The sequence below is a fragment of the Gymnoscopelus microlampas genome (assembly GCF_963454915.1).
Source record: "Gymnoscopelus microlampas genome assembly, chromosome: 1".
Lineage (NCBI taxonomy): Eukaryota > Metazoa > Chordata > Actinopteri > Myctophiformes > Myctophidae > Gymnoscopelus > Gymnoscopelus microlampas.
In genome coordinates, this window is record NC_139962.1 from 33268252 (window position 1) to 33340340 (window position 72089).

At 40.1% G+C, this 72089-nt stretch overlaps 3 protein-coding genes across 5 annotated transcripts in view; 1 reads left to right on the plus strand and 2 right to left on the minus strand.

Moving 5' to 3' along the window:
* Positions 1 to 2781: 2781 nt before the first annotated feature.
* On the minus strand, positions 2782 to 37072 carry LOC311045588 (CD82 antigen-like). Its single transcript, XM_084057532.1, has 9 exons — positions 36930 to 37072; positions 25159 to 25231; positions 23870 to 23942; positions 15539 to 15663; positions 14167 to 14241; positions 11476 to 11571; positions 8644 to 8820; positions 8149 to 8232; positions 2782 to 5709 (listed from the first exon to the last, which is right to left on the minus strand). The coding sequence occupies exons 2-9, from the start codon at positions 25219 to 25221 to the stop codon at positions 5629 to 5631; spliced, it is 774 nt and encodes a 257-aa protein (XP_083913658.1). The 5' UTR covers positions 25222 to 25231; positions 36930 to 37072; the 3' UTR covers positions 2782 to 5628.
* A 7843-nt stretch (positions 37073 to 44915) lies between these two features.
* Positions 44916 to 59132, minus strand: kmt5b (lysine methyltransferase 5B). Its single transcript, XM_084059774.1, has 11 exons — positions 58689 to 59132; positions 53916 to 54173; positions 53452 to 53599; positions 52650 to 52815; positions 52440 to 52549; positions 51908 to 52074; positions 51130 to 51149; positions 50905 to 51041; positions 49677 to 49876; positions 45856 to 49443; positions 44916 to 45722 (listed from the first exon to the last, which is right to left on the minus strand). Exons 2-10 carry the CDS (start codon positions 54082 to 54084, stop codon positions 47912 to 47914), a joined length of 2649 nt encoding a protein of 882 aa, XP_083915900.1. The 5' UTR covers positions 54085 to 54173; positions 58689 to 59132; the 3' UTR covers positions 44916 to 45722; positions 45856 to 47911.
* A 10448-nt stretch (positions 59133 to 69580) lies between these two features.
* pole3 (polymerase (DNA directed), epsilon 3 (p17 subunit)) overlaps positions 69581 to 72089 on the plus strand; it is a 7057-nt gene continuing 4548 nt past the window's right edge. The window contains exons 1-2 of one of the 3 annotated variants that reach the window (XM_084062116.1): positions 69581 to 69632; positions 71961 to 72053. In XM_084062116.1, the coding sequence (XP_083918242.1) occupies positions 71988 to 72053 (66 nt within the window). In that variant the 5' untranslated portion in view covers positions 69581 to 69632; positions 71961 to 71987. Of the gene's footprint in view, positions 69633 to 71038; positions 71212 to 71933; positions 72054 to 72089 lie in introns of those variants that run through there. The other 2 variants (XM_084062118.1, XM_084062117.1) reach the window with 2 other exon arrangements.

Below are 72089 nucleotides of genomic sequence, written 5' to 3' on the forward strand. Positions count from 1 at the left end.
CTCACTGCTTAAGAATGTTCAGAACAGAGAGTGCTGCACAGCCAGTGAACCTTCAACAGCAAACATACATCTTTAGTGTTGGGAGGAACCTCCAGAGGAATCTGTGGACATTTGCAGCTATGTCAATAAGTCCAGGTGAGCCTCGTAATGCCACATTAGCCGTGCTATTGCCATCATGTGGAAAGCTGAAGCTCAAAGCCCCAAAGGATAGGAAGACTGATCTAACAGAGCAGGTTTAAGGACCATTCTACGGTACAATAACTCTCAGGCCCAACTCAGTTGCATCAATCTTTCAGTCCAGTTTTACACTCTCTGGGTTAAAGGTGCTGTAAGTGATATTTGTTTGGGTTAAAACGAAAACATAGTAATCATTGTTATAGTGTTAGTAACAGCAACTCCATGTCTCTTCAGCTCTTTGGCAAACAAAAGAAAAAAAAAAACTTTTCAGATGCGTTACAAATTTCATCCATCAGGAGAGAGAACCCGTTTATCAGCTTCAATTTTATAGTGTTACAGTAAAAAAAAAGTGCTGCTTTTGCTTAATCGCTTCCACTTGGTTATCCTGTATGAGTTCTCTCTCTTGATTGGATAAAATTGGTATCACAACCAGAAAAAAAACGTTCTATTCAATAAACACCTGGGGAGACGGGAACAGCTGGGGAGACGGGGAGAACCCAAGCCCTGCTACTGAACCAACACTATATACAGTAGCAATGATTACTAAAGGAATATATAGCAGAACTATTTAACCATTTAAACCCCATATACTTCATAAAGCGGGGCCCCGCAGGGGTCTGAACTTAGCCCCCTCCTTTGTTCCCTCTACTCCAAATGTCTTCTCTATTTTCCCCAAATGTTTGCCCCAGAATAGGGACGCTGGGGTGCATGTGGTTAAAGTGACTGAAGGTCCCCTCTCTTTGAGAGAATATTTACAACAAGCATCTAATCATTAACGTGACAGAAGGATGTTTGTAACTGGTTCTCCCCCTCCTCTTAAGGCTTATGGATTCAACCAGGACCCAACACACAGACCCTCATCTATCCCCCTCCTCTTAACCCTTCTGGATGCAACCCCTAACCCACGCAGACACTCATCCATACCCCTCCTCTTCCCCGACCCCACGCAGACACTCATCCATATTAATAATGACTTCCTTTCAGTGCCTTCATTGCCTCTCATTGTGAGGCTAAATTACATTATGCTTAGGATGGCTGATGATGAGCTCATTGCTCTGGATTGTGCCATGAGTATGTATGCAAGACACACACACATACACACACACACACACACACACACACACACACACACACACACACACACACACACACACACACACACACACACACACACGTGGCAACTTAACATGTCTTGTCCGTTTCCTGTCAGCTGTTGTTTCTCACATGTCTGTGGCATAGGGTATGTGGTCATGAATGTCTCATCCTGTATGTGTGAGTATAATTATCTAAAGATAGATACTGTAGTTAGATAGATTTATCTAAAGATAGGCCTTGTAGATAAACAGACGATCGATCAATCGATCGCCTGCATGGCCAGTTATCCTAATGTACAATCTATATAGTTATATAAATACACAGTTGCATGCTGATCCATAACCCAGGTCTAATATTATTATTTATGGTCTCGTTCTCCTTTCTAGGGTCATCTCACATTATGCAATCACAATGCATTCTGATGTACTAGCAGTTCCTAACCTCTTCTGGATCAGGGCCCCCTTGAAAATAGTGTTCGCAGGCCACCCATCTGAGTGACCACTTAACACGGCAGCCCCGCATGCACTTTCAGAGCATGTTTATTTTAATAATCAATCAATCGATTGTGCTCCATCTTGGATTAATGGAACTAAAGCAATAACTAAACCCCACATTATTTAAAAAAAAGAAAAAAATGATATCATGAAAATCATAGTGTTTTACCAATTATTTGGGGGCCCACTTGCAATATCCTCACAGCCCACCGGTACGCTCCAGCTCACAGGTTGGGAATCACTGACCTAACTTGTATCCTAGCATCCCTACTCTGCATCAAGTTTGCACAAAAAAAAGGATCACACACACACACACACACACACACACTCAACTACAAACAACAGTTCCTGTGGGTTATCATCATTACTGAGATCACAATTACAGTATGTGTACAGTTGTAACTGGATACAACATCTGAACCAGCCATAATGGCTACTTTTATTGTGGGGGACAATGAAACACCAAGTGTTGAACAGTTGGAACTAAAGACAAGAGCTCTGGTTCCCTCTAGTGGATTCAGTACAAAATACCCTCTTGAAAGATAATGTTATTATAAACTTACATGTGTGCAACCAGCCATGCACACACCTATTTGAGCTATCAATCATTGAATGTTATTGGAGGAATGGCAAATGTTTAGATTTGTTGAGGATAAAAGATATGAATGTATGTTATGTGAAAAAGAGAGAGTGAGAGAGACAGAGAGCATGAAAGAGAGCTCATTATTAAATACTGCTTTCTCTCAGGTCATCATGTCTAATTACTCCATGGCTGCTTGCCAATGGTTGCTTGCCAATAAAAAGTGAAGATGTTCTTTTTGACAAGTGACACAATCGTTATGTTATGTAAATGAATAAAGAAGTAATGAAAATACATTTACAAAATACTTAGTACCTTGTAGAAGAAAATGGATTTCTAATAAACAATCCTTCCTGATAGCCACATTATGTTCCTTAAAGAGGAGAAACGGTTTGATGATCCCAACGGATTTGAATGAATGCAACAACGCAAACAGTCTGGCTACTGGGTTTATTGGCAAACTGAAACAGAATGAAAATGGTGAGAATACATGAACTACTCCAGTTTAATCACACCTACACCTTTTTAGAAATTATTTCAAGGTTAATGGAACGTGTTTCAAACATACAGTACTGTACACAAAAACAAAAACAGGATATCTTTTGTACATTATAAAAACATAGGAAAGACGTTCGCTGAAAAGACGTTCGCTGAAAAGTTAAAAATGTACATAAATGTATTCAAAAGGATTTACTGTATAAACATACTAATTTAATTTCCAAGATGGATATTCTTTTCCCCCCCAAGCATATCTCTTTCACATCAAGTACATAACTTAAATTGTGTAGCATAAAGTTTCCCTTCACTTAGTCAAAGTTTAAACATCCCTGATTTAAAAAAGAAAAATTCACGTCTCAAGCGCTTTTTGAGGAAAATTGAGTTGAACATAAAATTAAAGATTACAAAACAGGGGAAGAAGAAGTCAAAGGTCTGATGTTTATCGTTGCTGTGGGCCAGAAACCTTGCTTCTCCATTTTCCACATTTATGGGCTTTTTTATTTGTGAAATTATAGCCCTACTACTTCATCATAGAAGAGTGTTACACAAAGGTAGTGAAAATAGCCAATCTACATGCTCAGAGCTTGCAGATAGGCTATTTTCACTATTTTACTTGTTAAATAAAAAAAAAAAAAAGGGACATTTGGTTTCCATCTTACAGCAACGTTATGTAAATTCTTGAAGAACATTTTCCTGTTAAAGGTCATTGTAAACCGAGTTTTAACACTTTTGGGTTGGCATGCATCATAAGTGGTCCTTTTTATGTAATTATTTCTATTACCTGAACAAAATGACTGGTAAACAAAAAATCCTGTCCACACTTAAGAATATGAAAAATAATACAAGAAAATAGCCTACATAAAAAAAGTAATAATAACCATGGAGTGACCAGGTTCTAAGGGCCAATTTATACTTTGTCGTGCGACAGTGTCACTCGCAAAAACCAACAGAAAAACAAGGAGCAATGTGTCTTGTATTGCAGTTGAAAATCAGTTAATTATTGTGAGCAACCTAGTCGTCCGATGATATATAAATTAGGCTCAAGGAAACAGGCAATGTTGTCTTGGGTTCAAAATCCCACGAGCTTGACTAATATTATATACAATAAACTTAAAACTAAGATTCACAAGAAGTCAACCAACACTGAAGTACAGAATCTACAAACAGAAATCTCCACGCGGATGGATTTACCAGGAAGAAATCACATTCTGTCATTCTTTAGAGTAAATTAAAGTTTCCCTTTAGATTTTTCAGGGGAAATAATGGCGCAATTAGCTACTACTTCCAAAGACATCTTTATAGACACCTACAGCACTTAAATAATAATAAACTTTATCTAAGAGCACGGAGGCACTATGAAAGCCACTTATAAGTTGGTTGTGTGCCGGTGTCACATGGAAAATAGCAAATTGTGAACTTGTAGATCTGCTATTTTAGGTAAACAACAAGGCACGCAAACAAATATAAATCAGGCATAAGGTCAGAGGAAGGAGGATCCTTGTCTCTATCAAAACGAATGATGTCTTCCATTAATACCTGCTCAACCTATTCCAGGACATGCCAACCACTTAAACCCTCTGCACTTACACCTAAAACGGACCTGAGTTGGCTCTGTACTTGGTCTGCTCTCGTTTCCTTCTACACCAAATCTCTTCGCCAGAAATAGCCGATCTTCAAGCTCGTGAGCTTGCAGATCGGCTATTTCTGGCGAATGTTCCCCCCCAGAACAGGGGGCGCTAGGGTTCAATTGTTAATACATTTGTCTAAAGACCTGCACCCCATCAACCCAACGTTGGACATTTTCAGCTTTACTCAAAACTATAAGTTTTATAGTACTAAAGCCTCGGTCAGACCAAAGATTCACGACGAGCCGAGTTAAAACCTGCAACCACTTTGCAAACAGAATGCCCAAAACTGTGGTTTGCAACATTATAAAACTGGACAGTCCACATCAAAGCGACTAACAGAGGCCGTTTACCGCTTCCATAGTAGCGGCTCGTCATATTACGTCAACCTACTTCCTTGATGCGCAAACTCCAGCACCTGACAGCACAACAACCTTTCCCTCGGGATCTATTTAGCTATATATTGTGTATATTCCGCTTTATTGATATACTGTGTAGACAACCAATTAGCAATTCCAGCAGAGTCCCTCCAGGCTATAGGTTATAAACAGCGGGCCCGTCCTTCCCGGTTATGGGAACGAAAACAATAAAACACGTGACAGTATTTCCCTATAAGATATCAATGTGTTTTGTTTGGTTGTATTGTTTTCATAAATTGTGATGCCATTTGGGACCTCAGTGCTCTGGTGTTGGAAAAGGACGTGGGAACATTAACAGTTGTGCGAGCGACAGGTAAACAGATAAATCATAATAATGGCCCAACATGTGATCACTCACATGAGACTCAAATCAGCACTCATCAGCAAAGCTGCGACAGGGTAATTCAGACCGCTGCGATTTGTCTCTGCAACGTTCTAAAACTGTTTAGTTTCGTCGCAAATCTTTCATCTGAACTAGGAGGCTTAAGTGCTCCAGGGAAACTGGACTGGAACAAAAGTGCCTCAAAAGGAACATTAAAAAACTGAGAAAAAGAATAAATCCAACAAAACTTAAAGCAAACAAACATTTGTTTTTACATTTGGACAAAATATTTCACCACATAAATGGTGAAAAAACGCATTATTTGCTCTCTCTTTCTACGTGTGTGTGTGTGTGTGTGTGTGTGTGTGTGTGTGTGTGTGTGTGTGTGTGTGTGTGTGTCATCTTCGTCCACTCAGCTTTAGTACTTTGGCACTTTTGTATAGTCTTCTCTTTGTGTCACACTCTTGCACAAGCAGATGGACAGAATCATGCCCAGGAGCTGTGAAACAAAAATGGATAACAGGTCAAACGTTTCATCTTCTAAAACATGGGTATTCAACAGGGGGTCCGCAACCACTAGGGGGTCCTCAGTCAATTAATTTTTGATGGGAAAGGTTTTTTATGTCTGAAAATATGCATGAACATAATTAGCAAAGCAAATTTAGACAACAGAAGTTATACAATATAATATAACAATATAGACACAGTCAAGCAAAAGTGTATATATTTTATATAGAAGTTAAACATATGAATGATCATGATTAATAGATAAGCCCTAACTGCTAGTTGACAGTTTAACCCGGTGTTCTATGTTGTAAACCAGACTTTACACCCACATATGTCTGGGAAATGTGTCCGTTTCCCTCTGCTGCTGTGCGTTATTAAAAGTGTTGACAACTTAATTTGCTATTTTAGTGCCTTTTATACTCTGAAAACGCTTGAGTTGAGCACGGCAGTTTCCTTGTTTCTTGTTAAAACCAGATTTACCACGAGGAGACAACACAACGACCTAGCCTACAGACTTTGTACTGAATGAGAGCAGGGTGGAGAGCAACTGTGGTTCAGTAAGACATATACATCATGTTATTTAAATGAGAGAAATTATGTAGAAAGGGCACTTTCTCCTATGAAGGCAGTGCGCCAGTGCACAAGCACTGGTTGGCTTGGCTCCTATGTCGGCATGCGACTCCTCCACAAGTGATGATGTACTGCATGCTACATGTTGCAGGTTACACTGCATGTTACACGAAAGCTGTCAAGAACACATGACTCTTCACCACTCTGAGGTTTGATGGCTTTCACACGGAACAGTGTTATCATGCATGTTGAGGTAGCTGTCAGGAACACATGACTCTACTTCACCACTCTGAGGTTTGATGGCTTTCACACGGAACAGTGTTATCATGCATGTCTAGTCAGGAGTTTTCTCCAAAACTACACAGGGCTGGCAGTACATTTCACTGATGTCTGGGTTGTGAGCGGAACAGACTTAACAGGTCCATGCAAGGTCATCTTTATGACAGAATGGAAGGCTGTACAAAATAAAATAAGAAGATGGAAGGACCGAGGCTTAGTTTAACATGCGAAATAATTGAATACAATCTAGAATAAATTTAGGGGGTCCCTGTTTCATCTCTCGATCAGCTAAGGCATACATGGGCAACTGGCGACCCGCCCTACTTCACTTAACGTGTATAATATCCACAATAATATATCAGTATCCGAATACTGATATATTATTGATTTCAGTTGTTCAAATTCCAAGCATGCAAGTTTAAATGACCCGTTTTAATTACTACAGTCCATATGTATTTGTATTTAAGTTCATATAAGAATTACTAAATGCATTTGAAATATAATAATAAACTCAGTCCCTGATAATACACTGAATAATAATTGTTAATATCCCTTACTTTGTAAATTGTGACTATTATGGGCTATCTTGGTGATGAGTTTACACTTTACAGCAGGGCTACTCAACTTAAGATGGCTCAGAGGCCACTCAGCAAAATACCAAAAGTCCAAGGAACTAAAAATGCCGGTCCGCAAGCTAAAAATGTCGGTCCTATTTTGGATTTTTCAATTTTGTAACACACTACACATTGTTATTGTTATAAGAAAATGTACGTTTTGACATCATATTCTTTTCACTGTACCTGTTTATTTTGTGTGTATGTCCAGTGGGTCATTACAGCAAAAGCTAAGGTATGGCAAGGTTAGGGTTGGCAACTCCCAGAGATTGAAATAACGGACACCTATCCTGGGCGCGCGGCAAAGCCGTGTGGGCGAATTTTCGCCCGCAATTCTTTTTTTTTGGTTTGACCATGAAGGGCCGCAAAGACGCTGTGTTGGGGCCGCATGCGGCCCGCGTGTTGAGTAGCGCTGCTTTACAGTATACTACTGGTTAGAGTGTAGGTATGCATACGCAATGTGGAGTGAGTGTGGACATTTAGTGACCCTTATCCATCATCAAAGTTGTCCACCTCTGAGCTTAGGGGTCATTGCCCTGAAAAAAGTATATACCGGTTTTGGACATACAAGGTTTACACCCAAAAGCGACGATAATATACCCCCTGAAAGTTACCACTAAATAGTAGGTGAGACAACCAAAGATTATAATGCAGCCCTACAAATTATGCCATTATTTCCAAGCCATCATCATCTACGTGGAAAAGCATTATGCAATCTTAGATGTTTTTACTACAGGCAGGGAGATGTTGCTACTGGAGGGAGGGGGGATCTTCATCAGCTGATGGCTGCTCAGATGGTCATGATGAGCGCTCGGGAAGGAGCTGTTAGGGGTTTAGTATCTTGCTCAGGGACATGTAGACATGTGGGCCGGGAGGAGAACCAGTGAAGTTCTAATCACCAGACGGCCTCCCTACCCACTCAGCTATGGCTGCAGCTACAGTAGGTGTAATTTACCATAATTACATACCTCAATCACAGCCACTGCGAGACAGATGCCCAGGATCACTCCGAGGTTGGTGAGGAGCCAATTCTCCACGCTGGAGGAGCAGCCCTGGAATAAGAGTCGACAATGAAATGACACATAAAGCAGCTCTGATATGACTTGATGACTATATAGTTTGACTTGACCACATGAACCCTAGAATCCCTATTCTGGGCATGTCTTAATAGGCAAACATTCAACAAAAATAGGCAAACATTTGGCAAAAATGGCATATCTACAAGCTCTCAAGGCGTTGCAATGAGACGCCTTGAGAGCTTGTAGATCTGCTATTTGGGCTATTTGACGTACAACAAAGTATAATAGTGTTTACGTGGTTAACATGAACAAATAAAGTCAAAGTTGGAAATCAAGTTGCACATAATGTAAAACATGCTGAGCTGAGCAAAACAAATAGCCGAACAGCAGCAGCACTGTCCAGGTGCAGGCGGACGGACGGGCATGAGGAAAAGGTTTCCGTACCACATCGTAAACAGGCCAGTCATCCGCCGCCTGGGCCTCGCAGAATCCACTGTCGGAGAAGTTGCCCGTGGCGACAGAAACGTTCTGGCAGGAGCAGGGGAACAGCAGCTGGGAGCTGTTGACGATCACTCCGTTGCGATCCCAGTCCATACGACCGGTCCAACCACAGCACTCCATCTGTAGCCAAACGCACGCACACACACACACAGGACACACCGCTGATTAAATAATCTGTGTGGTTTATTCAAACGGAGACGTGTCGGGGAGACGAGAGATCACAGACAGAGAAAATACAATGGCTTGTGTGATGTGAAAATGGGGCCAGGGGGGAGATCGTTTTTCAAAAGGGGGTAATCTTCTGTGTGTCCAGACAGGAATGAAAATTCATTGTCAAATATTATGGATTTGGTTAATGTGGTGACCTTGAATGCCTGGAGGAATGATTATTTGGCTTCTCACTTTAAAAGTAGCCAACTTTGTTTTTCCCCCTCTTATGACAGACAGGACTGGATGGTAAACAACCTTGGTTGGAGGTGTCTGTCATTTTCAGCATAGACATAATATACTGAGGTAGATGCCGCCTTGGCCACTGGATTGTACGTCAACATCACAGACGTATTGGCAGGGGCATCTGGCCACAACCAAATATGCTGTATGTACAGTAAGTACTGGGGACAAGAAAATTATGTTATGCAAGATATATGTTGGTATAAAATCCCACAGTTCTTAATTCAACCAAGTATCCTATATCATAACTACATGTCTAACATTTGTAACAAACAAATTGCTGAGAATTCAAGGAGTTACGATGATTTTCATCGTGGAGAAGCCTTATGTTTCAATACACATACAATATGGCGGCTAGCTGTGTTGACGATCCAATGAACACCAGCGGGCGTGTGCTATATAACCAATTCAATCCGGGAACGCATCTCTGTCATTTTAGATGTCTTTGGCTATTCAAAAATAGCAGATATACAAGCTCATACATAGCTTATATCGTTAAAAATCGCTAAAATCGTGAAAATGTGTGCAAATCTTTGAATATATATTTTTTAAACATTTGTAAAATATTTTTGTTCCAGGGACCTCCGGAAGCAAAGATTTTAGTTAAAAATGTAGTTTAAAAACAATTATGTATTCAAAGATTTACACATGGTGCCGTGCTATGAGCTTGTAGATCTGCTATTTTTGAATAGCCAAAGTATAAAATAATGGTTATAGCTCAAATCTAAAATGACACAGATGCGTTCCCGGAGTGAATGGGATAATCTAAGTGTATAATACTGTATATCTCCATTTTCAGGACAGCAGATCATACCCATCTGGGAAACATATCGAGCTCTACCCCCACATTATGCATTTGATGTCACAAAGCCAATTCATGTGTCGTCACAAAGTGTAAAAAGCGGCATTCTGCATTCGATTCATGCAACAGCGTCTCCATGGCATGGCAACTAAACTGAGTGAACCGGCAGCGCCGACAAAACGATGCAGTCAGAGGAGGATGACTTTGGTTTCGTAGGAGAAGGGGATTTTGACTTTTTAAGACTTTTCAGCCTGTGACCCAAAAGGGACATTTTGACCCAAACAAAAATACTTTATGGATTAACCACTTTTGTTTTTGAAAATGTTTCGTGAAAAAAAGAAAAAAAAAACTGTAGCAAATGTAAAACCAATGGTATATTTTCTCAGGGTGCAGAAAAACGGGTCCGTGACCCAAAATGGTTTGCGAGCCCATGTTTGGGAAACACTGGCTTGGAGCCAGGATGGAAAAGAAAAGAACCAAAAAAACCCAGAGGTGGTTGGTACAACACGTGTAAACAAATCGCAATGGACTGCAACACACTTCACTTTGTCATTCCAACCATTGAATATTACACAACAGTTTATGACTCATGGCTTATCTTGAGGTATGCCATACAGTCTAGGAAGGTTTTGAGCAAGTCACTTTAACCCCTTACTGCTCCCTGGGTGCTGTGTTAATAGCGCCCACTGCTCCTAATAAGTTAGGGTGGACAAATTTCACATTACGTGCAAATATACAGTGACAAATACAGTACACCCCCAATGTTTCTGAGACCGATTTATGCGAGAATCTTAAATAAAGGTTGAATGAATGAATGAAAACATGGAGCCACGCTCCTGTAGGTCAAGTTACCTTGTTCTGCTGAAGGACAGTTTCTAGAACAGAAATCGAGCCTGTGACACTCTAGTGTCTAGTCACAGAACATCATTTATAATCCAGCGATGAACAATGCTTCAGATGTTCAGGTGATTTCCGCTGGCAATTAAATCCCCGACGCACAGCCCTGGATGCGCGTCAAGTTCAAATCATCAGGTTACCGATGCTTATTTTGAGCTCAGTCGCAGTGTTTCAGAACCGTTTCTTGGTTGGTTGGCTGAGCGTGTGTTTTTGCAAGAGACTTTCAATAAGCTGGTCAAAATATGCAACCCATAACATAACATTTCACTTTTGTCCAAAATCTAATTCCATCTAATAGTCATTTGATCTTTAGACCTTTCAGTGGGGGCCCACCAGGGGGAGCCATGGGGCATTTGGAAAGGAGAGGCAATTGGAAATAAATAAATAAAGCAAAGAAAATTATATATATTACATCATATATGTTACAAGCTATAATTCTTTTTTAAATAAAGTATATTGTATATATTATATGCTCACAACACATCACATCGCGTTTTGAGCTTTTCATTTTTATTTATTCATTGTTTTGGTTAATTAATTTTACCCCTTTTTCAACCCAATGTTGAGTCCATAGGATTGTTTTATGGGAGGGTTTAGGAGTTAGAGCATGGAGTCCTGGGTCTCACCTTGCGCTGGATGAAGTCCCAGGCCTGTTCAGTAGTTGTGTTCTTGCCATAGTTGTCCAGGACCTGGCGTACGACCTTGGACATCTCATCATTTATCTGGAACACAGAGGGTGCATGTGATGCAAGTGCACATAAACCAGGGCAAATACGTGAGGCAAGAGTTGCCAATTGTATTCTCTCTATAAAAGTTGCCAATGTGTTCCCTCAATAGAAGAGGGGAAATGGAGATCACTCTGTGCCTTATCAAATTGGAACGACATGTCAACAAAAACGCCTGAGAAACTTTCAGATAATCCTGTTCTTAATCCATATCAAACAAGGAGTTTGCTTCAGCTTCCTGTTTGCAATGCAGCTTAGTGTGTGACAACTGAACATGGGATTTTCCACACCAAAACAGTTATTGTGATATTTACTGACATCAGAGTAAGTTTGGGTTATCGTACGTATTAGGTGGGGCTCCGCTCTTTAGAGGAAAGCTGTCTAGAAGAGGGTCTGCGACTCTGCGTGTCCGTCTTGTCTGTGTGTCCGGAGCCAACAAACCGTCTAGCAAACTGCTTGAACAGATCAGCGCCAAATGCCTTATGCAGACTGCCAGTAGGCCACAGACCACATTTTTCTTTAATATATTAATGTTATTGTTATCAATAAAGTCTTAGTGTTTTGCCAATGATTTGGGGGCACACTTGCAATATCTGCACGTTGGGAATTGCTGCTACATATCTTTTTTTCTTTTTTTTTGCTGCTACATATCATTGCTGTCGGGCAGAATCGTATCTCAAGTTTTTATGTTTTCTTTCCGTAAATGAATATCCTACTTCACCATACAAGAGTGTCACACAAAAGTAGTGAACATGGCAGATGTTGAGCTTGTAGATCAGCTACTTTCACTATTTTAAAGAGTTAAAAAAAACGGATTTGGACTTTCTATCCGACAGCAACGACATCCTCCACAGATGCTTTGTGTCCGTGGGGAGACACGTACCAACTGTAGATCACTCACAACATCTGGGCTCAGCCTCCTGTTTTATCTCAGCCAGGAGTCTGAAAGATTCATCTTGCTCTTTAAGCTTGGGATCCTGACTACTTGAACACATCCCATCAAGTGTGTGTGTGTCCGTCTGTGTCTGTGTGTGTGTGTGTGTGTGTGTGTGTGTGTGTGTGTGTGTGTGTGTGTGTGTGTGTGTGTGTGTGTGTGTGTGTGTGTGTGTGTGTGTCCAAATGTCCCCTAAAGTATAGTAGAATTTGAGAAACAGACATTGTGAGGACAATTTTTCCTGTCCTCACGAGATAAATAGTTGTTTTATGATTTTAAATGATTTGGGGAGTTAGTTACAATTAGAAAAAAAGATTCAGGTTGGGAGTTAGACATTTAGAGGTTTAGTTTAGGGGTTAGGATTGGAGTTATGCCTAATTTATATTTAGTTGCGCAGCGGTGTCACGCACCAAAAAAAAGCAGATCATCCGTTTTCGGTGCATGACACCTTAGGGTCAGGGTTCAAAATTGTAAAAATGCTGTGTGTGTGTGTGTGTACACATGCGTGTCAGCCTGCGAGTTCATCTGTTCTTTTTCTCCAGTTATGAGGTTTTCCCTGATTGCATCCACACCAATTCACAGTCCTGTGCATGTGTACGTACGTACGTATGTGCATACGTACACATGTGAACTGACACGATCACTTTTGACCCGTTGTTATGGGCCTCTAAGGCTGTTAAAATGGATTCAATGTTGTGCTCACCAGGTGGAGCTACAGTACCAAAACCATGGTTTCATTTTCAATTTATTGTTGACAAACAACAGGCATAGTGCCTCCATTGTGGAAAGAACCAAGAAAAACTGGTCTACTCACATTTTCACAGGAAGTTTAAAGTGGCAGAGTCTCACCATTCACACCCACACGACATTCAGAAAGGTGTGCCCCAAGCTCTCTGCCACTTTAAACTTGATTCCTGCGAGTGAGGTAATCTGAAGCAGTTTCAGTAAGGTGTGTTACAATGTTTATCCATATTCTGGGCGGGAACATTAGCCATAAATAGCAGATCTACAAGCTGACAACGCAGCTTGTAGATCGGCTATTCTTGGTGAAAAAAATAAAGCGGTCCTAGTACAGAGCCAACTCAGGTCCGTATTACTAAAGGCTCCTTCCGAAGTCGGAAAAATAATTCCCGTTCCGACAGGTTTTTCGAACTAAAGTTTGGAGAGTAAGGACATCTGGGGGTGCATGAGTTCTGAGAAAAAGTTCTGAGACGACCCATCAGAAGTTCGGAATGACGTCACCTTGTATAATATCACCTCCCCCAAGTTCGGACGTCGGAAGGAGCATGCATTGGTCTCTACTCTTCTGTGCACACATTCTTGATTTATGTCTTCACTAAGGTAACGTCTATGGCCGTGTGTCCACCAAAGCGTTTTATTCCAGCTGAAAACGCAAGGCGCTCTGCTAAAAACGATTCCAATAAAAAACAAAATAGACGTTCAGCACCTTGTCACGCTGCTGGCATTTTCCAAAAACACAGCGCTTCAATTGTAAACAATTAAAAACATACGCTGCGCTCAGGAGAAGAAAAAAAACATCTTGGTGGACACTAAGTGAGAACATACGGAGAATCTCTTTCGGTACCATTATGTCCAAGTGAGAAAACAAAATTAAGAACATAAAAAAATTGTTGGTGTAGCAAAGTTAATCCACTCACCGTGTCTTTCTGGAAGTAGACGAGAGCACCGGCCGTCACCTGACCGATGAGGATGAGCAGGAGACAGGCGAAGTACTGAAGAAGAAGGATAGACAAATAAGATAAGATCAAACTTTTGAGCGGTAGGTTTCCTGGGAATCAGAACGTCCCAGGTTTAATCTTTGACTTCCAACTGGGACCATTTATTTTTTATCTGGATGGGAAAGTGAATGGCCACCACTCACTCCTCCCTAAACAACGTTGAAATGCTCTTGAGCAAGGCACTGAACCCCCAACTGCTCAGTGGCCAACAGTATTAGACTGTGGTTGTGCTGGTCAGCTCACAGGTTTTAGTGTGTGTGTGTGTGTGTGTGTGTGTGTGTGTGTGTGTGTGTGTGTGTGTGTGTGTGTGTGTGTGTGTGTGTGTGTGTGTGTGTGTGTGTGTGTGTGTGTGTGTGTGTGTGTGTGTGTAGGGCGTTGCTGAAAAAGAGCACTCATGCACAGCATACCTACCCTGGGTAAATAAAGGTAAAATAAATAAATAAATGTTGAGGTGTCCTCGATGAGTCACTTTTGACTCACAATAGTGAGACAATAAAGACCTATGAGATATGATGGGATGAAATGATCGAGATGGAATAGTGATGCACTAAGTCACAATACAGTCCCACATGAACTATAATGATTCACTGAGTCACAATACTGTCCCACTTGAACTATAGTGATTCACTGAGTCACGATACTGTCCCACATGAACTAATAATTCACTTTGAACAATTTCATTGGTTGAAATTTTACATGTATCTGCACCGTTCTGTATTTTTATCGTGCCTTTTCCCAAAGCCCTTTATAATGATTTTGCATAATGATTACATTCAGCCATTCACACAAACATGCTCACACATCGGCGGTGGAGGAAGCGACGCAAGGTGTCGAGTAGCTCGTCAGGACTCAGGAGCAGTTAGGGGTTCAATGCCTTGCTCAAGAACACCATGACATGATTCCATGAGTAATTCCTTTGCATAATGTGACTCCTTAGTGTGAAGACTATCATCTAAGAAGTACTGTAAATCATTCAGTACATGGTAAATACTGGGCATAGCAATACAAGAATGAATTAATTAATAAAATATGCTATTTGCCAAAAGGTGGCTGTAGGTTATTAAAATAATTTAAACTATTTCTCACAAAGTCTTACAGCAAAGTATTCCAACTTCCTTCTTGTCATTTTTGCTGGATGCCGATAAACATCATCCTACCATTTACCTATAATCAGCTACATACACATAAACATAAAGACTTAGGGAGTGCACTCGCCTATTAGTTTGTATGGGCCAGTGTGCTCAGTGCTTCATTTCCGAACGCACCCATACTGTACATCAAATAAACTCACCACGCCCAGCAGACAGCGGACCTCATAAATGGCCCCCAGACAGCCCAAGAAGCCCATGAGCATGGAGAACCCTCCCACTCCTATCAGGATGTAGGAGGCCACCTTCAGAGCCATGGAGGAATCCTCTGCAGAAAACACAGGTGATATACAGTTAGGTTCAATACACAGTAAAAGGATTACATTACTCTGATATAGGTTAAATACGCAGTAAATGTGCATCTGGGGTAAAAGTCTTATATTTAGCTCTCTTAGCTGTGCAACAAGTATGTAATATGTATGGCATAATCATAATGTACGGTGAGCAGATAAACCTCTATGGGGTCACGCGCGAACAATGTGAGACACCCATTACCTGGCTACTTATGAATGATGACATGGAACATTTGAAAGATTTTTCTTTTTTGCTTTACATAGCAACATAAATGTAAGAAAAACACAGAATGCCTTGAATGACCAATCAGAATTCAGTCTTTACCAAAGCCACTTGTATACACATTTAGAGAAGTTCATCTCTTTACTGTAGATCTGTTTTGTGCAAGCCACCAACACTCTGTTCCAGTGGTTCTCAAAGTGGGGTCCAGGGACCCTCAAGGGGGGGGTTCCAAATGGGCCTTTACAGGTTTGTAACTCTTGAGTGTACAAATGGAACCAAATAGACCCGTAATTCCATTTGTACTCTCTCAAGAGTTATGGGGGTCTTTGAAATAAAAAAAAAGTTTGAGAACCATTGCTTTGTTCATCTGCAAACAATTGAATGCTTTAAAATCTTCTGGATCCCACTGCCATATCACCTGACATGAGCCTGGAGCCTGGAAAACCTCGACTTTATGTTCACTAGAGCCAAAGCCTGGAGCTGGCTACAGTCACTGATGAGATATCTTACTTATTCAGGACTAAGTTCCAAACTGTGTGCGGAGATAAAGTGGGGAGGGAGAGAAGTATTTGTGTTGGCATGTGAGGAGTGTGTCTCTCTGCCAAACATCCCTGGGCTCTCCAGAAAGAAAGGGGAAAAAATAAAAGCAGAGAGGGATGTAACTTAGTACGCTTCCAGAAGTCTGGAGACGCTATCCAGAACCCACCACACAAAGAAAAGACTATAAATACTAGAACAAGATTTTGGGAGGCATAATCTAAACTCTGCAAAAAAAACAAGCTCTTCTAAATTACAAGTAATTTCAGTAAAATACAGTGGCTTGTGGCTAGCTTTGCAATGGACTAGGAAGTGCAGCATACGAAGAGGCAAAACTATATAAGTTTAGATTAATTGAAAAAAATCTAATGTTAAAGCAGTTCCACACAGATATCATAGCACTACATACGTATATTTATCTTTTATATAAAGTAAAATGTGTGTGTCTGTGGGCCTGTGCTGGGTACTGACGATCAGAAACACGTTATCAGCGATACGGGGGGGTTATTGCGCTGACAACGCGTTGCGTATTCAGGTTTCGGTTGGCTCTCCTTCAGTTCACTCCTCCTCTCATTCTGCTGATTTTGTGTCTCATCAACGTGGATAAAAGCTACTGAAAAGTGTTTCTGTACGCATTTGTAAAAGGAAGCATAGAGCATGGCCTATATCTGTTACCAGAACCTTAATTTAAAAAAAGAAAATGCATTCACAGGCTATGCTTTTCAAAAACAAAAACAGACTAAATGGGAAGATACATTTGTATTTTTTCAGTTGTCAATGTGTGACCCTGACTCAAACGTCAAAACCAAACACCCCACTTGTTTTCTCCCTCCCCAGTTCTTGCTGCCTCCCAGAGTTTGGAAATGGAAAACACTATAAAATGAAAACAAATAAAAGTTTCACAATTTATTTTGCAACAAACCTACGGGGGGGGAAGGGGGCAAAATATGGGAGTTGTGCTTAAACCAGTTGTTCTCAAAGTGGGGTCCAGGGACCCACAGGGGTCCTTGGAGGGGGTTCCAATGGGTCCCCAGCAAAATGAGTTAACATACCATCAAAATCAGTTTAACCACTTTAAACCATATATAAACACATCGGCTTTTTGAAAAAAGCAGATCTACAATCTCACAACGCGTCATATCACGATGCATTGTGATGTCGTAGATCTGCTATTTTCAACAACAACAAAAAACATATGAAATATTTTTGTCCAAATATTTTCAGATGGTGGGGATCCGTGGCCAATAACATATATTACCTTGGGTGTACTTGACATGGAAAAAGTTTGAGAACCACTGGCATAAACACCTGAGGTTGAAGCTGACTGAATCAACCATGTCACCGTGTTGATGCTTGTAAATGTGGCATGATCTGAAAGGCTATAAAGTACAATATATACACCCCCCCCCCCCCCCCCCCCCCCCACACACCCCCCCACCCTCCCATCCCCAGGGCCTCAGGCTCTGCCAGCAGAGCAGCCTTGAGGAAATGTGGACTCCCCTGATCGCTGAACCAGAGGCTGCTGCTAACAGCTCCAACCTAAAACAAAAGGGGAAGTATGGAGTTTATGATGGAAAATGTGGCAAAGCCAGGAAGGGGGGCCAATGAGGGGGTTGGGTGTGTGTGTGTGTGTGTGTGTGTGTGTGTGTGTGTGTGTGTGTGTGTGTGTGTGTGTGTGTGTGTGTGTGTGTGTGTGTGTGTGTGTGTGTGTGTGTGTGTGTGTGTGTGTGTGTGTGTGTGTGTGTGTGTGTACGTATTACTATACTTGATAGGGCCAAAAGTCCCCACAAGTATAGTAGAATTCGAGAAACAGACATTGTGAGGACAGTTTCCTTGGTCCTTACAAGGGAAATGGTTGATTATGGTTTCAAAAACATTTTGGGGTTAGACTTATAATTAAGAAAAGATTCAGTTGGGGTTAGGATTAGACATTTAGAGGTTAGGTTTAGGGGTTAGGGGGTTGGAGTTGATTTATACTTTGGTTGTGTGGCTGTGTTTTGCACTGGAAATAGCTGATAGCTGATCTATTGCGTGGTGAGCTTGTTGATCTGCTATTTTCGGCTTTAGGTTTTGAGATAACAATTACAAGAAATTATAAAAATGGCATTCATAAAATCTGTGTCCTAAAATGCTGATGTCCTCACAACTACAGCAATACAAGCGTGTGTGTGTGTGTGTGTGTGTGTGTGTGTGTGTGTGTGTGTGTGTGTGTGTGTGTGTGTGTGTGCAGGAGGGGTAACCTCCTTTCAACACTTGGCATTGACTCCAATTCCATCACATCGTTGCTGTCGGGTGGAAACCTTGTATGTGTATTCATTTTCGGGAAATGGGAAAAAAGAACCGGTGTTCCAATGGATTCAATGTAGTTATTATTTAGGCACAAGCTACTGTTAATAGGGCATCAACTTATGAAGGAAAAAAAAAACATCAAAAAAGATGAAATATGGAGATACAAGGTTTCTGCCCGTCAGTGGCGATATGACCGTGCCAGAACGTCTGTGGTTGAATTATGACACAAAGGAGACCAGTGAACTTGCAACATTCACCCCAGCACATGCACAGCCCTCCCACACACACGCACACACATGCACACAAATTCTCTACAAACATCACATGACTGTGACTGCAACAGGCCTTGAACAAACAGGGCTGGACACATCACCACCAGTAGCACTGATTTCATCATCACTCACTCACTCACACACACCAGCTCATTGACTCAACCTCAGCACCACTGTGATCATCATCATCATCATCTTCTTATAGGACCTGCCATTCAGCAGGCCCTGGCACAAGTATTACATCATCGCCTGATCGCAATTATTTGTGATAATCGCAATCATTTTTTGCATAATCGTCAAAATTGTTTCCACGTTGAAAGACGACATTTATTTATGATATTGAGTTAACATTTGATATTTGAAAATGTATTTATTTTCTTTGGATAAATTAGTACTTTTTCAGCATCAATTGATGAGTCATATCCATATAACCGTGGCTGATTTATTCATTTTTGGAACACAGTTCTTATATGAAGTGATCCAAGATGATCCTATGGTATTTTCAATAGAAGAAATTACTCCGAGACACAGGGGGATCCATTATTTGTATGACAATTAATCATCAAGTAAAATGTCATGATCGTGACGGCCCTACTCGGCACCAACTGTAATCATCATCTTATGGGACCTGCCATTCAGCACCACCGCTCAATCAATACATCTTATGTCTGGACACAAAGCCAAGCGCTCCACTGTCCCTGTATGACTTAACACCCAACCCAAGAAAATAAATAAATAAAAGAGCTCCCCAGACACAAACTCTATGCTGTCTCTTCTGTCTCCTCCTTTTCTTGGCTGTATCAGTGATGTAGTGCAAGGCAGTCTGTGTGTGTGTGTGTGTGTGTGTGTGTGTGTGTGTGTGTGTGTGTGTGTGTGTGTGTGTGTGTGTGTGTGTGTGTGTGTGTGTGTGTGTGTGTGTGTGTGTGTGTGTGTGTGTGTGTGTGTGTGTGTGTGTGTGTGGGGTGAGTAAGGCACTGGGTGTACTGGGCTGATGTGTGACAGTGTGATGCATGCTGATGCGGGGACAGGGCAGAATGAGCCCAGTGTCTGAGGAGAGGACACCTGCAGATCGGCCACAGACGAGGAGACAATGTCCTCACTAACGCTCCCTGAGAGAGCGCACACACACACACACACACACTCTCTCTCACTCTCTCTCTCTCTCTGGAGAGTCATACTCATTGACACTCTCTCCTCCCACTGACACCCTCTTTCGCTCTCTCTCCATTACACTTGCGCACTGTCTCTATATTTACGTTTCTCTCGCTCTCTCTCAAGCTGACACTGCTCCACCCTCTCCGTTCATCTCTTAATGACTAATTCAACCCTAAATATTTAATTGACCAGGGTCCCCCGTGGTCTATAGTTGGTCCCCTAAATTTTCGCATCACTTGTTCTCTACCCTTGCTTGTATCTTTGTTTCATCTTTACTGCAGTGCTGCTATGACAACTGAATTTCCCTCTGGATCAATAAAAGGTCTATTTTTAACCCATCTTCTCTTTTTTTTGTACTTTTTTTTTTCATGAACCAACCAACACACAAGACAAGAGGCAAACCGTATACCAGTAGTAGACAACAGGTGGCCCGTGGGCAAGAACTGGCCCACCAGAAGTAATATGGCAAATTAATTTGTAAATAATTTGCAATATCTGACTGACAGACTCACATAGGTAGGATATGGACAGCAATTGCTTTGCGTTGTCAAAACCAAGTAGGATGAACGCATAGTTCTCTCTCCATTCTTCTTTGAATGTTGTTTTCACTGTCAACTTTACACATTAGACTTTTGGTTGGAGAACTTAAAAAAACAAACAAAAACTGGGTTTCACATGCCTTAAACAATAATTCATTGTTTCTGTCCGTTCTAAATAGAGACCTTGAACCAAGAAAGAGCTCTTGTTCGAAAAGGAGTATGACTGTCTCAGATAAAATGTTCTTTTTTTTTTTTTACTTTTTGATTAACTAAATATTCTCTAACTAAGTGACACATTCAAGGATGGTGCCTGCACAGACGTATTTCTAGCTGGGTTGTCGGTGGCCTAATGTAACATTTGATTACACAAACATTTCTATCACTAGTTATACCACACACACACACACACACATTTTCAAGCATTATAGTTATTATTATAATAATAATAAAATACTTTTTGTCGCATTTTCCAGTTCCTAAATTAGCCATTGATTTGTGTTCTGGCCCGCCAACTAATGGCGTAGAAAATAATTGGCCGAAGGCCAAACTTACTTGCCGACCCCTGCCGTATAGTGTACAATAAGGAACAAATGGAAATTCTTAGGGAACCAATAGTCGTAGGACTCTCTCGACTAATCAATTAGTGAATCGATACATATGTAAAATTGTACTTGCTGCATGCATACAATCATACAGAGAACAGCCTCAGGTTGATAAGGTCATGAACTAAATATTCTAATGTCGATTTCACAATGGATAATGAAAGTTGTAGACTGGTAGAATTATAGGGTTATTTATCTAGAGATGTACAAGAGATGCGCATGGGGCTCCCCCAAGGCTCTATACCCAATCCCCTCCTTTTCTCCCTCTACACCAAATCGCTTTGGCAACACTCAGTAACCATAGGGATCTGCAAGCAGGCTCCCTCTCTACCGTCCTCTGCGTGTACTCAATTCCCCCTGTGCCTCCACATTAAATCACACGCACACATACTGGTCTGAAATCATCACCCAACTCATGGTTTCTCAACCTCGGGTACGGGCTCCACCAGGAGTCAAATGGACCCCTACAGGTCTGTTCTCTGACAGTTAAATAGACTGAGGATTTTACAGTGTAGATTGGGTTCCCAGAAATAAATACTTTTTTTTTTAAATGCCTGCGGCCTATATACTATAGATATGTCATATCTACTGCCCTCTTTACTGAAGTAAACAGACAAGGGAGACAGGAAGTGTGTAGTATGTAGAGTAGATGATTTCCTCCTTATTTAACACCGTTTACACATCCGTAAGAAACATAACCACAGCCTGCTTTGCTTGCATAATATGCAGAACACCTCTTGCACCTCCTGCCTATGTTGCTGCAATGTTGTGAAAAAAACAGAGGTGGGGCCGTCCCATTGCGATGCGTTGTGAGCTTGTAGATCTGCTATTTTCACTGAAAGTTTGCCTATTTTTTAGGAATGTTCGCCCGTTAAGATGACATGCCCAGAATAGGGATGCTAGGGTTCAAGTGGTTAAAGTTAGACATACTGGAATCTTTCACAGAGGCAGAAGAAGCAATACTGGAATCTTTCATAGAGGCAGAAGCAACAGCCAGACCACAACACCAGCACAGAAAATATGTTGGACAGTTGTGTTTAACAGTTCTCATTGTGAAACGGTGGAAAATACGCCACACAAACACACACACACACTTTTCCATTCAATCAAGACTAAGAAAATCACTGATCAGTAGCATTACATTTAATTAACGTATATTAACTTATACATTTGATGTGGGTTTTATGCTCTTCCCAAAAGTACGTGACTGAAGGCTATTCTTTCTGCAGCCAAATAATCTATTCAACGTCATGTAATGACAGTATAGACCAGTGGTTTTCAAACTGGCAACCGCCAAGGGGAGTCAGTATATTAAGTACACACACCAAGGAGAGGAAAATTAAGGGAAAAAAAAAACATCATAACAAAGTAAATAAAAATGTTTAATTTAAATTCAATTAATAAGATGATTGTACCAGTTTAACCACTTTAAACTTGTCAATCCTATTTTGGGCAATATTGTCAAAATGATTCGAAACCTCCTTAAAAACTATTCTAACAAAAAATGGCAAAAATAGCAGAACTACAAGCCAACGCAATGCATACTGAGCTTGCTGTGGGCCCCCCATTGCGAAAAAGCCATTTCACAATAAGGGGGGTTCATAGTCAGAGGCTATGGCTATTTGGGCTCCTTGGCATGGAAACGTTTGGGAGCCTCTGGTATAGACAGAATGCTGCCATGGGCTTCAACACAGAACAGACTCTCTATCATCAGCGTGTAATTCATTGAAAAACGTTGCATTCATTAAAACCAAACTGGAGAAAGGAACAAAATGCACCAGATGGTAATTAAGACACAGTTACTTGGAACATCTTGGTACACCGTTACCACAGAGTCGCTAAATGTGTTTTTCCGGGTGCATTTTCTTCCATTTAGTCTAACATGCATACAAATACTGTAAGGAAAATTAATACTATTTCTATGACCGTACTTTTTTTTTGCAGTAGCATAAGGAAAACCATGTGTACCAAAATCACATTATGTATTTTGTTTCACACACATGCGGGCAGACACACAAACACACACAGCCTGGAGCGTGTTAATCATGGGTCCATTCGTTGCCCTACATGTGTTGCTACAAGTGGATTAGTGGAAAAATCCCAGTGGCCTTTAAATCCAGCCTCAAAAACATGTTCAATTGGATTCTTGCCACATGGCTTACAAATTAATCAGAAAACAGCACATACTATAAGGACCTAGTGTTAGGGTTAGATTTCAAAATACCAAAATGAAAGCAACAACAAATTAACCACTAGTAGTTCCCTCTACACCAAATGTCTCTGCCGGAAGTAGCGATCTACAAGCTCACAGCGAGCTTGTAGATCAGCTATTTCCACTGAATGTCCACCTCAGGACTGGGACTCTAGGATTCATGTGGTTTTAGATAAAAAATGTAACAATCTACGTAAGAGTCGAGAATGACCAAGTTAAAGCAAAGTCATAAAAAAATAAAGTCCCAATAAATATAACATTTCTATTGAAATCAGTTGTTAGCATCCATCCACGCATCCATCACTTCTAGTGGATTATAATAAATCACATTCAAGATGATGAGGACACTTACGTAGGATAGCGATGAAGCTCTTATTGTCTAGTAGCAGCCACAGTCCAAAGCCCATGATGATGGCTCCAAACAGCTGCAAGAACAATAACACACACACACATGTATGAGTTTCAATATTAATCCTCTGTAAGGGTGTAACGGTTATATATATCGATTTAATTGATATTAAAACAGTCAACTTGAATAGAATAATCAATTTTGTGGGGAAGAATTTATAATTATTTTCTTCCAAACTTTTTTTTTTAAATCACGACTATCTTTGCTATTAATGCACTACAGCACACCGTTGTATGGCAAAGTATAAAATAAGTAATCAGACTAAACGGTTTAGTCAATTATAAAAAAAAGAAAATCAATAAAAAATGATTTTGTGTTGCTAAAAGAAAATCATTAAAAACTCACTTCCAACATAATTGGATTAATCGAAAAAGTAAATCGATAGTCGCTACGAAAAGAATGGATAGTGGCAGCCCTAGTCCTCTGACCATGCAGTTACAAAGCCATGCATGTGCATGCTTTCACCATATGAAAACCCTCACGCACATATGACACCCCCCACCCCCACCCCCACACACACCGTCTGTTCATCATGCTAGAGGTTATCTAAGCCTAACCCTAGCCCCCGTTCACAGAACTCATTTTCTCTGTAGTGAAAGCAGTGGTGTAAAGTAACTAAGTTCATTTACTCAAGTACTGTACTTAAGTACAATTTTGAGGTACTTTTACTTTACTGGAGTATTTCCAATTGTCTATACTTTTACTTCTACTCAAATATTGTACTTTTGCTCCACTACAATTATTTGAAAACTTTAGTTACTTACTAGTTACTTTACAGATATCATGATATTCAGATATATCAGATATGTTGTGAGCTTGTAGATCTGCTATTTTCAAACACTTTAGTACTTTTACTTTTGGTACCTTAAGTACATTTGTATACTATACTTTAGTACTTTTACTCTTTTTAAATTTTGAATTCGGTACTTTTACTTGTAACACAGTACTTCTACATTGCAGTATTGATACTTTTACTTAAGTAAAACATTTGAGTACTTTTTCCACCACTGTAGTGAAAGTGTATGGCTCAAACATTTCATCTACAGTCAGTGCACTGTAATTATCATGGAGAGAGAGAGACATGGACAGACAGACAGTCAGAGGACAGACAGACACAGAGAAAGGGACGAAAGCCTAATGTATGCTCAAATAACTCATTTGGTGCCTAATGAATGAGCAGTGTTAGCTCACACTACCACATTCATGAATATTCATGAATACCCAGTACTCACAAAGAAGATGAGGTTGAAGAGAAACAGGAAGTACTTTGTCACCGTCATGCAGCCTTTCGCCATGATGATAGATCTGCAAACAGAACATTTTATAGGAATCAAAACACTGTATTACAATCATAGATCATAGATCTACAAACATGAAATGAAATTTGAACACAACTGTGTCAGCTACTTGGATGCTGCAGTACTTTTGCAGGGACAAATAGTCTGTGGAAGCGGTGGAAATTTCTGTTAATTCTTTTAATTTAGTAGTAATCGTGACAGCTCTACACTTCTTCTATATGCTCTAAACCCCAAAACTAATGGGTTGAACTTAGTGTTGATTTTGAGAGCAATTTTGATTCAGTTTTAGTCATAGTCTTTTGAATCAAATTCCATTTAGTTTTAGTCGACTAAATATATTATAGTCGACTAAATCTACAGTTGATTTAGTCCACTAAAATGTATTTTGGCGGTGCCTTGATGGCTGATTTTACACTTGGGTGCATGCTGAAAATAGCCGATCTACAAGCTCACGCGCGACGCGTTTGTGAGCGTGTAGATCTGCTATTTTCAGAGTGCAACACCTGAGTGCAACCAAGCATAAAATGACTTGTCTTTTAGTTCTACTGGATCTCTTCTCCACTAGTCACTCACTAACACATTTTAGTCTACGTAGTTTTTATTTGTTGACAAACTTTTCAATATATTTAGTCTTAGTCATCATCATTGCTTAGTTTTTATTTTGTTTTCGTCAGTGAAAACAGGTAGTCGACGAACATTTTTCGTCATAGTTTTAGTCAACGAAATCAAAACTGGTTGAACTGCGCAAGGGAGCTCTGCTCCGTCCAGCAAAGCAGCACAGGCACCACAGATCAATGCAAATTGTGGGCAAAGTTCAAGGTGGCTGAAATCTATCTGACCGCTGCACGCTATGATGATGAGGAATCTAGGAGTCCAGACGGGCACGGAAGGGAAGCTGGAGCACCATCAGGACCATCCATGGATAAACAATGATGGAAAAAAAGTCAGACTTGATCGTTTTATCCTCAACTATTTTAACCATTGTTGTCCATTGTTATCCTTTTAGCATTGTGTGCGTAATTCTACTTGCTCTACTGATTGCAATTTGTTAATAAAGTATGAAATTGTTTATGTAAAATTCATAGGTTATGAATTAAACAAGTTAGCGTTCATATCAAGACCTTGAGAGGAAAGCTTTACGTTTCCACTCAAGCAGGCATGTCAGGTGTGTTTTGTTTTTTTTCCATTTATTTTTTATTGGATTTTTCAGAACATGAAAACAAACATTCACAGAAAAGAAAAGACTAACACATTCACAGCAAACAAACCGAACATACAAAACATACAATTACAAACATATAAGGGGAGGAAACTGTCTCTCTTCTACTTGGTCACTGTCAGGTGTGTTTTAACAGCTTGGTGTAGGTAAAGTAGGAAGGCAATAAGTATAGTGTATGATAAACATTAGCCCTAGATTGGCTGGCATTACATAGACATTTATTGATCCCACGTGGGAAATTCAGTTGTCATGACAGTGCCACAGTTATGAAACACATTGCATAGAATACATGCAATGTATGGAATATTAGCCAACAGCCATTCTAGATAAACAAAGGTTTTTTGTGTTCCCCTTCGATAGCTCAACAGACCTTTTAAAGTTTCTTAACTGAAATAATGAGGTACAGTTATAATTTTCATAATATATTGAATTGAATATCTTCAATTTCCCATAACCCATTAAGACAGGGAACACATCTGTGTCATTTGATCTGATTTCTTTGGCTATTTTTAAATCTTTGTGTAAATCTTTGAATATATATTTTTACTTTTTTGAATAAATATTTTTGTTCCAGGGACCCTTAGAAGCAAAGATTTGAGTTACAAATGTTCGCTTTAAAATGTACATACATATATATATATACATATACATATACATATACACACACACACAAAGATTTGCACACATTTTCACGATCTTTCAAAAAATAGCAGATCTACAAGCTCATAGTGCGGCAGTGGCACTCTGTGCCACGCTATGAGCTTGTACATCTGCTATTTTTGAATAGCCAAAGAAATATAAAAAGATGCGTTCCCGGATTGAATGGGTTAATGATTGTCTACCCCTACGTACGCGGGCACCCCGGGCAGACACACACACACACACACACACACACACACACACACACACACACACACACACACACACACACACACACACACACACACACACACACACACACACACACACACACACACACACACACACACACACACACACACACACACACACACGGTTGAAAACAATGTTTCGCGCCTGCCTTCACCCCTGGCGAAGACAATCAAAATACAGCAACTCATTCTCCAATAAATCTATGGAGATCTGGATGAAATAAAGAGTGGAGGGGCTGGATGCTGAGCCAGATAACGGCAGGCAGCTGACCCATATTCCTACTAGTGCAGTAAATGGGTTACTGTCACAACAGTAGTTTTTTTTTTGGACCAAGAGAAAGATGGTTTGTGTGCGTGTGCGTGTGTGCGCGCGACGCACACGTGTGTGTGTGTTTGTGTGTGTAGGGGGTTTTAGGCAGTGATTCTGGACAGCTGGAAAGTATTATCGAGTATAAACAGAACAGCCAGAATCTCACCATAAGACCAGGTCACCCCACTGCAGCAGTCTTGAGATTGAGCTTGAAATGCATTTAGCAGACATTAACTGTTCCTACAATGTAAAGCTTTATGTTTTAAAGTCTTTAATCAGCTCTCCTAAATTAACCTATAAACATATGGGGCTGTCGGGGTTGTTAAATACACTCATTGCAATACTTGCTCTTGGGGGTTGATCCGTCTTACTTGGGCTATGGCACAATATGTCACATACAGTACTGGAGTCAAGTGGTTCTCAAATGTTTTAATCAGATCCATTATCTGCAGGCATGAATTAATAATGTCCAAGTCATCCGACCTTGACACACAATGTATGAAGGCAACAGTACAACAACCATACCTAAAATCTTATAATGTACAGTATGAATGACTTAACCACCTGGTCCTGAACCCTAAATACACGTCTTTGAGTCCCCCAACGGTCTATACTTTCTTACTTTTTTCCCCTCTACATCAAATCTTTGTCGAAAATAGCTGATCTGCAAGCTTGTCGATTCTGCTATTTTCGCCAAATGTTTGCGTATTTCTGCCAAATGTTAGCCTACGATGCCATGCCCCGCCCCGAAAGAATATGGACGCTAGGGTTCATGTGGCGAGTGCTCAGTAGATTGCAAATCCTAATAATAATAGTGATGTATGGAGTTCAGTTAAGTACCTACAACCATGAAAGAGTAGTGCACTAGCACAGCATGAGATTACCAGTTGTATATCATATGTACTTCCTCTCTCTCTCTCTCCCCCTCTCTCTCACACACACACACACACACACACACACACCCATTATCTACTTCTTTCCATCTTTCTCTCAGGCTGGGACATGTGATGAGTGATGACAATGATTTGTCGTTGTGCACATGTATGAAAAGGCACAGGGCAATGGGGGTAAGGACTATGATAAAGAATGCTGATATAGCCTGGGAGTTTAAATGACAGCAGCCCCAGTCTGTCCAATTTGATATAAAAATAATAAAGTAGTTGGAGCATGCAGCCAAAAAGCATAAACCAGCTGATCAGTCAGTCTATATGAAAGTAATACAAACTAAAGGGACCATCATATGACATGACTAGTCCTCTATGTGTTCTGGACTGGTACACCACATTAGTGTACTAGGCTAATATGAAATAAACGTATATTTCGATGGCACTTGCAGTGCTGCACTCTATGAACGGGGCCACTGGAGTCATATACTTCGGTAGTCTGTACTCTGTAGGTCATCAATTTCCGGCATAACCAACATGAAACTGGGGAAATTACACGCTTAGGTTGCAAATTGTGATATGTAATGTAATATTCCACATGATACACTTGCTTAGCGATAAACTCTCTAAACCCTCTCTCTGACAAATTGTAAAACAGTCGAAAATAGTACAGTGATGTGTTGTTGTATACGGTCTAAGCTACACGTCTAAACATAATGGAATCAGGAATATAGTAAATCAGAATTGAAGAGTGCAAATAAAAGCAGCCTCATATGGAGTGACAACACCATGTGCTGAGTCTGACACTCTATAGAACCGTACAATAAGGCAGTATCACTGCTTAGTGCTTATTGCAATCTTTATAGTCTTTGCCAATAACATCAACACTACTTCACAAAAGCAATGTTGATTGGCTGGAAAATATAATCATTTCATGCATAGATTATCAACTATGATGCCCAGTATTGTTGCACGGCTTCATGATTCCATATGGACGCACAATCTGCGCCCGATTGGCTAGTTCCGGTATGTAGACTCACTGACCTGTATCCCATAGCCTGGAGAGACGAGTACTGCGTGATGATTAATAGACAGAAAATGACATACTTGTCGTTGGCCAAATTAAAACAATTTCAGAAACTGCAGATCCTTGCCCTGCTGGCAGCAAGGACAATAAATATGATTCTGATCGGCCTTGTAACCTGTGAGATTAGCTGCTGACACAAACACACACACACGCAATAAACCCCTACTGTATAACACCATAAAAAGACGACCTAAAAAGCAGGATCAAAGATCCTCACATCATATTTCACTTCTGGTTTCATTATGATTCTTCAACAAACCAAGCCATTCCACTCAACTATTTTCTTTTGCTTAGATTTCTGCTCCCCTCAGCCTATGGCTGTACCAGGCACAACTAACTGACTGTCTATTTGCACCAAGTGACGCAACAGGCCTCAAAGAGAAAAATAAACTTGTTAAGCAATAAGGGCAGGTTTCTATCGCTTGGTCTAAGTGGGTATTTGTGTGGGAATGTGCGAGTGTCTGTGTGTGCGTGTGCGTGTGCGTGTGCGTGTGTGTGTGTGTGTGTGTGTGTGTGTGTGTGTGTGTGTAAAAATGAAAAAAGGGCAGTGTTGGGTCAAGGTTAGAAATGAAGGAAACGTGGGAACTCACAGAAGGTTTTCTTCATTATCATTATGTATACTGTGTGTGCGTGTGTGTGTGTGTGTGCGCGTGTGCCCTTAAGAGACAAGCTGTCCAGACCAAGAGGGGACAGAAGTTGGTCCCACTTCCACTATGTGACACAAAGCACATCAAATATTTATCAGGCTCCAGGGTGGCATCATACAATGTGATACTGTATGTCTGAAACTGCCTGTCACTGCTTGTTCAGCGGGTTGATCTCTTCATCAATACTGTAGTTATTCTAAAAGTTAGACAGCCGTGGGAACTGGGAAGTAGACTTTTTTTTAGGTTGGTGATCAGTTTGCTGGTGCGCTTTTAGTCATTGTTGTTGGGGTATTTGCCAAATACATCTGCATATAGCTATAATTCGTCTGCATTTAACCATCCTAAGTCAATGGTTCTCAAACTTTTTTAATTTCAAAGTCGGACCCCCATAACTCTGAGAGTGTACAAATGGAACCAAATGGACCCGTTTTACGGGTCCATTTGGTTCCATTTGTATACGCTCAAGAGTTACAGACTTATACGGGTCTATTTAGAGAACGCCCTCAAGTAAACCTACAAAAAAACTCAAAGTGTGGAACACTTTGAGAACCAATACCACACTGCCCTAGTGACAGCGCTCCCTGGGGGAGCAGCTGGGGTTCAGTGTCTTGCTTAAAGACACTTTAACGAGAAGCCGGGGATTCGAACCAGGAACCACCCGATTCCCAAGCGGTCACTCTACCTCTCGAACAAAGAAGACAGTGCAAGCACATCCAATCTCTCTGAGCAAGGTGCTGGACAAAATAAAGCAGCAGTGCTGGTCAACGTTTCGGTCCTATGGGATCTTTAAAAAACGTTTAAATTCCTGATGAAGATCCCATAGGATCGAAACGTTGACCAGCACTAAAACTAAGTGGAGCTGCTAACCAGTGAGCAGACTTCATTTCATTTTTACTTTACCTCTTGAGCCACTGGTAGAAAATGAATAGTAAATAGTTATTAACGTAACGGTTCACAAGCAGGTCTGTGGATTATTACAGTGATTATTTTTATAGTGATTATTATTGGATACTTCCAGTGATTATTATAGTAGTAGAGACCGACTGGCTCATGACTTCTGAAAAGAAAATGTAATTGTTTTGGCACTATGAGCAGCACAAACAAACTAAATGCAACTGAACTCCATTTATTGGGGCAAAACTATCCTCCACTCTCCTCCACACAAAGTAGCTCATTGAGCTAGAACTTGAGAATAATGATTTCCTTTTTGAGAAAAATGTGTGGATTTTATGTACAGACCGTATTGGACAATTAATACAAACACACACACAAACAGTATTTTGAACTGCCCCTTTAAAATCTTGTTTTTTTCTCCAAGACTCTGGAGGAGTGCGGGGGAACACAACAACAAGACAACAATAAACTCTTTTGTTTTCATAACTCACACTACACTATGACAACAACCACTTATCCATCAAATGGCTTAAAATTAAAATCTGGCAGTATGGCCTGTGTGTTTTTTTTTATTATTGTTTTGAGAAATATATTTATCTGTTCTATTCATGTCCTCCTCTGAACATCAGCCCGCCTGTGATCTAAATGTTGTTGTGTCCCACATGGGAGGGGAGGGAACTTCATCAGCATTCAGCTGGTCCAGCCCAGAGTCCCAGACATGTAATGACACAGTGTGACACGTCGGTAGTTTGTAGATCTGTTCTCAAGTTGTTAGCTTATCTATCTATATTTTGTGAGAGAAATAAGCAACCAGGTCTAGGAAAACAAGCCCAAAAGAAGCAACTTATAGGCCACATGAGCACTTTGTAAACCGATATGCTATCGTCTATTTGAAAATAGCGGATCTACAAGCTCACAGCGCGAGCTTGTAGATCAGCCATTTTCAAAAACTCTCGCAATAAAATGTGGAATGTTTGGAATATTTTTGAAACATTCAAACACCACAAATGTTCCCAAAACATTTATGAAAATATTTGAGAACCACTGGTTTAAATAATAATTAAACATTTGGAAGCAAGCTTAAATCAGCAAGTACACACTAGAGACAAGCCCAAAAAACCACAACCACCAATTTTCACAAGCAACTTGCAACCCTTGTAGATTGTAGCTCGTAGATCTGTCCTAGTTGGCAAGCGACACCCCCGCGTGTTGGCTTGGAAGTATAAATTAAGCTACCAGACATTTACGTCCACACACACAACTTGACTGACAAGTACTCCCACTTTCCCTACCCGACGACAGACCACTCAACGGACACCCCTCAACTACCCCCCGAACACCAGGGCCCCAAATGGAGTCCTCCACCAAAACAATGGCTGCTTTCAGACACAATTTTCTCAGCAGCAACAAAAGGGGAAACTTGACCCACGAGTAATACACCAGCCTTACAATTCCCTCTAGCTCAACAACAACCGCAACCTTCGTTTTTTGTAATGGTGAGGGACACCTTAAGACACATTTTAACAGATTTTTAGAAGACTTTAAATCTATTCTGCGCATGGAGGGCCATTCTAAGCTCCGCAGTAAGCAGGGGAACATAGGAACATGAGCTAGTAGTTGTGGCTCGGGGAGCGGCGTGAGCAATGTCTTGTCTGTGCTCGTCATGAATTGACACCACGTCACACCATTATTCATTCAACGTCCCCCCGGACAACTAGTTTAAATCCGACACTCGTTGGAGTAAGTAAAAGCTCACAGATTTCTTTGTCCGCCTTCCAGCATAGGGGGAGTAGTGTGACCCACAACAAGACCTTGGTCGGAGTCTTCTGTCGGTCATCTCGAACCCAATGACCCCCCACCACTAAACACTCAACTTGAGCCTTGCAAATAAACAGAAGCGTTATCTAACGCTCAATCCTAGTAAACAAACAGAAGAGTTATCTAACGCACAATCTGAGACCACACGTTGTACTTCTAGTTTGTGGAAAAGGTAAATCATAGAGGTAAACAAAATCATAACAAAACGTCTATTTGCACTAATGGTGGGGTTTTGAGTTTGTGGTTGTAACCCTATTAGCCCTATAATTACCTGCAGGGTAATTCCATTGAACAGGATAAACAGGTTATGTTCTCACGTCTGTTCACTGCCTGCTGTAGGCCAGCCCTACTGCAAGTAATCTAAGCTCTGAGTAATAAATCAAAAATGTATTAACGATTGAATATCATTTTACCTCCTCTAAACCTCTAAAATCAGCTTACTTACATAAAATGTATTCATTCAAATGAATTATCACTTATCCTCTTAACCATTTTAACCCAGTATACTTATTTGAACAGGGTCCTTCATGGCTCTATGTCCGAATGTAATTCCCTACAAGCCATCTACAAGCTCACAAGATGTCGCAACACGACACCGTGTGAGCTTGTAGATCGGCTATTTGCAGTTCACCGAATGTTGGCTCCGAACAAGGACGCTAGCCTAGTAGGGATCAAGTGGTGAGAAACCTCCACCTTTCACATGATTGCATAACAATTGCCAGATTTGCCACATGTTCATACATGTTCTGTATGTGCAGTAACATGTTACTGTGGCTCCACCACATTGTGCAAATAATGTTCAACGTTTACATTACAGAAAAGGTACAGGGCAGACTAAATACAAGTAAGGTAATATAGGGACATGTGTACAAAAAAAAAACCTGTAAAAAAAATAAAATAACAAAAAACAGCATTACGCACATTAGAGGGGAAAAGGAGACCAAGTATACTAGACCCCCAGGGGTCTAGTATACTTGGTCTCCTTTCCCCCCTCTACACCAAATCTGTTGGCTGAAATATCTTATCAACAGGTTGTAGTGCAACCCGTGGTGAGCCTGTAGATTTTTCACCATAGGTTTGCCTGTTTTCGCATTAACGTCCTGCTATTATGACAGACCCAGAATAGGGATGCTATAGGAACATGTGGTTTAACGTCAGATGAGGCAATCTGACTCTGTTAAGATGAATAACTTTTCACAACAAAACGTGTAACATAAATATTCTGTGTGTCTGTCTAGGTCTGAGACCAGACCAGAACACTAACCACCAGCAGCTGTTCATTCAACAGAGGAACACTCTTTTTTTTCTCCTCCCCCCAGTGTGTATGGAAAGGTGATTTAGGTCAGCCAGAGAGCCCTGCAGTTTGGAGGAAAGCCAACCATGCTGAAAAGATTTACAAGAAAAGATCCACCTAAAGCAGACGAGAGAGAGACCCAGCTAGTCCACTCCTGACACAGGATGCGCTCCTCTGGGAGACGCAACTCGTATACAACCAGTGGTGTAAAGTAACTAAGTACATTTACTCAAGTACTCTACTGAAGTACATTTTCCAGGATTTTTTAACTTTACCGGAGTGTTTCCAGTTTTCAATACTTTTACTTCTACTCCACTACATCTCAGAGGCAAATATTGTACTTTTTACTCCACTGCAATTATTTGAAAACTTAAGTTACTAGTTACTTTTTAGATTTGGCTTATTGTTACAAAACATTAACCACTTCAGCCCCATTTAAACCATGTCTATTTGAAAATAGGTAGCCGATCTACAAGCTCATGACGTGCAGATTTGCTATTTTCAAAAAAAATGTAATACATTTGTAACCTGTGAAATTAGACATTCTGCATAATGAGTACTTTTACTTTTGGTACTTTAATTATATTTTGATGCCAATGCTTTTGTACTTTTACTCAAGTAATTTTTTTATTCTGGACTTTACTGTAACTGAGTATTTTTTACATTGTGGTATTGATACTTTTACCAAAGTAAAAAATGTGAATACTTTTTCCATCACTGTAAGTATACGACCAAAGGCTCTGGTAATCAGCCCCAACAGGGCTGATATTATCTGTCCTTACTGGTGACCAACACAACACAGCACTGACCCACATACATATCATTATTTACTACCCGTCACAAACATGAACATGACAGCAGGTCAGGTCATGGAGCTTTTAAAACGCTATCCAGCTCAATCAATACACATATGGAAGAGTAGCCAAATATAAATATGTATCCGAGTAGGTTGTGACATAATACAGTGGTTCTCAACCAGTGGTCCGGGGACCACCAGTGGTCCTTGGGGGGGGTACCAGGGGGTCCCCAGGGAAATTAGTTACAAGCATTTTAACCACTTAGCTTTGTCTATTCAAATATAGCAGATATACAAGCTCATAGCGTGGCACCGAGTGCCACGCTATGAGCTTCTGGGGGTCCCTGGCACTAAACATAGTCAGATGGGGGGTCCACGGCCAAATATATATCAATTTAGGGGTCCTTGGCATAAAACAGGTTTAAAAAAGAAACACTGATATAATAGGTAGGTTGAAGCTGCAGCTCTGTGTGTGTGTGTGTGTGTGTGTGTGTGTGTGTGTGTGTGTGTGTGTGTGTGTGTGTGTGTGTGTGTGTGTGTGTGTGTGTGTGTGTGTGTGTGTGTGTGTGTGTCTTGAGGTTTGTGAGGTTGTAGAGTCCAATCCTACACCACACAACTATTTGTTAGAAGAGTGGTTGTTCTCTAAAGTAGGGTCCGGGGACCCCCAGGAGTCCTTCACAATGGTTCCAGCCAGGGGGTCCCCAGCAAAATGAGGAACAGTTTAACAACTTCTTGAACCCTATTTTATTCTTCACATACAAAAAAGACAAACTGAGCTTGTGGATCTGCTATTTTGAAAAAACAATATCTATAATTTTAAGTAATACACAAATCTTATCTTAAGATCTTAAGAATCTTGTCAGGTGGGGGTCTGTGCCCAAATAGGCCATAACCACTAGCCAACAGTGCGACAGACTACATCAATAGCCTGTATGTTCTAATATAAACTAAGTTCACTATTTCATAAGTATAAGTATGTAAGCACACGTGTGCCAAGTTATGAGCAGCAGTTTAATGTTGATAGTATGATTAAGTATCAGAGGTGTAAAGTAACTAGTACATTTACTCAAATACTGTACCTAAGTACAATGTTGAGGTACTTTTACTTTACTGAGTATTTCCAATTGTCAATACTTTTTACTTCTACTCCACTATATATATTAGAGACAAATATTGTACTTTTACTCTCACTAAAATGATTTGAAAAATGTAGTTACTAGTTACTTTTCAGATATAAATTATTATATTATAAAACATACATTAACCACTTCAGCCCCATTTTATAAAAGGCTATTGAAAATCTGCTATTTTCAAACATTTTAGTACTTTTACTTTTGGTACTTTAAGTACATTTTTATGGCAATATTTCTGTACCTTTACTCAAGTAAAGTTTTAATTCAGGAATTGTACTTGTTTTACTTAATAACACGAGTATTTCTACACCGCAGTATTGATACTTTTTACATAAGTAAAAAAATAAGTGAGCACTTTTTCCACCAATGTGCATTTGTATTTGCCATCATCTCTTAAAGTGTGTTTATCAGCTCCTAATCATTCACACACGCGCCACATCACCACGATCAGCGTCTTAAAACAGCCCAGAAGTGATTCACATTCATAAGGAAAATACAGATACTATCATCGAATAATTAAGTCGATAATCAATCCCAGACTCTGTCACCATGGGTAAGCCATTTAAAAAAAAGTAAGTTGATCGCACATAACACAAGAAGAAAAAAACACTTGTTTCGTTACTAGTTTGAAGAAACAAACCCAGCTTCGTCAGTTTGTTTGCAGAATGGTGCAAGGCGTTATAATCAGCAGAATGAGTTGGTATTTAATGATTATAATCAGCAGGATACTTACGTTTTGATCGTCCAAGTCTACGGAGAAAAGTTGTGTGCAAAGGGGGTTGTGTTCAGTGTCCAATGATCCGGACCGTCTGACCTGCAGAACAACAAAGCTCTAGTAAACTGATCCTCTCTCTGTCTGTGAGTGTGAGATCCCACCATGAGGCACATGCTCATTGGGGAATAAGCGCCACCCTGCGGCAGATATGGGAACTAGCAAGTTCTAGTGTGTCCTCCCTTAACCCCCAAATCCCCGTAACGGTCAAACTAGGACCAGTGGTGTAAAGTAACTAAGTACATTTACTTAAGTACTGTACTTAAGTACAATTTTGTGGTATTTTCTTTTTACTTTACTGGAGTATTTACAATTTTCTGTACTTTTACTAAAATATCTGATCAGATCTGCTATTTTTAAACATTTTAGTACTTTTACTTTTGGTACTTTAAGTACATTTTGATACCAATACTTTTGTACTTTTACTCAAGTAAATTTTGAATTGTAGAACTGTTTGTTGAACTTTTACTTGTAATAGAGTATTTCTACAATGCAGTATTGATAGTTTTACTTAAGTAAGAAATGTGAGTACTTTTTCCATCACTGCAAACAGGACCATGGGCTAGTCTATAGTATAGACAGTGGTTCTCAACCTGTGGGTCGGGACCCGGCCCAAGGGGGGGTACCCACATGATTTTGGGGGGTCCTCAGATGACAGTGAAGTGACAATTTAAGGACTTTTTTAATCCCAAAATTGTGGAGGCGTTGTGAGCTTGCCTTGTAGATCTGCTATTTTCACAATATTTATCTGTGGAACCAAAAATGTAATGCCCCCACTCCTACATTCCAAGTGCTTAAATCATGGTGGGGAGTCCCCAGTTCAAATATGATTCTTTTTGGGGGTCACAGCCCTGAAAGGATTGAGAACCACTGGTCTAACACTGTACAATAAATGCTGAGTGTTCCTTCAACACTGAGAGTGTACTAATGGAATTTGGTTCCATTTGTACAGTCAGAGTTATGAATGGATAAATGAACACTGAGGATTTTACTGTGTGGGTAGATTATAAGAAATATATAGAACACATTGTTGGTGAATTGTGCTGTGTGTGGGTGAGAGAAGATATTGCCAATAAGGCATATTGTTATTGTACATTGTAGATTAGCGTGATTTATTGCATAATGAATATAGGATGAGGATCACAGGAATGCTGAAGAACTATGCCCCCTTGTCTACAGGGTTTGCTGGTAACAACCTATATACTAAACAAAACATACAGTACTGTGGCTGTATTTGGAATGATGGCAAAAGACTGGCACTGAAACCCTGCTTGATTGATCAAAACTATTTTTGCTATTTTAGAATTGGAATCCTGATTTTTTTTATTTGCTATTTTTGAATTGGAATCCTGAAAAGTATTTTTTTATTCAAATGCATTTAGTTACTTGTTAACTTTATGAACTTAAATACAAATACATCGGACATAAAAAAGACACTAGAATTTTAATACTAGAGTCATTAAGCACTATTATATAGACAGGCCGCATTAAGTGAAGGTGGGGGCCGCATGTGGCCCCCGGGCTGCCAGTTGCCCATGTAGTATGCTATATACAGGTACAAAAAAATCGATTTGGTTTTGGCTTCTCGACAAGACAAATTAGAAATAATTTAGCAATAAAGTAACAACATAAACATGTTGCAGTAAACACTGTAAAAGTGGAACAAATAGCCTATATAACACAGCATGTGATTCTTGTTCTACATGCTGTGTCCTACAGTACATGTTAGTGTGTCCTGCATGTCACTATACACGCAGTCCGGTGACATTCAGGTCTTGTGTGTAGTAGCATTCAGTATTGATTGACCTGTGTATGGTGCCGCAGTGAGGTCAGGGTCAGTACCATGCTTGGTCGTAGTACAATGGCCTCTTACAGAACACGGCACATACAGTGTCACAGTCAGTAATGTCACACAGTCTACATGAGCCTTATTCACACCATAAATGTCTTTATTCTTTGGACTTCAATGTGGCCAGGGTTGAGATATGATCACAGACTGTGGCCACGTCTTACAATGGAATGGTGTAATGGTCTCCTATGTAATGGTTTAAGGTTCAGACCCTGAACAATGCAGGCTTCTTTAAAACTTGTTCGTTTGACAGATGATCCCACTTCTTCATTGGAGTTGGAGAGCACCATGGGGCCACCAGAATGACATCATCGACTCACTGGCCCTTTGTGACCTTAACCACTTAAACCCAAGTCTATACTTAGTGAACTAACACTTAGTTGACCATGGTCGGCTCTGTTCTTGGTCCGTGCTTTTTTCCCCTTTACACCATATCTCTTTGCCCAAACACATGTACAAGCTTGTAGATTGGCTTTTTTATAGATCTGCTATTTTTGTAGATCTGCTATTTTTGGCAAATGTTCTCCCCAGGATGTGGTTAAAATTGTCACTGACAATATAAAACATACTTTTATTCCTTCTGTTATTTCCAGATCTGCAATTAGCATTCCTCTAATTTGACTTTTGAAGAATGATGGATGGCCAAAACGTTTTTAAAGAAAAATAGACTAGAGAGACACATTTAGTCCTCTTTTTAATTTGTTTTAATTTTTTTTTTTTTTTTTTACCATAGTTCAGATTCACCACCATAGTCAGAACATGTGTACATTTTATGTTTTGGATCTGATAGCACTGGAATAGTCTAGTTCATGTGGTTTTATCCTGGTTAAATAAAGGGTAAACAGAAATCAAATACAATAAATTAGGGCATATTAAAGCATTCAAAGAAACACAACCCTCACTCATTGTAGACCAGACCAGCTCCAATAAGCCTCATACTGGTGTTATTTATCAGTATATGTGGTAGCCTACTTATATATTTATGTATTTGCTGGCTTCACAAAAGTGTATTCCATTTTCACCACTGACTGCCATGTCTCAGGACATAAAATAGCATGTGAGCTCTTAATCAGAGTGTTTATCAATCTGACAATCGAATCATAACAGTGATCCCATTAACAGAATCTGCTCTGTAATTCCACTAGCATTAGTAACGTCTCATTCCTGGAGAAGAGTTGATATTATAGCCTCTGTCCATAGATTTATTATAATATACTTATCCCTCCTTCCAGCCTGTTCATTGCCAGCAGGGGAATTTGAACAGATTTACAATTTCCCTTGACTGATTGGAAACCCAATGCCTCGCTTAGATGGAGAAATAGTTCTGCTGAGACTTCGGGAAGGAGGAGTTTACCTTTCCTGCACTTGATGGAAAAACAAAGAAACCCACACACGTACGTGTGCGCGCACGTACACACACACACACACACACACACACACACACACACACACACACACACACACACACACACACACACACACACACACACACACACACACACACACACACACACACACACACACACACACACACACACACACACACACACACACACACACACACACACACACACCAGTGGTGGAAAGTAACTAAGTACATGTACTCAATACTGTACTTAAGTACAATGTTGAGGTATATGTACTTTACTCGAGTATTTCCAATTTCCAATACTTTAAAGCTTTAGTCTAAAATGATAAAACTGCCAATGAAGATTTCAGACCCCTCCGTCCCAAATAGGAGCTGACAAGAAATTAATCCCAGGAAATTCAAATTGGTTCTTAAAATGAATAGAATAGAATTTATATGCAATGTCTAAAGGCCCCTGCATGCTACCAAAATGATGAGATTTTAGTAGTATGCGGGGGGGCTTTAGTTGTTCTCAAATGCTGTATTCATGGCTCACTTTGCATATTTTGAGTTAAGAAAAAAAAGAAAAGATAAACAGCACCATCTAGAGGCAGCCCAACGATATTCAGGTTTGATGTGGATGTCTGTTTATGTGAGATAAACAAAGACCTTCATTGATTGCATTATGATGTTGACTAATGCAATTGGAGATATTCTCAGTTGTAGGCTAATGACTCATTAAAATCCAACTGTTAACGTCACAACTTGATTTGACACATAATGCACTAAAATAAAATTTGTGTGAATCAGAATTCGTTTGTAAACAGATGTTCTCATCCAACTGATTATTTATTTTACTTTTTTTAAGAATACAAAAAAATAAAAATAAAAATTTGTTCCAGGGTCCCCAAGAAGCAAAGATTTGAGTTACAAATGTTCGCTTGGTCGCACTATGAGCTTGTATATCTGCTATTTTTTAATAGCCAAAGAAATCAAGAAATGACAGAGTCAGATGCTTTCCCGGTCAAAATGGGCTAACCTCTTGACATCACTTCAAATCTGAATAAAATGAAATCAATAGGATGAGTCAGAGGATGCCTTTTTCTATCTCTGTGTGCTCACCATTCAACAAACCTTTAATCTTCAAGCACCCATGAGTTTATTTGTAGTAGAAAATTGTTTAAAATAAATCAATTGTTTGACCAAATGCAATGGCCTCTTATTTCCTGCAGTTCAATTAATTTACAAATCTCTTCATTTTGTCAAACAGAACACCCTAGAGGAGACCTGTACCTGGACGCACATCTGATCCAGGACCCCAGCAGCCCCTGGTACACCGGGGTGGTCCTGAGGAGCACTCCAACCAAGCATCTTCAGTTCACGTAAGTACATCCTTCCTTACTACAGTATATAATAGAGGCATTAAACAACTCAATACATACATCATAACATTGTTTAGTTTTGTAAGACCAGACAGCCATCTTTGAAGAACTTTAAAGTTACACGTACAAATGTCTACAATTCCTCACATAGGACGCTCACGATGACATGTTTACCTGGATGAGTATCTTCATTGATGATGCGCCGAGAACCCAAGGGTGACACTGAGGAGGGTTCCAGTTGAGGATGGCTCACGTGGAGAGGAACCAAAGCAGAAGGTGAGTTGGTTTCCATGTTTGACGGATGATTCTGACATGGAAACTGACCCCTGTGTTTCTTCTCCCCCCAGGCTGGTCACCAGTGGCGGAAAAAGTACTCAAATGTTTTACTTCAGTAAAAGTATCAATATTGCAATGTAGAAGTACTCTGTTACAAGTAAAAGTCCGTAATTAAAAATGTACTTGAGTAAAAGTACAAAAGTATTGGTAAAGAACATAAATAGTAATAATAATGTTCAACTTTCAAAATGTACTTAGTAATAATGTTCAACTTTCAAAATGTACTTAAAGTACCAAAAGTAAAAGTACTAAAATGTTTGAAAATAGCAGATCTACAAGCAAGTCGCATCGCGACGCGTTGCGAGCTTGTAGATTGGCTATTTTCAAATAGCCTAGGTCTAGGAGGTGTAAAATCTGCAAAGTAACTAGTAACTAAAGTTTTCAAATAATTGTAGTGGAGTAAAAGTACAATATTTGCCTCTGAGATGAAGTGGAGTAGAAGTAAAAGTACTGATAATTGGAAATACTCCCATTAAGTAAAAGTACCTAAAAATTGTAGGGTGTCAAAGTTTGTTCTTTTGCCATATTTTAATTTGTGTACATTCATCTGATTTTAGAATGGGTGCTGAGTGCATCTCATCTATATGGCATGTGTTTTCTTGTTTGCAAACATACATTCATTAATCACTTTCACCCTGGCGTCCCTATTTTGGGCATGTCATTAAAGGCGAACATTTTCAACTTTCTCTCTTTCTCTTTTTAAACAGTGAAAATAGCAGATGTTGTAGCCTGGGGTCATAGGGTGTTTCGGGTCTCGCGACATATACACCCTCGCCTAGGTGACCCAGCCGGGGTTGATCAAGCCCCAACTTACGTCCCAGGTAGCTACCCACGGTCAGTCCTATAGGGAAAGACAGGGCCAATCAGTCCGCTTCTCCGGAACTACTCTGCCGGAATTCGAGGGAGGCTCTGGCACGTGGAGGGCTAGGCTCTGAGAGGTTGTAAATAGATAATATGCTTTCATCTTTTGTAGGCTATTTGTAAATAATAGTTATTTTGTTTACATTGACGTTTGTTATCTTATAAATTAAGTATGTTTTATCTTTTGTTATTTTATACATTAAGTATGCTTTATCTTATACATTAAGTTTGATTTAATCTTTTGTTACTGTACATTATTATTACTATTTATGTTCTACATTGAATATGCTTTTATCTTTTATTTACTTGAGATTTTTCTGAGCGAAAAAGAATCCTGTTAACCGTACTGCCTTCATGCAGGCCTGGGTATGAGAGGGAAATAGACTAGTGGATTAGACTATGAATGTTACCAATGAAATTAACATGTTATACTGTGGCGTTTTGAAATGAGGCTTTGAAGCAGAAATGTGATGGTCAGGATTTATGTCAGTATGAGCTAACTCTACCCCCTTTGACACCCGAAGGACTGAAGAATATTCAATATTGAAGGAAACCAAAGGCAAAACGATTCACTCTTCTGTCATTTTGATGGAAGGAATTCAGTTGAGATGGTTTAGCAAAAGAAGAGATAGAATGTGAAGTTATGTTGACTGTGTTTGTCCACACGATGAGGAAAATCCAGTCCAGCCTTGGGAATCACAGTCATTTTTATTGCCAGAGGGTATGTTGGCACATAAAAAGAATGTCTCTGTGAGTACATAAGACCAAAGATCTTGGAAACTGAAAGCAACTGTGCAGCTGGCCATTTTGAGGAGGAATAGGAAGGAGGAAAATGAGAAAGTTGAAAAATTGTAAGAGGAGGAAGAACGTCAGAAATACAGGAGGGTCCATTAGCAGAAGTGTCCAGACCAAAGTTATCATTAAATCTTGTGTTTCTAACGCATACTTGAATTGCTTCAGGATTATTAGCCCACAATGGCACCTTGTGCAGTTCTTCTAAAGCCTGAGTTACACTTGGTTGCAACACCTGGGTGTCGCACAAATAGCAGATATAAAGGCTTACAACGCGTCTCAGTGTGCACCCGAATGGGGTGCACCGTGACATGTTGTGAGCATGTAGATCTGTTATTTTTTGTGCACAACTCTGGCGCACAACCAAGTATAAGTCAGGCATAACAAGTTTAGGCTATTCAAGGTCATTGGTCTAAATAAATGCCTTTTTATGACTTTGTAATTGTATTCAACTATTGTCTCATACTCCACATGTGAATTCAGGTTTGTGCATGAGTGTATGTATGGGGGTCATCCCTATTTTGAGGGAGGCCTTGAGGGGGTTCCTTATAATGTCACCTGCCAGAAGGTAGTTCAATGATAGAATTTACTGTATAAGAATGACTATTCAGATCATAGGTTTTCTCCCCACATACAGTATTAAACAGTTGTAGAATTCGGTACTCAATGTAATCTAACAGCTAATATCGGTTCCATTTAGTGTAGCAGAGACTTTCCATTTAACCTTATCATCACCTGAATAGAACTAATGTATAGCTATGCTGGTAAAATGAAGAGTCCATAATGTGTCCTCATGGGAGTCCTTGAAATTAAAGTTTGAGAACCACTGCACTAGCTCAAGAGGGAATCACCCTGGGCCGGGGGAATTCTTTTAGGCTTCTGGTCTTCAGGCAGAGGCTCTGAGCCACTCTGCTACAAATGATGTTCAATCTAAAAAAGAAGGCTTTGTGTTTTTTTTTGTTTTTTTTTTACAAGTGCTGCATGGCCTTGCTGGGGAGGTTTTGTGACCTTCCTGCAAAAATAGAGATCTCACAAATGGAAATGATTAAAGCTGGACTTTAATCCTACTTTAATTTATAATTCTAGAGGAATACAGGCCAATGTAATATTGTGTGAAGTGCAATGAAAATGGACAATTCTCCAGAAGTATCTCCATTGCTTCCCCTTCAATCTGTAATTCAATGTATTAACAGAGGTATATTAAAACCAATTTATTTTGTGTCTAAAGACAATATCTTAGATCTTTTGGGTCTATACATGTTACTTTAAGTTATGTAGCCCAAATATAAATACAACTCCTGTCACCCGTGGTTTTAAAAGACTATATTACATTTAATTCAATGTCCAATACACCTCAAAATAGGGCACAGAAAACAAGAGTCACAAAGAAACTTTATATAGTTTTCAAGTATTCAAAACTGTTAAATAAGTACAAGATGTGTTCACATGATTTACATACTGGACAATATAAGCACTGCCCATTTTTAATTCTCTTTACATATTTCCCACTACCCACGCAACACTCTAAAAGGTCCGCAAACTATTCACATTTGTTTTTTAAAGTCATCAATTGGAAATGTGGACAGCGGTCTATCGAACAAAGAGCACACAGACGCAACACCTGGAACAGAATGGAAAGGTTCAGCTGCTGGTGATATGAACAGTACATATGAAGAGAAGAAAGTGGATTTGACATTCATCTGTTGATCCCTTGATCTACGCGGCAGTTCAAGACTTGCACACTACAGAAATAATATAATAAAATAATATACAGAAGGACTGAGGATGGCTGTTGAAAAAAATGTCTAGACAAGAAGGGGACAAAACAAAAATCTAGCTCAGCATTTTCACTCTTCACTTAATTTGATCATATTACAAATTTTGTATAATAAATACGACCATGGCTTTTTAAGGCTGGAGGATAAACAATTTTTCACATAATTTGGCAAGTTAAAAACTGAAATGATATGCCTAATATTGCCTATTAAGAGGTTACAGATAGAAGTGGTTAAAACAATGCCTTTAGCTGTTAAATTCTGCCACCATCTACCAATCTAGTGCAGTGGTTTTCAAACTATCTGTACCAAAGACACAACCGCTTTGAGCTTGTAGGTCAGCCATTTTGCTATTCTTTAAGATTTGTGGAATTATGGAAAAATTGAAATATTTGCCTATTCACCTGTTTCCTAGGCTGTGTGTTTTCCACTTCCTGTCGATTTGATCCAGTGAAATCCAAAGAAACTGGTCAGGTGACCAATGATATCTAATGAAATCGACAGGAAGTGGAAAACACAGCCTAGGAAACAGGTGAACACTGACCAGTTTGAAATATATCTTTAGGGTATACCATTTGCCTCTGTATTGCTAAATTAGAGCTGATAGAGCAAATTAAATATTGGAATAATGTATGGTTGTCAAAAACTCCCAAGGCATACCTGGGCTCGTCTCACGCACATCAGCGTACCTTGGCACACCGTTTGGGAACCACTGATCTAGAGGACTGTTATTTTAAACAATAAGCCTGGTTTTTGAGGGCGACAAAGTGAAGTAGCACCACAGATAAAGTAAGAAGAGAGCACATCCAATTCTAAGCTAGTTGGTACATTTTAATGAATAAATGACCCCGCCCCAATACCTCCACTGTCAATGGAAGCCAACTTGAATGTCCTACAATGTGATCTATATAAATGAATCATTGGAGAGAAAATAATCCACAGATTTGGGGAACAATGGAACAGTCTTTCTGTACATTACTTTTATGAATTCATAACAGATTTAAACAAAACAAAAAATAAGAATAGACAACCTTTACAAATGTAAGCTATTGAGTATTGATTTTGAGCTACCAATCAAAATGATAAGGGTTAAGAGGTTTGAACAATCATTTGTACCAGGTAACCATTATGCAGTGGTTTCAAAACTCCAATAACCCACGAATTGGTCCTTTGTACACCGTCATCTCTTGACTGTATTGTACTGTGTTTTTACATGATGGAATTCAAACAGGATGAATCCGATTTGATTACAGTGAATGAGCAACTGGAGTTTATTCACCTATACACTGTTCTATTACAACTGTCAACATGCATTACTGTTGTAATCCAATGATAAATCTAAACTTACATGGTTTATTTTCAATGCCTTTCTGTTGGTACAGGGGACTCAATTCATAATTAGCACATTTTCTTTCAGATTTGGTGTCATTGTCAAACACATTCAACTTGCACAGAAAGCACTCTGATCACGAGCCACTGGAACTCCAGTGTTTCTTCGCAAGGAAACCACTGGATAATGAGAACATGGCACAGACTTCAGACTAAACTGCCGCATATTTTCAGGATGCTTCTGGACCAACCATTCCATACATTACGTATGGTTTGCCACACAAATTACAAGCAATGAGACAAAAACAAAACAAAAAGCTCAATAAAAATCTGCCTATGAGACAGAGGGGATAGTCACCATACTGTACACTTTCTACAATATCCATGTCCATTATGAATATAACAAGTGCATTCACTTAAAGGAACAGTTAAAGAAAAACAAATTCTCTTACTTTTTACTTGACAGGGTTCTACCAGAGTAATAAGACAAATGATAATATGAAACATACCCAACAACTTCCCCCAGCTTATGTTTAGCTATCAGCACCTAACAAATAGACTGGATGAGCAAAGTCATTGTGCCCATGCAATGTGAAGTCATCTGCATTAGTATGAACTCAAATTATGCTAATAAGCTGATGGTGGATAATACAACTTAAGTGAACAACAGAGATTTGTTTTAGGTTAACAGCTCCTTTAATTTAATAATGTTCATTTTTAGATTTTCAGCCACATTTGTTTTTAAATTACTGTACTTGTTTTACATCAACAACAGTTGATTAGTGAGTCATCGTTATCTATATTTACATTGTACAGTAGGAGTGATAACCTCCAGAGCTTATGCATCGAGCTTGTAACCAAAAACAAAAAAAGTTACAAATACGTGAAACTAGAGGCAGTCAAGATTAAAATAAAAAATGTAAGACTTTTGTCTCATTTCATATTTGTATTGTGGACGTGTTTCAGTACTGTGCCTTCATCAGAGCTACATCAAAACATGTTGGTAGCAGCGTATCTTTTAAATAAGCTAGTACCATCATGTTTTGACGTTGCTCTGATGAAGGCACAATGCAGAAAAAAGTGCTTAGTCTGATTTATTCCACAATACAAAATGTGAAACTGAACTATAAGTTGCATGTTTTACTCTATTCCTGGCGTGCTGCCATTTCCACTAATTCTGTGTTTTTGTTGTTGTTACAAGTTCTTGACTATAGCTGAGCACCCGCAGCCAAGGAGGCAATTAGAGGAAGCAGACCTGTTCTGCATTTAATTTATGCATTGAGCCTCAGTGACTGATCCTCTCTCCTCCTGGAGGAGATATCGATGTCTATGGAGTCTTTGCCCACTATGAGTCGGAGGCGCTTTGCCGGTGGGAGTGGAATGAAATCGTCTTCGAACTCATTGTCAAAGTAGTCGTCTTCGTCGTCATCCTCCTCGTCGTCGTCCTCATCGTCATCCTCATCATCCTCATCGTCGTCCTCATCTTCAGATGTCGACTCTGCCAGGGCACCTTGGGTCCGATGAGCACCATTCCTGGACTCCATACTCTGATGACCCGTGTCTCCGTTGTAGGAGATCTGATCTGACTTTGCCTGGGCTATTCTCCGAGCATCGTCCTCCCTCTTCAGCTGGATCTTCAGCTTGGTGGAGCTATTGTGGCTCACAGGGGAATAGCCATTGTTCAGTTTGGCAACGTATGAGCTGCCCTTATCTTTGTCATGGTCCTTACTGAACTTGATGCTGATCTTGCTGGAGGAGGTGGACGTTGGGTTGGCCGCGGAGGCCGACATGCTGGACGAGCCGATCGTTTCACTGGGGTCATTCTTGCTACTGCTGCTGTCCCTCCGCCGGCGGAGCGTCAGCTTGGGGATACCGGTGCTGTTTTCCAGGATCAGCTGTGCGTCGTAGCGGGTGATTCGACGCTTCTTCTTCGACTTGCTTTGTGACCGGCAGGTACTCTTGCCCTTGTCCCTGCGGAGGGTCTTGCTGCCATTTGCAATCCCATTGTAGTCCCGGTGCCGGTCACTGTAGCCCAGTAGCATATTACTACAGTCAGTGAAGTTGCCAGTGTGAGTAGTCGGTGTTACCGGCACAAATGACTCACCATACGTGTCTTCGCATTTAATTGTCCTCTCAGGCCTGAGCCGTGACACACGTTTGCGCCGGGTGCAGGATCCTCGTCTGCTGTAGCTAGCCTCTAGTCCTGGCTGCTCCAGCCCTAACCCGTGGTGGAGATATTCCTCCATGTCAGCCGGCTCTGTTTTAATGACCACCCCACCAGGGACTGGACTCAAGCCATCCAAAGCACTAGGCTCCAGCTTAACTCCGCCTGCAGATTCTTGGGCTTTTACAAGGGTCCGCGTGGACCTGCGAGTTCTGTAAGTGCAAGACTGGCTCCCCTCACAGCCCGGTGCTCCTGGTAGATTGTTATTCTCCTTGGCCGCGTGACGGGTCAGGCAGCCCCGCTGGCCCAGAGTCTGCTGCATCGTTCCCTGTGGATCTTTTTCTTTCTTGACGACGAGACCTTTACACAGCGTCTGCGTCCCCTTTGTCTCCACGTGACCCAGCCGGCAATTCTCTCCTTTGGCCAATGCCTTGGGCTCTGCCCCTCTCCTGCGACTACGCAACTGGACTTTACTTAGTGAAGGCTTGGATGGGGATTTGAGTCTCTTTGGTACCCTGTTATTGTTTATGTGACCTTGTTTAGAAGGTGAGGTAGAATTAAGAGCTCTTGAAAGAGTCTGTCTGGTTTGAGTCCTGGTTTTGCTGAACTTCATGCCAGGAGAAGTTCTTTTCCTTACAGCTACAAAGAAAAGACATTGTTTATTTTAAGGCACATTTTTCCATTCAGTCAGCCAAACAAGGAAAGATTAGAAACTAAGCAATCTAGAATATGCCTGCACGGAACAAACTAATTGACTACTATATAAAATACTGTATAACTGATTTATATTTCATTGGTGTAGGTTATTGCATATTTCCAAGAATGGTGTGCATCAATATAAAAAGGCTCTGTGTTATAAAGAGAGCTCTTACATGGATGTGTTTTTGGCATTTCCTGAGAGTCTACATCGGTGTGGGAGCCGACAGAGTGACTGTCTGAGCTCCTGCTCCCTTCTCCTAGCTTCTTCAGCCTGTTCAGACGCTTGTCCGTCTCCCGCAACCCGTATTTGCTGTTGATAACTGGCACCTCCACTGGCAACCCCGCTTTAGATTTGAAAGCACCAGTTCCTCGACTGTAAAAAATAAAACAAAATGTTATGTTACACAAAGCTACATTTATCCTCATTAGACAACTATTGGCTGGACTTAGTCTAGTGGTTCTCATACTCGCTTAATTTCAGGGACCCTCATAACTCTGTGAGTGTACAAATGGAACCAAATTGACCCATGGTTCCATAGGGGTACATTTGGAATCGCCCCAAGGATCCCTCCCAAGGAACTTTGAGAACCACTGACTTAATCATTTCCGCAAACATTCCCATTCATTCAGCATTTATTTATGCATTCATATTTCATTTGTGTTTTGGACCAAGCAAGATACTTCTGCATTCATTTGCATTTGAAAACAACAAAAACAAATTATGGGATTGTGCTCACTGCTCATTTAGCCAAGGATATGAGGTCCTTTTAAAGATATGTTATGCTATCCTAAATGCACCTGTGGTTATTCAGTTATTTCTTGCCTAGGTCACAAGTTGAACACTCACATAGTGACCAGCACACACTGTTATTACAGTTTTCACTACATTCTACAACATCTTTATCCTGAAATACATAGAAGTGGTTATGGTATGGATTTTTAGAGGTTCTCCACTGGTTATTCAGCTTAGGTATCTCTAATATAGCACATTTGACAAAGCACATTTAAGACAGGTGATACAATACCACCAGAAGAGGTTCCTCTATGACTAACCACTTTTAGTGCCATTTAGCACCATATACACACACTGTGTGTGTGTGTGTGTGTGTGTGTGTGTGTGTGTGTGTGTGTGTGTGTGTGTGTGTGTGTGTGTGTGTGTGTGTGTGTGTGTGTGTGTGTGTGTGTGTACACATGACACATCCATCCATGCAACTATCCAATACTTATCCAGTACTGTATGTAAACTGAATTCACACTTTTTATCTCCTGAACTAAATCATTATTTTCTCCTGAACTAAATCATTATTATATCTACACAATTCTGCATATACTGTTGATCGGCTCTTCTGTGATTACACATCTGTTTTGTTGTTACAACATAAATAAAAGTTTAGGACCTACCGTTCGCATGTATAGCATTCACAAAATTCATTGCTTTCTCCAAAGAAACCATCTCCATAGTAACAGGAGATTTCCTCTCCTGGTTCAATGTCCCTCAAAACCTTGACACATGCCGTGTCTCGTCCAGTCGATACGAACTGAAAGAAAAAACACTTACATTACCATCAAGCGGTTACTCTGCATGCTACATGTATCACCAAAGGATGATGTTTTTAAAGCTCCTACCTTGCAATTTGGCCGGCAGTCTGAAAATAAAAATGGGAGAGGACAGAACTTGTAAGTAAAACATCATAACCCAGGGCAAACTTCATCATGTGTGGGAATGAGTTAAAATTCTAGTTTAACCACTTGAACCCTAGCGTCCCTATTCTGGCATGTCATAAGAGGCAAACATTTGGCAGAAATACCTGATCTACAAGCTCACAGCGCGTTTCGGCGCATTGTTGAGCTAGCAGATCGGCTATTTTCGGCAAAGAGATTTGGTGTAGAGCAGGGGTGGGCAACTTTGATGATGGAGAGGGCCACTATATTTCCACACTCACTCCAGAGGGCCACATTGCATAATTTTGTTGTTGTCGGGCAGAAAACTTTTTTTCTTCTTTTTAAATGAATGCTGTACTTCACCATTCTATGTCACACAAGCGTTTTGAGCTTGTAGATCTGCTATTTTTTAATTGGAATCCTGATTTTTCTTTTTTTGACATTGTTGAATTAAAAAGTAACAAAAGTAGCATTTAGTTATATTTATGTTAACTTTTAGAACTTAAATACATAGGACATAAAAAGACAATAGAATTTTTGTCATTGAGCTACTAAGCTACTGACTAAAGTAATTAAAGCAGGTCATGTTTGGAATTGTAACAGCTGAAATCAATAACCGGGGACCCCGGTCAATGAAGTATATAGAGTTTAAGTGGTTAAAATCCTTCTTATGACTTAAGACTTCACTCGCGTTATCAGTTATGATCATGTCATGTCAACTATCCACTACAAAAACGGATACCATGATTGATGAAGGCGGCCGGCCCCAACCATAGCTGAGCACAGTTCTTGCGAGTGGAATACATGACACTGAAGTCATTCTCCCCATGGCGAAGCAACATGTTTTCCTCACTCTCTGACAGTTCTGCAATGCATCCCACCAAGTACTCAATCTTATCATTTCTCTTCCTGTAATCCGTTGGGGAAAAAAAATAATTAAAGCCACGTCTTCACTACAGTGCCAGAATTTAAGAATTTAAGTGAATCAAAGTATAACATACAGTAGCACCCTGCATCATAACTTCTTCATATTCACATATTGTATATTTTAGGCAGTTTTTTGCTTGGCTTAGACAGTAATAGTGTAGGGATACAGAAAGGTGGGGTTAGAGAAGGAAAATGACAGCCGGAATGGAACCATGAACGTTAAGGTGGGGTAATAACACCGGGAGGTGTAGTGGGGACATGGAGTAAGACCTTGGGGTGTAGAGAGGACATGAAGGTGGGGTAAGGGCTGTAAGTGAAATAAATTGAGATTTATAAGGATTTCTCACCACTCCTTTGTTGCCACAATTTTAGCTCCATTTTGCTCCGATGAATAGCGATTACAAGGGAGAATTTCAAACCCACTGTCTGTGGCAAACATTCGAAGATAGACGAACACCTGTGCAAATAAATATAAAGATTAGGTTAAAACTTGTATTGATGTACATTCTGGAAACAAAAGAACCATGTCTCATTTTATAGTGATGATGATATCTGACATGTTGTTTGAAGAGCTTCTCCTGGGCTTTCGTCTTGTGGAGAAAATGGTGTCGAGACCAGTCTCCTGAAGTCAACGCTCTGAAGCCCTTCTCCAAGTTGTCATGTTTCTTGAAGCGCTCAATGATTTCCTTCAGTTCCTCATTCCTTCCCTTGATAGGTCGAAATCTGCAGTCAAACGTGAATGACAAAACGTTGAAATTAAACTGACTGCAACCTGTAGTAATTGTTCTGAGATGAATGCAGAAAGAATGCTGCACATTGATAGGAGCTATTCACCCATCATGCCTATAGTGCCGTCAGCAGCAATGGTTCTCAAAACCGTTCTATTAAGCTCAGGTTACACTCCTGCACGGTGGTGCCGCATGCCAAAAATGAATAGATCTTAAAGCCAATGCTAGCTTTAAGACCTGCTCTTTTTATAAAGTCATGGTCATGTGAGTGATAAATGAATTATTATATTGCAATATCGGCAAGTCCATTAACTAGGGGTGTCAGAAAAAATCGATTCGAATCGCGATTCTACTGTTGGACGATTCAGAATCGATTCTCATTTTCAAAAAAAATAAAAAGAGAGAAAAATAAAGCTACATAAATGTACTCTGCTCTCATGCCAGCAGACTGGAGTAGATCGTGGAATCCTATGTTTTGAATGGAGAATCGTTTTGAATCGGGAAGAAAACGTTTTTGAGTCGAAAAAAAACGCTTTTGAATAGCGTTTTTTGAAAACAAAATCGGAATCGTGACCCAAAGAATCGGAATCGAATCGTGAGATAGCATAAGATTCACAGCCCTACCACTAACCTGGTGTTCATCTTGTGAGTCTGAAAGCCCAGATATGGATCCAGGATGAGGCTGGTGGTCAGGTCATCATTCTCACACAGCTCTTTGGCGGTCATACCTGAAGACGGCACATAGCGCCTCTCTGCCTCCAGGCTGGCCGTGGCAAATCCTGTGACAAATAACAATAAAAAACACCTTGTTTTTAATAATATTGTATTGTGACAATGTGAAAAAAATACGTTTTTTTTTTTTTTGGGGACACTTTTTTTTAAAAGTATGAAATAGGGCTTAAGTGATTAAAACCAGGAAAAGACACTTTTGCCAGATCATGATATCCAAAATCCCAGACGATATCCAGTCTTCTATCAAGATATTAATATAATATCGATATATTCCCCAGCCCTGGTGGTGATGAGTATTAGCTTGCGATTGGATTATACATAGGATATACTGTACGTTTAGAACCATTTAAACATCTCACTCACTGCGACTACATCTCCTGTTGCTGGGGTGGCTCTTGCCGGGACGCGGGGACGTCCGCTGTGCGTGCTGAGAGCGGGTCTGGCTCTGGGTCACTGGCTGCTCACTGGAAAACCTGCTTCCATGTCGTCTGCCATTTAATACCATGTTCTTGGATTCGCCCAGCCACTTCATAACCACAAGCCCCCTGGTCCAGTTGCATTTAGTCTCCGAGTTGAAGGGACACGCTTGGGTGGGGAAGACTAGGGTCTAAGATTTGAAACCTGGAGAAGGTAGTAGAAAGAATAGAATCAAGAAGGGTTCCGTTTGTTACTCACTCATACAAGGTACAAGCAGGGAAATGTTGGCATGGCATGTTCTGCAAGACTGTGCCAATAACAATACATTAATACAGGCACATACAATACTGGATTGTAATGAAATAAAACAAAATAAAAATGGAGGTAAGACACACAAAGTACAGATAAGACACAAAGTACAGATAAGACACAAAGTACAGGTAAGACTAAGACACACACACACACACACACACACACACACACACACACACACACACACACACACACACACACACACACACACACACACACACACACACACACACACACACACACACACACACACACACACACACAAAAACACTTAGCAGCAATGGGAAAATGTGCATAATTGGGAGGGGGTATAATGGAATGCATTGTGAGGTAAGGTAAATGCTTATATACATCAAGTATATGTATATCTATGCACACTACTGCAAGTAACTGTGTGTGCAAAACAACATGGTTACAACCTGCATCATTTGATAAATGAATACACAAGTATTCTGTGACTGATTTTACTTTTTATTTGTATGCTATGCTGCCCTCTGGTGGTTATAGCTCTGTGAAGATGGCTCAACACCCATCTGTGAAACTATACTACAGGGTAAACTGAATTAAACATTGCAATAAAGCCACGTTTTATTGCAATGTATCCTGTGTTTGTAAAACAAAAAACAAACATATCCTGTGTTTGTAAAACAAGACAAAAATATCATTACAAATGATGTTGGATTTGTGAATGGGGAAATAAGGCTACAATATCAAAGTATCAATGCATACAGTAGAGGTTTGAGACGAGGGAGACTTCAAAACTCAAGACCTGATGACAAATCTTCTCTTCTGGCGGTCCCTGGCACAAAACATTTTCAGATGGGGGTCTGCGGCCAAATATATAGCTTTAATTTAGCGGTCCTTGGCATGAAAAAGGTTGAAAAGCACTGATCATGGAAATCTACACAGTGATCAACAGTAGAAGACTGTGGTTTTATGGGACAATTGCTAGGTATGAATGTGTGCATAATATAGATATGAAAAATGGTATTGAACACCCAACTAGTGGTTGATTAAATGCACCAGTGACGGACGGTGCAACACCTTGAATTAGTTGGCATCGTTCATTTTATGCCCTGGGTACTTCTGACAAAGAAGCCCTGTGTAGTTCTGACAAAGAAAACCAACAAAAGGCCTGTACTGACCATTACACTGGTCTTGTAGCACCACTTAGTGGCAACGTGCAATTACACTTTGGCTAACTGTCAAGCTTGATCATATCGACGTGTGCCATCATCCATGCCTAATGATCATTGGTTAATTGATTTATGGAGCATACTTCATGCCTACAGTTATAATAGGCACATGGGTCCTCTACAACAGATGCAAGGAAAAGACACCCGACTACAGTACAAGGACACATAATACAGAAAGATGCCAAATAGTATTATTATTCCAATGTTTTCAAAGACACAATGAATACTTTGGGTGACTCAATGTAGGACCAACAAAGCCTTTATAATTAGGCTTACATGCCTTGAATCAATAAGCCCAAATAAATCTGTACATGAAATCCCTCAACACAGCATGAAAGGTTAGTGACATCAACATAAGCATGTTTCTAAAGTAAACGTACAGTGACAAACACCCCCCAAAACCACTAAATGCCAAACAGAAGCCTCTTCATTTGCCTCATTATAATAACTGCAACACAGGTCATGTTTGTACATTTGACGTAACACAAGACGTGTTACATTTACAATGTAATTATACACATTGACATGTGACATTCTGCAGAAGGAAACCTGAAAGAAAGGCCACGCCAAAATGCTGATAAGAGCAGCTGGCTCTCGTGTTGGCCTCAGGGTTTGCCAACAACTGCGCTCTCTCTCTCTCTCCCCCGATCCATCCATCCATTGGAGTTAAACTTCCCCAGATGAGCCAGACTAATGCCGTGTTCAGATTTAGTTTCTCAGGACAGATGTGTTGCTCCCAAAAGTTTTCAAATGCTTCCGCCAACTAACAGTCTAACTCAGAATGTAATGGAAACCAAATTAGTTTAGCAGAAATTGGCAATTCAAAAAATATATTTTGAAAATACATTTTCATAAACACTGTCGTGATTGGTCAAATGCCCTTTCCGTCTGAAGAACTTTTCAGTGGGTGAAATTACAGACTGTGGCATTCCAAAATTGTGGAAGAAGATAGTTTGTGTATGCGTTTATTTGGACGGGACAGCGCATATTAATGAACACCACACATACAATGCCGTGTAAATACACTGGATTTAGCAAGAATGCTAATTTACATCCGTAGTCCCCATACAGAAAACAGCAAAATTACAAAAAAGAGCAGATATAAACATTAATAAAAGGGTACAAACAGAAGAGAAAAGTAAAAGTAAAAAATGCCTAGTTTTGATGTAAAATACAAGTCTAGTGTCTGGTTTGAGGATCTATATTCAGACTAGTAATGCTGTGTTCAGAGTAGGCTAGGATCGATTTGCTTTGCAGTATGTACAGAGCGGATACGGAAACGGTCTGTGTGCGTGCATGTTATGCATGTCTGGACATTGCCAGATGCAGTAGGCGGGCTTCAGACCGGATGTGAGCACCGCACAGTAAACAGAAACGCAAGGTTTTAGTTCAGAGAGTACCGGCGACAGGTCTGAAACAGTGTTGCCACGTCCGCTTATAATAAGCAACTTTGGGCTTGTTTTTGTGTAGTAAGTAGCCTGTAAATATTGGTGGTTGTTTGTTTTTTTTAGCTTGTTTCTAAAGTGTACTTACTTATTTAGGCGTGCTTCCCATTTTTGTAATATTATTATTTAAACCAGTAGCTCTCAAATATTTTCAGGAAAAAGTGTTGTGCCAGCCAGGGAGCATTTGTTAGAATATTAAAAAAGAGATTCCAAATATTCCACATTTATTGAAAGAGTTTTTTTTAAGTAGGAGATCTACAAGTTCACAACGTGTCGCATCGCAACGCGCAGTGAGCTTGTAGAACAGCTATTTTCAAATAGCCAACGCATGATAGGTTTTAAAGTGCTCATGTGGCTTAAGTTGCTTCATTTTGGGCTTGTTTTCCTAGACCTGGTATACTTGATTCTCTCGCACAATCTGGCAACACCGGTCTGAACCCAGCATTATACTTCACCTTAACACGGTGTCGCTTGTCAAAAAGACACACACATCTACAAGCTCACAACGTTGCGCTACGACGGCTTAACGTCACTGAAACACTATCATGTCAACATGCACTTTGAAAGTGAAACAAACAACAACACGCCATTTAAACACCAACTGAACTCACACCAAAAAAATGACGTTATTTCAAAGTGAAAAGGTCTCGGTTACTTTTTTTTCTCTTTTGGAAATACGTCATTTTCTGTCGAAAATACGCCACTTTTCCGAGTTGAAAATTATACCTCTCATTTTGTGAGATAACAACCATAGTGAAATAACTATAACGTATAAAACCGAATAACAGTAAGTTATAATAACAATTATAACTTGGCATGAAAGCTACTAGCTTGGGTCCAAATGCCGTGCCTCAACAACACATTCGGCCGAACAAAAACACAAAAAAATGCACCATTTCTCACCGACAATAAACAATCAAAAGTAACTATTTGAATAAATAACAAACTCAACCGTTACAGATAGTTTATAAAACACACGGTTTTTGGGATTTAAACATTGACATGCTAGCAAGATGCTAACATCCACTGAACCGACGTTATATCAACAGCAGCCGACACGGTTTACAAATAACATATACAAATAAAACTAATAATACCATATTGTGTGTTTTAAATGTGTATAAATGAGCTCTCTCGTTTGCATGCAATAACTAGCCAGTTGGCTAACAGTTAGCTTCGACCATAGCTAACGCTGCGATGGGGAAAGGATGAGAAGCTAACATGCTAACAGGGCTAGCAAGGGCTTTGAAAATAGCCGATCTGCAAGCTCAGCACGCGTCGCCTACGCAACGCGCGGTGAGCTTGTAGATCGGCTATTTTCGGTGGAAGAAAGCTAACAGGCTAACGTGCTAACCCGGGGCTATTCGGCTCCCAAAACTGCCAATCTAACGCTGCGATGGGGAAGGAAGCTAACATGCTAACAGGGCTATTACCTCGAAAATAGCCGATCTACAAGCTCACAACGAGTCACGTCCACGACGCATTGTGAGCTTGTAGATCGGCTATTTTCGGCATGCTAACCAGGCTATTTGACTCACAAAAAAAGCAAATCGAGGTAATTGATCCCTCAACTAATGGCGCTATGATGCATTTTATCAGCCCATGTGTTTATACGTTTTTTCTGTGATAAATGACTCGTTGATCTCATGGTTATTGATCATTGATCATATTTATCAGCAGACTGAGTGGTATTTTGAGGCGTTGTTTAAACTGTTTAGGGCTCGACACACAACACAAACACAACAAATAAACACAATCATACTCACTGCACTTGCACGTCTCCTCTTGACACCACACAGTGGGTCAACGCACGATCGTTCTCAAAAAACACAAAGAGTCCACATTTGCCCACGAAACGATCCCCCTTAAACACGAAAATATCACAGGAAACACATTTTTATCTCAGAAATTAACATTAAAATCCAAGATGGCGGCGATCGCAGAAGAGGCGAGAGAGAGAGAAAGCCGCAGCACCGCCTTTCTCGAGAAATAGATCCCGGATCGGCACGGATCGATTCCTGATCTCGATCTGTCGATCAGATCCGGATCAATACTTTAGGGCATCGGGGGAAAACGACTTTGTTCCCGTATTTTAGGCGAGAACGAGTGGCTTCTTGGGAGAACAGTCGCGCCCCGCTCTCGCAGTGTGTAGAAAACATTCTCGGATGAACACACATAAAGTAGTGCTGCATAAACAAACCTCTTCACGACGCTTCCGAGGCTGAATCCAACGACAAGTCAGTCAGTGGAGAACGGTGGGCAGCGTTGCCAGATTTTGCGAGAGAAATAAGCAACCAGATGTAGGAAAACATTGCCCAAAAGAACTTAGGCCACGCACTAAATTAGACCCTCCAGAAGAACGCGGGCTAAAATCCTTGATTTTGCAAATATATGCGGTGTTTTTATGTGATTTTATGCTGTGAAATTGCGGGATGTTGCGAAAAGTGCAAAATATGTGAAATAAGCAGAAAGTTGTGAAATATGTGAAAAGTCGCGACATATGCGGGAAAATGCGAAATATGCAAAAAGCTGCGAAAATTTGTGAACTATGTGGGAAGGTTCTGCAGAAATATGCGATTATTCGTCCTTTTGGGGGGGGGGGAAATCCTCCCCGCATAATCTGCGCCATTTGGCTGATTATGCACAACGTTATGCGATCGCATAATCAAATTTTTCTGGAGGGTCTAACTTTAAACCTATATGCATCGGCTATTTGAAAATAGCAGATCTACAAGCTCACATGTTGCAACGCGTCGCTACATTGTGAGCCTGTAGATCGTGTGCCTGTAGATTTTCAAAAACTCTTGCAATAAAATGTGGAATATATGGAAAATGTTTTGTCACATTCACAACACAAATGCTCCCCATAGCTGGCACAAAACATTTTCATGAAAATATTTGAGAACCATGCACTGGTTAAAAAAAAAAAAAAAAAAATGGATTGATTGATTGATTGATGTACTTTATTTAGTAAGACATGAGAACAACAGTACGGGGAGTACCTATTTATAGGTTATTAATTTCATCATGTGTCTCGCTAGCCAATCACAGTGCTGAATAGAGTCAGCCAATCACAGTACAGCTAGGGGTGTACTAATGTAGAGGGCGGTGTGCTATTATGAGCCAATCACAGTACAGCGAAGGGTGTACTAATGAGGTGTCCCAAACCCACTTATAGGGGTGGCTACACCGCCCAAAAAATGGGGAGGGGGGTTGGGGGGTAGGTTAAGACTTAGACAGGGGCCATTTTCGAATTGCAGCCTCCTGAAGGTGTATCTTTAGGGCAGTTTTGAAAGTGAGTAGGGTTTTACACTCCTTTACTCCTTTTGGTAGGGCATTCCACATTTTTGTTGAATAGCATGAGAACGAGTTCATTCCCTTTGTTGAGCCAAATCTGGGTTGAACATGATTCGTGGAGATGCCTCTGGTGTTATGATCGTGGACTTCATTAACGTTTGGAAGTATTTTGACAGGGGGATACCAATGTTGTGGGGTATCTTGAAGACCAGGCCCATTGTAAGTTGCTGTACTCTGTCCTCAACCCGCCATCCAATCCTAGCAAAATGAGCAGGGGTTAGATGGGTTTTGTGATTGAGGCCAAGAAGTAGCCTTACTAGTTTGTTTTGGGATGTTTGGAGCCTTGTTTTTAAGGCCTTGGTGGTGTTGTGATACCTTGAGGAGCATGCATAGTCGTAATAACCAAGTATGAGGGCCCCTTCAAGAATATTCAGAGTATTTTTACTGACTAGACGGCCAATACTATACAAAAAGCGTGTTCTTTGACCTTTTTGATCACTCTTTCGGCCATTTTCTCACCGGAGAGGTTTGCCTCCAAGATGGAACCCAGGTAGGTAATTTCCTCCTTGTGATAACATCATCACCCACTTTGATCGTGAAACTCTCGGCCCTGCTAGTCTCGGACAGGGACAGGCTGCAGGTTGAGAAAACTCTCAGCTCTGAACTCAACAAGATCTGCATCTGGCTCTCCGACAACAAGCTCTCATTACACCTGGGCAAAACGGAATGCATCCTCTTTGGGTCCACTCCTAACCTCAGAAAGGCAGAGAGCTTCACGATCAAAGCGGGTGATGATATCATCAAAAGAAAAAACGAAATTACCTACCTGGGCTCTATCTTGGAGGCTGACCTCTCTGGTGACAAAAATGCTGATAAAACGATCAAAACGGTCCACAAAAAAACACGCTATTTGCGGAGTATTGATCGTAAAGTCAGTAAGAAGACTCTGAAGACTCTTGCAGTGGCCCTCATACAAGGTCATTACGATTATGCATGTACTTCGTGGTATCACAACACCTCCAAGGCCTTAAAAACAAGGCTCCAAACATCCCAAAACAAACTTGTAAGGCTACTTCTTGGCCTCAATTACAAAACCCATCTAACCCCTGATCATTTTGATAGGATTGGATGGCTTAGGGTTGCGGACAGAGTACAGCAACTTGCTATGGGCCTGGTCTTCAAGATATATCACAACATTGGGATCCCCCTGTATTTGTGAAAATACTTCCAAAATGTTAATGATGTCCATGATCACAATACCAGAGGCAGCTCCACAAACCTTGTCCAACCCTTTTTTGGCTCAACAAAGGGAAGTAACTCGTTCTCATGCTATTCATCAAAAATGTGGAACGCCCTACCAAAAGGAGTAAAGGAGTGTAAAACCCTACTCTCTTTCAAAACAGCCCTAAAGATACACCTTCAGGAGGCTGCAATTGGAAAATGGCCCCTGTCTAAGTCCTAACCTAACCTACCCCCCTACCCCCCCCCCCCCTCTCTCCTTCTCCTTTTGTACATATTTCTCACTCTTCATACCAGTAACCTGTAAACTGATTGTATGACATTCTATAGTAGTTGTGTATATCTTTCTGTCTCTTATATGTCATCATGATTTGTGTGCATGGGGAACTCATTTGAAACAAGCTCAGTGCTTTTATGAGTCTTCCAGTTTAGTAGACCTTGTATTGTGAATTTGTACTTCCATGTACTGTTGTTCTCATGTCTTACCAAATAAAGTACATCAATCAAGCAATCACTCTCAGCCTTGCTAAGGTTAGTAGAACTGGACCCAAAGAGGATGGATTCAGTTTTACCCAGGTGTAAGCAAGTTTAGTAGACCTTGTATTGTGAATTTGTAGCCTACTTGTTGTTCTCATGTCTTACTAAATAAAGTACACCAATCAAAACCTAAATAAGCAACTACACTTTAGAAACAAGCCCAAAAAACTGCAACCCGCAACTAACCAATATTTACAAGCAACTTTACAGAAAAGGTCGCTTATAATAAGCCGACATGGCAACACTGGTGGAGAGCGGTGGGGTTCGGGTTCTGCCTTGCGCGTGCTGTATGTGCGCGCGCGCTCTAACACACACACACACACACACACACACACACACACACACACACACACACACACACACACACACACTACTAACTGGGTTCTGCTCATAGGGTTCTCCCTCTGAAAATGCTCACTTTGCTAAGGTGGGATGGCTCAGGGTAGAGGACAGAGTAGGCCTACAGCAACTTGCAATGGACCTGGTCTACAAGATACACTACACCACAAAGACACCCATGTAGGCTACCTGTCAAACTACTTCAAAAACGCCAATGACGTCCACAATCACAACACCAGAGTGAGCTAAACAAATCACGTTCAACCGAGATTTGGCTCTAATGAGGGATTAAATTAGTTCGACTGCTATGCCACAAAAATGTGGAATGCCCTACCAACAGTTATAAAACGTATAAAATGTGAGTCCTTACTCTCCTTCAAAACCGCTCTAAAATAGCAGTTTACAGGTGGCTGCAATTCGGAACTGGCCCCTGTAAATGATGTTTATATGATGTTTTTGCATAGTAGTGTCTATTTGTCTGTCATTAAATGTTTCGATTAATTGAGTAGGCCTACAAAGGAGGACCCCAATGGAAACAAGCCATAGTGCTTTCTTGGGTTTCAAATCCTCTTAACATACCTTGTATTGAACTGTACTTGCCTGTGCTTGTCTTTGCAAACTGTTAATAAAGTATTCAATAGATCAATCAAAACACTCAATGGTTCTCAAACATTTTCAGAGAAGATGTCAGGGACCCCCAGAAGAGAAGATTTGTTTTGCTCAATGTTCAAAAATGATAAAAAAATTGTCAAGATCTTTCAAGATTTTTTGAAAATAGATGCCGACACCTTGTGAGCTTACAGATCGGCTATTTTTGAATAGCTGAAGCATAAAATACCATAGGATGATCATGCTATGACAAATTTAGTGGGGGACCCCCTGGAACCCCCTCAAGGGCCCCTGGGGGTCACTGGACCCTTACAGAACCACTGCACTAGAACACATGAACGATGGGTTCTGCACGCACCCTGAACACTTATGGTTCTCACATGAAAGCACACTTTAAAATATGTTACTGAATTTGACAAGAGAGGAAACAAGTGATATATAATGCATAATGTTTAACCACTTAAACCCTATACATACTTCGTTGAGCGAGGTTCCCCAGGGGTCTATTCATGGGCCCTCCTTTTTTCCCTCTAGTCTACACCAAATCTCTTCGCCTTGCTCCCTATTTTCACCAAATGTTTGGCTATTTTCGCTGAATGTTCACCTATTATGACATGCCCAGAATACAGACGCTATGGTTCATGTTGTTAATTAGTTTTGAACAAATGAATATATAAGTTTAGGATTACATCTGCCCTTGACACCACGCCACGCAAGTTCAGAGTCAGCCAGTTCCAGTGATGGAAGAAGTACTCACCTTTTTAAAGTATCAATAAATACCCTATTCTAGAAATACACTGTTAGGCTACGGTCACACCGAAGTTTAATTCTACCTATAAGGGTAGATTCTGCCAATGCTTTTCAATGGGAATGGAGTGCTTTCTTGCCATTCGCGGAAATCTGCAAAAATACGCTCTGTTCCCATTAAAAAGCATTGGGAGAATCCACCCTCATAGGTAGAATTAAACTTTGGTGTGACTGTAGCCTTACAAGTGCAAGTTTGATATTCAAAATGTACTTGAGTAAAAGTACAAAAGTATTGACGTCAAAATATACTTGAAGTACCAAAAGTAGAAGTACTCATTATGCAGAATATCTCGTTTCTCAAGTTATCATATGTCTAAAGTTTATAAAAAATCTTTTGAAAATAGCAGATCTACAAGCTCACAAAGCGACACATTGTGAGCTTGTAGATCGGCTATTTTCAAATGGCTAAAATGTATATAGGGCTGAAGTGGTTACTGGATGTTTTGTGATAATAACCAAATCTACTAATACTTAGTAGATTTAGTAACTAACGGTACTAACTACTAAGTTTTCTTATAATTGTAGTGGAGTAAAAGTACTATATCGTAATGGGACTGTATAGGCTTTTACTTGTAATGGTGTGGCCCTGAGAGTGACCCTTATAGGGCGATCTTTATGCTCAAAGGTTGAAACGTTTTTTTTCTTTAACTTCATTTCTTTACTTATTTAATTGTATAATGTTTTATGGTAGGTTGTAATGTTGTCTTTTTTTCTCACAATTGTTTAATTTAAAAGTACAGTTTTCTCTCTTTCAGTTTCTAGTTTTTTCTGTTAATTTTAGTTAATTTTGTCATATATTCATAATCAGAATCCTTTATTGCCACATCACACGATTACAGTTGTAAAAGATTGGGTACAATGGTTTGTGCAAGCTTTCTACATTGCAGTTACAGGAAGAGTTACAGTTGAAAAAAAGAGGATAGAGAAGAAAGGAACACAGAACACAGAACAAGTCAAATAACCGGAAGGCACAGTCAAATCAAATATACAAAGTCCAGTATACATAAGCTGCATGGCCACAATCAGACATTACAGGATAGATGGCACTACGGAAGGCAGAAATGCTTCTTGTGCAGGTGGATAACCTGCTACATAAGAAAGCAGAAGGTATATATACAATCACAGTTTCATGTGCATGGCTAAAGTGGCATAGTGGGAATATATGTTACTGAAGTATACATATATCAGTGGTGGAAAAAGTACTCACATTTGTAAAAGTATCAATACTATGTAGAAATACTCTGTTACAAGTAAAAGTCTGGTATTCAAAATGTACTCGAGTAAAAGTACGGTATTGGTATCAAAATGTACTTAAAGTACCAAAAGTAGAAAGTACTCATTATGCAGAATGTCCTGTTTCACAAGTTTTCAAATGTATACAATGTATAAAGATCTTTTGAAAATAGCAATCTACAAGCTCACAATGGATCGTGATGAGCTTGTAGATCGTCTATTTTCAAAAGGCTGAAATATATATAGGGCTGAATTGGTTAATGTTTTGTAATAATAATGAAAATCTACAAAGTAACTAGTAACTAAAGTTTTAAAATAATTTTAGTGGAGTAAAGTACAATAGTACAATATTTGCCTCTGAGATGTAGTGGAGTAGAACTAAAAGTATTGAAAATTGGAAATACTCCAGTAAAGTAAAAAATACCTCAAAATTGTACTTGAGTACAGTACTTGAGTACCACTGCTGTATATTGTTGAGCAATACCAGTTAGTGGAAAAGGCTGTTTCCCCAATAATATTGTCCAACTTTGTCTTGCACTGCTATATCCTGCAGCTCTACAAAACTGCTTTTAGCCTGAAAGCTGAACGAAAAGGAGAAAGATGCAGGTGAGAATTTTGCAACGACACAGCCTGGCAGAAAGCTGAGTTTGGTTTTTATACCCTTGGGCACTACACAGACATGCTTTTAGAATTGAATTTGGTGGGTGTTCAGATTGTCTTAGTGTGTACATGTGTGGGCTGTATTCCTGCTGCAGCATTAGTTGGGAAGCTAGCTGCCATGGAAACCACTTAAATGCTGTACCTTTACCCCCTACAAACCATTACCAATTCTGCTGCCATTCTGAAACCTTGGCTGGATGTCTTCTAAAGTAAACTCTGTTGATAGCCAGCATCCAGGCCTGGTGTCCTCAAGCATGACTTTGAAATCCCCAAATCGATGCTGTGCTCAGTTGTGATTGCAAATTGCATCAAACTGAACAATACAGTATATTGATGCTCCCAGGTGGGAATGAGAACTGTATACGTGTGATGCAGGGTGTTACTGTAAAAGTGCCACGTTCAGGAGTGATCAGTTTGTTGTGGGGTGTATCACCAAGGGCCCTGGGAGTGGTGTTCGCTCACCTGCAGCTCAACATCAGCAAGACGAAGGAGACGGGACATTTACACCAACAAACGTGTTCCAAATTTAGCTGTACAGATACTGACAAAAGCTAAAATATGTCACCCCTGTCTTCTTTCTTTTGTCTACCATCAACATACAATTGAAGAGCATGGCCACAATCAGACATTACAGGATAGATGGCAAATACAATGATGTCCTACAAATTCATGTTTGCAAAGAAGATATGCATTTGAGACAAACTATGAACTAAACATGCAACTCTTTATTAACATAGCAGATACCAGGAACACATGACCTCGCCTGAATGCTCACATCCCACGATGCCCTGCATCTGGTTCCTACTGTCATTTGTCAAACACATTATGGATATACATAATAATACCACATCTCCCCTTTCTATAGAACAGTCTCATCAGACTGTAGGTTATTCTGCCTCTCGATGAAAGGTCTGTTCCTATATCTAAATCCTGTAACAAAATCTACGGTATTACTTACCCTATATACTTTGTTGACAGGGTCCCCCACAGGTCTATACTTGGTACCCTCACTAAGCCAAATCTCTTTACCGAAAATAGCCAATGTACAATCTCACAATGTGTTAATGAGATTGTAGATCGGCAATTTTCAGCGAATGTTACTGTACCTACTTCCGCCTAATGTTCGCCTATTATGACATGCCCAGAATAGGGACCTATAAAGAAAAATATCACATGGATGCAATTGGGACGTATCATCAGTGTTGTAGCCTGGGGTCAACGGGTGTTTCGGGTCTCGCAACCCAGGTGACCCAGCCAGGGTTGATCAACTTGGGACTTACGTCCCAGTAGCTACCCATGGTCAGTCCTCTTAGGGAATGACAGGGCCACTCAATCCGCTTCTCCGGGACTACTCTGCCAGGGCTGGGGGAGAGGAGAGGCTATGGCACGTGGAGGGACTAGGCTCTGTGGATGGCCTCCTGGCCGGGCTCCTTCTTCGTCTCACCAGGTCCAGGACCTGAGACTCTCCCCGTTCCAAACATTTCATTTTGGCGTGATGGCAGGCTCCACTTGCGGCTTGCTTGAATGGCCCTCCTTAAAGGCCTCACCGTGGATTTGTTATGGATTTGCTTCTTCCTCACGGAAGACACAGGCTGGGGCGCTAACCCATACTGCTCCCGGACCTATAGTTACGCAATTACTATTATATTATTTCTTAAATTCTCACAGTTTTACTTAAAGAGATCAGAACTCACCCTATGAACTTTAACAACATGAACCCTAGCATCCCTATTCTGGGGCAAACGGTGAAATTAGCAGTACAAACTCACAAAGTTGAGCGTGTAGATCGCTATTTTCGGCAAAGAGATTTGATGAATGGAGGGGGCCAAGACAGACCCCTGGGGGACCCCAGTCAATGAAATATAGAGGGTTTAAGTGCTTAATATACTGTACTGTAGGCTCAGGTGTCTTGTCCTTAAAACTGTGGCCTTTTCTTTCCACCAGTGGTTTTTACCTTTTACTTTTTACTTAAGTTATTTTGACTGTTGAATAAGAACTCATCTACATTTTAAAACACGATGTCATGATGTTCTGCAATGTAGATGAGTTGTACTTCAACAGTTGCATCAGGTGTCATTGGGCAGACAGTGTCCTGATAAAGCAAATGTGTATGCTTACGTATGAGAGTGAATCAGCAGGCCTAGATGGCATGTACCAGTCAAACAGATAAACATCAAGCCTAACAAGTCAAGCCTAAAGATATATCATAAGATGCATTTCATGCAGTTGAGCAACATTTCTTTCACTTGCTGGCTTGAGTCCAGGCTTGAGGCCAGGCCACCACACATCAGACTCATAAACATGTTCTTTGCACTTCACCACACCTTGATGTCCTTTGTCTAGTTTGGCTAATATGTCGTTCTGCTTCACTTAAGGTATTAAATAATAATAATCTAGTCCTCTTTTAGTTGTTGTTGGGGTATTTGTCACTACACGTATTTGCTCATATGTGTAATTTGTACTATCCTAACAATTAGGAGCTCTAAACACTATTAATACATTGCCTGGGGAGCAGTTAACCTCAGGGACACTTCGACATATAGACTGGGCGAACCAGTGACCTTCTGACTCCAGGGTGGGGGTGGCCTCTCTAACTCAGCTACTGCCGCCCACGATTTAAAGTTGACTTTGATATACTTTATAGAAGTGCATTTAGCGTGGTCCAGTCTACTTGTTATAAAAGTATACATGTATCAGCTGCTCAGCAGTGAAACACAGGGTTAAAATGTAAATTATGTGACTTCATATTCAGGTCATTGTCGGGAATAACTACCTCTGTCTCTGATTTCTCAACCCAAAGATTATAATCTCAGTCTCATTTTAATTCAGCTGGAAGACTTTTGTTTTTCTTTCTTACATCCATGAACATGTGTTGGAGATACTGTACACTTTATCAGTTATTCAAGAGGGTATTGTCATCAGTAGAAGAAGATGCTTACAACTGTGTCATCAGCATAGCCGTGGAACTGCATTTCCGCCTAATGACAAAACCTAAGGGCAGCAGCATACTGTATAGATGATAGAGAACTGGACCTAACGGGTAATGATTGCTTGGATGATTGGCGATTGAAGTCCTTCCTGTGAGATCAGATCAAAACCAAGTTTAGGCAGTTCCAATACCAATCTAGTCTTGCAATCTGTTAGGAATGTCACAGGTTCATACCAGCCGCAATCATACTTTATACCTCCTACAGGGTACAATTATTAGATACTATGGTTGTTGTGTCTATATTGTATGGTGTGTCTTCAGCCACAATGTTATTGTTTCCTCTGAGGGATCAATAATCTGTCCGTCTGTCCGTCCTTGCAGTGATATAACTGCATGCGTTCAATGACCCTGAAAACACACTTTCTACCCATCCTTCTCATTTCTCATGCAGAGAATCTCATTAAGTACATACGAGTATCCACCAGGGGGCTCTCTTACCATCGACTTCATGGATTATGTCTATGATTGAAACAGTACATTTCATGGTACACATTTGCAGTGGTGTAAAACTAAGTACATGTACTCAAGTATTTTATACAAAGATTTGTATACAATTTATAAATTTGAAAACACATTCTGCACAATAAAGTACTTTCTACTTTTGGTACTTTTAAGTACATTTTGATACCAATACTTTTGTACTTTTAGTACATTTTGATCAATTTAGATGACCAGACTTTTACTTGTAATAGAGTATTTCTACGTTGCATTATTGATACTTTTACTTAAGAAAACAATTTAATGTAAATGTCCTCCACTGTTTATGTAATTAAAGTATTATATTGATTCTCTTGATCCACTGCACTACTCTACATTGTGGACAATGTACGTATAAGGATATATTGAAATGATCATTTAATGTTCAACTGTTGAGTACCTTTTAAAATAAACAATCATGTGAAAAGTAGGTCATTTAATGACGTCAGAGTTGAGGGGGTCGGAGTTGAAAGTTGACAGGCGGTCACGTGGTTTGCAGTGGAAGCTTCGCGGGATTCTTGAAGTAAATGTTTTATTTTATTTCATTTCTCTTTGTTAAACTTCATACTTCATTTAGACACTTTACTAAACGCTTTTTGAATATGAATGTCACGTTGAACGAGTAGATTACGATACATTGCACTAAGACTTATTTGTGCTGTGCATGCGGACAGCTTTAGATATTCATAATAACCTCGCATCAGCAGACTTAAGCCTGGTGTCCATTCTGAACTGAACCGCGTGTTCCGGTTTAGAGAAAAAGTGTTCCGGTTGGCGTTGCATTGTTTTAGTCTCGCTAGCAGTGGTAGAAAAAGTACTCAAATGTTTTACGTTTATGTTTAAGTAAAAGTATCAATACTGCAATGTAAAAATACTCTATTACAAGTAAAAGTCCGGAATTCAAAATGTACTTGAGTAGAAGAACAAAAGTATTGGTATCAAAATGTACTTAAAGTACCAAAAGTAGAAGGTACTCCTTGTGCAAAATGTCTCAATTCACAAGTTCATATTAGTCAAAATCATTTGAAAATAAGTACATGTATTAAATAAAAAATAATAAAAGCTATATTCAAATGGCCAAATGTGCTGAATGAGTAATATATGTTTTGTAATAATAATCCAAATCTACAAAGTAACTAGTAACTTAAGTTTTCAAATAATTGTTGTGGAGTACCGGTACCAAGTCCAATATTTGCCTCTGAGATGTAGTGGAGTAGAAGTAAAAGTAATGGAAATTTTAGATACTCCAGTAAAAATGACCTACTTGAGTAAATGTACTTATTTTAAACCACTGCTCGCTATTCGTACTACGAGTTAGAAGATGGACATACCAAATGGTTATTATACCAAAAGAAACGTAACTATTATACCATTGGTTCTCGGTGAGGTCCGGGGACCCCCAGGGGTACTTGAGGGGGTTCCAGGGGGTCCCCAGCTAAATTATGGACAGGAACCAAATGGAACCTTATGGGTGTGTAACTCTGAAAGTGTACAAATGGAACCAAATGGACCCTAACGGGTCCATTTGGTTCCATTTGTACACTCTCAGAGTTAAATTAACATTGATTTTACAATATGAATTGGGGTCCCAGAGGTATAAATGCCATTAAATGGGGGTCCGTAGCCCTAATGCATGTTAAACTGGGGGTCCTTGAAATTAAAATGGTTGAGAATCACTGCTAGAGAGCCGTAAAAACCTTCTCTTATTGGGGTCCCTGGCTTATCTTTTCAAATGGGGGTCCGTGGGGTAATAAGTGTCAATTTGGGGGTCCTTGACATGAAAAAGTTAGAGAACCACTGGATTATACCAAACTAAACGCATTTGAAACTAGGGGGAATCATTTTGGAGGCGCACGGCCACCTGATGACGTAAAGTTATTTCCGCCCAGACCGGATCAGAAACCCCAAAAGGTATTGATCCTAAAGATAAGATATATTCATCATTTAATACATCGAGTCGCTCTCCGTAAATGACGTCTTTTCAACGGTCATTTAGCTGACCATGCGTCATGTTGTTGAATGAAAACATGTCACTTATCAACGTATTTGAATCATTTTCTGCTGCCGAGCCACGAAGCATGGGTTGAATTAGCCTTTAGCTAGTAGGTAACTGCATGTCTCTAATGCTAAGTTATGCTAACTAATCAGTGGTGGACAAAGTACTCACTTTTTTTTTTTTACTTTTTTTACTTAAGTAAGTAAAATTATCAATACCACAATGTAGAAATACTCTGATACAAGCAAACGTCTGGTATTCAGAATTTACTCGAGTAAAAGTACAAAAGTATTGGCATCAAAATATACTTAAAGTACCAAAAGTAATCATTATGGAAACTGTCCCATTTCAAGTTTTCAAAATGTGTAAAAAAATCTTCTGAAAATAGCAGAAGTGTTGTGAACTTGTAGATCTTGTAGAAAAGTATTGAGTATTGGAAATACTCCAGTAAAGTAAAAAATACCTCAAAATTGTAATTAAGTACAGTACTTGTACAGTAAATGTACTTAGTTACTTTCCACCACTGGTTGATAGACTACTCAATATATTCACTGGTCATAGACTGCTATCCATATTCACATTGTTGTAGGCTGGCTGACACTGTCAGCTGTCTTAATAATGTGATAGATGTATGTTCACATTACTGATGATAGTGTACATTATTATTGATAGAATATGCAAGTGCAGATGTCTACTGACAGACTTAAGTCTTATTTATTATATTTTAGTGCATTCTTATCTCTGCGTTTCATTCTTACTGCTTATGCTTTTATGACACCTGAATTTCCCCATCAGGATCAATAAGGGTCTGTCTGTCTCTCTGTTTGTCTGTCTGTCTGTGATTGTCGGCTGTAGACAACGTGAAGTCACTGGAGAACCAAAATGGCAGAGAGACCAGAGGACCTTAATCTTCCCAACGCGGTCATCACTCGCATTATCAAAGAAGCGGTGAGTTCAAATACATGAAGTCCTAATGTCTAAATT

Bases quoted from the DNA above. Each gene is read 5' to 3' on its own strand.
- kmt5b (XM_084059774.1), bottom strand. From the start codon at position 54,084: ATGAAGTGGCTGGGCGAATCCAAGAACATGGTATTAAATGGCAGACGA. The intron at 52,816-53,451 runs GTTAGTGGTAGG...GTTTGACTGCAG, and splicing joins ACTCACAAGATGAACACCAG to ATTTCGACCTATCAAGGGAA. The intron at 51,042-51,129 runs GTAGGAGCTTTA...TTTTTCTTTCAG, and splicing joins ACTGCCGGCCAAATTGCAAG to TTCGTATCGACTGGACGAGA.
- LOC311045588 (XM_084057532.1), bottom strand. From the start codon at position 25,221: ATGGCGAAAGGCTGCATGACGGTGACAAAGTACTTCCTGTTTCTCTTC. The intron at 23,943-25,158 runs GTGAGTACTGGG...TTGTTCTTGCAG, and splicing joins TCTTCAACCTCATCTTCTTT to CTGTTTGGAGCCATCATCAT. The intron at 11,572-14,166 runs GTGAGTGGATTA...TCTGTGTTCCAG, and splicing joins TCTACTTCCAGAAAGACACG to ATAAATGATGAGATGTCCAA.